This window comes from Pseudopodoces humilis, chromosome 1 (assembly GCF_049639895.1).
Source record: "Pseudopodoces humilis isolate 2021_Gansu_Grassland_sample_001 chromosome 1, ASM4963989v1, whole genome shotgun sequence".
Taxonomy (NCBI): Eukaryota; Metazoa; Chordata; class Aves; order Passeriformes; family Paridae; genus Pseudopodoces; species Pseudopodoces humilis.
This window is the reverse complement of record NC_142200.1, coordinates 57,259,928-57,331,391: the sequence shown is the minus strand read 5'-3', so window position 1 is coordinate 57,331,391 and position 71,464 is coordinate 57,259,928. Positions and strand designations below refer to the sequence as shown.

General features: G+C 39.7%; 3 protein-coding genes across 9 annotated transcripts in view; 2 read left to right on the top strand and 1 right to left on the bottom strand.

Moving 5' to 3' along the window:
- Window positions 1–6,849, top strand: part of DIPK1C (divergent protein kinase domain 1C) — a 14,455-nt gene extending 7,606 nt beyond the window's left edge. For 2 of the 4 annotated variants that reach the window (XM_088057170.1, XM_088057161.1), the window contains exons 3-5: window positions 2,206–2,370; window positions 2,587–2,661; window positions 3,997–6,849. In XM_088057170.1, coding sequence (XP_087913296.1) covers window positions 2,206–2,370; window positions 2,587–2,661; window positions 3,997–4,212 — 456 coding nt within the window. In that variant the 3' untranslated portion in view covers window positions 4,213–6,849. The remainder of the gene's footprint in view (window positions 1–2,205; window positions 2,371–2,586; window positions 2,662–3,996) is intronic. The other 2 variants (XM_088057163.1, XM_005517304.3) reach the window with 1 other exon arrangement.
- A 22,892-nt stretch (window positions 6,850–29,741) lies between these two features.
- Window positions 29,742–51,766, bottom strand: C1H18orf63 (chromosome 1 C18orf63 homolog). 4 transcript variants are annotated; one of them, XM_088055220.1, is made up of 14 exons: window positions 48,307–48,476; window positions 47,586–47,664; window positions 46,092–46,148; window positions 44,663–44,774; window positions 42,651–42,727; window positions 41,141–41,250; window positions 40,417–40,513; window positions 40,236–40,321; window positions 39,487–39,664; window positions 37,021–38,091; window positions 35,904–36,020; window positions 34,253–34,346; window positions 30,907–31,053; window positions 29,742–30,210 (listed from the first exon to the last, which is right to left on the bottom strand). In XM_088055220.1, exons 1-12 carry the CDS (start codon window positions 48,438–48,440, stop codon window positions 34,290–34,292), a joined length of 2,175 nt encoding a protein of 724 aa, XP_087911346.1. In that variant the 5' UTR covers window positions 48,441–48,476; the 3' UTR covers window positions 29,742–30,210; window positions 30,907–31,053; window positions 34,253–34,289. The 4 variants fall into 4 exon arrangements, with proteins under 4 accessions (XP_087911346.1, XP_087911335.1, XP_014112032.1 ...); XM_088055209.1 differs by lacking the exons at window positions 39,487–39,664; window positions 40,236–40,321 and adding an exon at window positions 50,590–51,766 and having other exon boundaries at window positions 34,253–34,349; XM_014256557.2 differs by lacking the exons at window positions 39,487–39,664; window positions 40,236–40,321 and adding an exon at window positions 50,590–51,766.
- Window positions 51,767–52,050: 284 nt separating this feature from the next.
- On the top strand, window positions 52,051–67,022 carry CYB5A (cytochrome b5 type A). Its single transcript, XM_005517303.3, has 5 exons — window positions 52,051–52,307; window positions 61,933–62,061; window positions 63,729–63,758; window positions 65,041–65,075; window positions 65,930–67,022. Exons 1-5 carry the CDS (start codon window positions 52,164–52,166, stop codon window positions 66,006–66,008), a joined length of 417 nt encoding a protein of 138 aa, XP_005517360.1. The 5' UTR covers window positions 52,051–52,163; the 3' UTR covers window positions 66,009–67,022.
- The last annotated feature ends 4,442 nt before the right edge of the window (window positions 67,023–71,464 follow it).

Here is a 71,464-nt window from a genome sequence, read left to right as displayed (position 1 = left end):
CTGGTTTCTGGTATAGGATAATAAAAAGCATGTGGTACATGTTTGTACCACTATTCCTCATTTGAGTAATGAGACTTCTAATGCCCAAAGAAATGTGCCTGGAATGCAATAGTTTTACTTTGAGGATTATTTTCATGTCATGGGGATAAGTCTCCAGCCTTCATGTGCTCTCCTGCAGCACAGAGAAGAGCTGTCTAGTAGATCATCCAGGAGAATTTTAAGCTGCCATGGAGTCACATAAGGTACAGAGCTAGAAGGAGGTTTGGGTGAATGCACAGTGCTCTGTGAGAGCTTCCTCGTTTGCCAGTAATTCAGAGAAAACTGTAAAGATTACAGCACATTAAACATGATTTTAAATCAGGTCATGAGCCAAGCTGGGTTCTTCCTGTATTTCCTTAGGTATTTTTTCATCAACTATAATCATAGCAAAGCCCACCGAAACGCAGATGTTGATAGGCAGAGTGTCACCCAGATGTGTCTTCACAGCTGGATATCCACACATTTTTGTAAAAGATGAACTTCAGTGAAGCCACTGAACCCTTCGGCAGCCACGTATTTGGGAACTAGGGCTGATTTTCCTAGTGGAGTAATGGATCAGATTGTTAAACATGCTGGCAAACATGCTCCCTACCTGGGAGGTGAAACAGTGACGCTGGAACTGGGGAAACCCTGCACTAGTCTCACTCTCTCTTCTCCAAAAAACTGATCAGCAAAAACACAGAAAGCTTAAGGAAGTAAAGAACAAAAAAAAAAAACCCAAACCCAAAACAAACAAAAACAAACAAGCAAAAAAAAGCTTTGCCTGTCCAAACATGTAAAATTCTTTAGGCTACATCATTGTAATAGAGCTCTCCAAAATGCTTAAAAATGCTTATGTTTTTAAGATATGCCTCATCTCTGTGAGATCTTTCCCTATGGAAAAAGAACAAAATGAAGACTAGAACATGTTCTTTATTTTGCCTGTGGAAGGTTTATTTGGCCTTCTACCAAACCAGACATCTTTAGTTCCTGGGATTGATCCAGCTGCTGTTCCAGTCACACAGTTCATCTTCTCCTGTTACTTGGGAGGTTGAATCTGAAAAATAAAACTATAATTTGAGCCCAAAGTAACTCTGCTTTGCCCAGGTCCCAGACATGAAAATGTGTGTCAGATGCTGCAAGAGAACATCCCTGATCCTGAGTGTCAAGTATGAAAGGCAGCTGTGAACATTCACTGGCTGCACATCCATGGTGTTGGAGACAGTCTTCCTTCCCTGTGGTCACCCACAGCTTGGCTCACATCAGGGAGCTGCCAGCCCCGTACTGGATTCCTTTCTTTCCCTCTTCATTGCTGCGATTTCTTTAAGTGAAGCATTCATGGGTGGCACAGCACTGGCAGAAACTGAGACCACAGCCCTTCGCTTCCAGAGAGGTCTCAGCCCCAGCATGGGCAGTTTCTGCAAAAACTTTGTGCTGCATACACACTGCTCTGAGAGCCTCATGCCAGGGGAAGGAAAGTGACTGACCCCTTTGACTCAGGTTTTTTCTGCTGTGACCAACTTCTGTCTGGACTTTGTTACAGGACATGTTTCTGCACCATAAGGGCAAGGACTGTGCACAATAAATGTGTCAAACCATAGCAAAGAAGACTGGATAAAGCCAGATCCAGCTTTCAGAAAAGTCAGGGATCTCCTTCTACAGCTGAGCAGGCTCAAACCCACAGAATGCAAGGAGAGGTTTGCAGGAGCTGTACCAGGTACAGCTGTCCTCACACATCCCACTGCTGCTCTCCACAGTGGCAAAGTCTGGGTGGAACTGAATGCTGAGTTCTAAGTGATACTGTCTGGCCCATGGGTAATTATGCACCATCATGTAATTGGGAGGCTGAGGTGTCATCTGCATATGCTGCACCAGCAAGTAAATCAGACTTCAGACTGGATCGTTCCACTTTGAGGCAAATCAATCCAATTGACCCCAGGGATGCATATTGTTCACAAATCATTTTTCCATTCTTGATATCACAAGCATTAGCTGCTTTTGTTTAAAAAGTGTTGTTTATAAGGTTAGTGTGACTCAGTTAAGTAAATAAAGCCCCTGTGCTCCCAGTTCCCCACCAGCAGATGCTCTCAGCACAGCATTTCCAAAAGCAAGCAGCAAAGAATGACTGCTCAGCCCTGTCCCAGCGGCTCTGCTGTGCCAGATCTGATGGGATGTTTTGATTCACAGGTGGTGGCCATTGATGTGGATATGGCCTTTTTTGAACCCAAAATGAGGGACATCCTGGAACAGAAGTGCACAGGAGATGAAGATTGTAATTTCTTTGATTGCTTTTCAAAATGCAATCTGAAAATCAGAAAATGTGGAGCACAGAGAGCCAATAACAACTTGCAAGTGAGTAGACACAGCTGTTTCATGCATCCATTCCTTTTAAAATCACACTGACTATGAAGTGCAAGGTATGTATGAGGAGACTGAGAGATGAAGACAGTCATGTTTTTAAACTTGTCCATGTAAATGTCAGTCCTGTTCAGAAATTTCAGCTTGGGGCACACAAGCAGATCTTTACATTCACTATATATAGTGTTTATTTGCCCTGTTTTTCTCTAGGTGTTAGCCCAGTGCCACAGACAGGCGAGCAGAACAAGCAGGGGCAGGGGATTAGCACTTCTGTCTCCACTGATGGTAAAGTCATATCCTTGAGTTGCACTTCAAATCCTGTGTTCATTTCTGGGCCCCTCACTTCAACAAAGACATTGAGATGCTGGAGAATGTCCAGAGAAGGGCAACAGAGCTGATGAAGGGTCTGGAGCACAAGTCTTGTAAGAGTGGCTGAGGGAGCTGGAAATGTTTAGGATGGAAAAAAGGAGGCTCAGGGACATCTTACTGCTCTCTATAACTACCTGAAAGGAGGTTGTGGTGAGGTGGGTGTTGGACTCCCAAGTAACAAGTTTCAGGACAACACAAAATGACACCAAGTTTCACCAGGAAGGGTTTACGTTGAATATGAAGAAAAATTCCTGAAAGGGTAGCCAAGCATTAGAACAGGCTACCCAGGAAAGTGGTGGAATCACTATCCCTATAAGTGTTAAAAAAACTTGTAGATGTGGCACTTGGGGACATGGTTTAGAGATAGACTTGGAAGTGCTACATTGACACTTGGATTCAATGATCTCAGAGGTCTTTTCCAATCTTAGTGATTCTATGATTCTGTGAAAGCTGAGGCTGTCCAAATGTAAGCAGCGGTTGTGATTCCCCACTCTACAGATGTGGTGTATGGGTGTAGTGGAAAGGGGTGTCCATGGGGTTCTTGGATTTGGGATGAGGTGTCTTACAGCTCACCCAGCTTGTGCTGGTGGGAGGCAGTGGCAACAGAGAGGCTGTGGGGGTGTAGCTTGTTGGCCTTTTGCCTGCTTCTCCCACCCCCTTACCCTCACCACTTGTTATGCAGAATCATAGAATTGTTTTGGTTGGAAAAGACCTTTAAGATCATCAAATCAAGCCATTAACCCAGCACTGCCAAGTCTACCACCAGATCACACCTCTAGTGCCACATCTATACATCTTTTAAATATTGCAGGCATAGTGACTCATCTAATTCCCTGGGCAGCTGGTTCCAGTGCTTGAAAACCATTTTGGTAAAGAAATTTTTCCTAATACCCTATCTGAACCTCCCCTGGAACAACTTGAGATCATTTCCCCTTGTACTGCTTGTCACTTGGGAGCAGCTGCTGTTCCTCACCTGGCACTTTATAGAGGGCAATAAGGTCCTCCCTCACCATCCTCTTCCCTGGACAACCTCAGCTCTCCCAGTCACTCATAAGATGTGGGAAGTGCAGGAGCAGCCTGAGAAAAGGGCTGTCCCTTAGCTAGAGTGTATGCTCCTTTTCTGTACCTCCTCCTTTGAATGGCTAAAGGCATTTTGGACTCAGACGACATTTTGCTTCAGTCCCAGGGAAGCAGCAGGGCATTAGTCATAGCTACTGAAACACAACAATCTGCTCTTTTTCCTTTCCCCAGGTAATTTGTGACAAAATATTTCGTCGCTGGTTTTCCCCAAATCTCAGAGGACCACTGGTTTCCCTGCCCCTGCAGCTGCAGCTGCAGAAAGCCGTGCAGGAGTGTGCTCAGCCGGGGCACACGGGTGCCACCGGGCACCAGAGGACTCTGAAATCACTCTCTGAGTTGTACCACCTGCTTCGGGTCACTCAGCAAGAGCTGCAAAGGGTGGAGTAGACACAAAAGGCAGAACTGCAAAGGCCACATCCCAGTCTCTCTGCCACCCTTCCTAACCCTGTACTTTTACAGCACAGAGATTGCTTTTCTGCTATGCAAATGAAGTTCACGGCTGCAGGTGCAGCAGGTCCTGATAATATCCTATCAAGTGTTAAATTGCTTTACATTACTTGGATTCCGTTCTTGCTTATTTTCCTGAGCCAGCACTACCCCTCTCCATCAGCATTCAGCACATCCTTCTGAGCTGTAGTCACTGCTCAGATAACATCTGTCTGAGTGTGGAGCTCAGAGGATGCATTTATAGAAGAAAAGTGCAAGTGCAGCAAAACTCTATCAATAATTAAAATGGGCAAATAAGTATATGTATGGTGTTTGTTTTAGTTTCTCTGTCAAATTAGGGGAATTTTTACAGTAGAGAAAGAGCATTCTGTGTGAAAAAAAAATAAGATAAAAGGGGATCTCAAACAGGGAAATGTGCTGTCACACAAGGAAAGAGTTGCTTTTGTAAAAAGCTGTCCTTTTTGATGTCCCCAAATGCATTTTCTCCGGGACATTGCATTACCTATGCCATTGCTAACTCTTTTGGGGAAAAATTATATAAAGGTACTTTGGACTTTTCTAGAGCAAAATAATTATACCCTTGCTGAGCTCCCATGTGGGTACTTATATTCTGCAGTGAAGAGGTATGAATAATGCTACTGGATTTTCCCATGTGAACAAGCCCTCAGGCACTTGTACATCAGAGCACTTGATAAGAAGCACTCCTTTGCCAGAGAGCAGAATTGCCCAGGAATGTCAACAATCTGTCCTTTGCACAGAACAATATCCAGACCTAGTTTTCTTCCACAGTATTTTTTTAATGAACAGAAGGAAAATTTTTTTGTACAAATTCATTATCTTGCAATCAGTTATGTAAATAAAGATCTCAAGATTAACTTAAAAACCTTAACTTTGCTTTTCAAATGTACAGAGCTGTGGCTGGAGAAAATAACATGGGCTCAGGAGACACTACAAATGCGTAGGACCAATAATAGGCAATGTCCCCGTGATCTGGTTTTGGCATGAGGACATTACAAACAGGAATCCCAGCAGCCTATGGCAGCCCTCAGCTTCGAGCAATCAATGTTAAGACCAGCAATACTGGTTCATGGTTGTGAGACAAGTAACAGCACTTAATCTGCTCCATCTTTATGTCCCTCAGCCTTATGACAGCTGTGAACCCTGTGAGTGCTGATTAGACATAAACTTTCCATTTCCATGGAGTGGTTCTTTAAAGTAAAGCTAAAGACTGCCTGTAACCAGAAAAATGGGAGCTGTTTAAGAGACCTTGACCCCTTAAAACCTAGCTCAAGTTTTAAGACTGATGCTTGTGAATTTTTATATATATTTCTTGCAATAAACTATCATATTTTTAAAAATCATTCAAGCCCTCAAGAAACTCATAGCAAGAACAGTCAGCTGCCTTGCCTGGGGCTGGACAACCTGCTGCTAAACTGGAGCTCCAGCTTAGGAGCTCGTCACTGGTAAAGTTGCTCTCAGTTCACACTTCTCCTTTAACCAGGCAGGCAAAGAATGTTTCAATACTTTAAGATCATTCTTTGCAAAAGCAGGAAGGCAAAGCAGAATAAGAAGAAACACGAATTTCAGAACTAGCCCTGTTACAAAGTCATGACATAGCTGGAGAGAATAATTAAGGACAGAATCAGATTGTGGCAAAGAAGCATGTATAGGTAAAGTACCAGTTAGACAGAAGACAAGGAAAGAGAGATGAAGGAAAAATAGAAAAAAAAGGAAGCAAAAAATATGTCAGCCTTTGTAGAAACATGATTTATGATGCAAGATTCAATAAAGTGGCATTTAGTCTGAGGAAGAAGAGACTGAAGATAAACATGATAACTCTCTTCAAAAACAGAAAGAGGTTGATAAAAAAAGAATAGGAGAGAACTGCCCTGTCCAGATTTCCTTGGTGGATATGACCAGCAATGAGCTTAAACTGTAGCAAGGAAGAAAACGGGTAAGACATTTGCTAAAGGCTTTCTGATAGTAAGGAACAGTGAAAACATGGCACAAATCATCTGGGAAATCTTTGGACTTCACAAATTGTGTTTTTTAACTACAGGCAAGAGTGAGTGCCTGTCAGGAATTACGTACATGAAGTTGATGGATGCTGCCTTAAGGTAACCTTTTATGTCCAAGTCATGTGCTTATGTTATCACCAGTTAGCATTCGTGCTCTTGTGACTCCCTCACAACAAATCCCCACTTCTGAGACTCAAGAATACATATCTCTCCCTTATTTTATTTATGCAAATCTGTGGGCTGTGAAGGGAAGGCATATAGACCTTGAGCTGTGCAAATGATGCTACAGAGCCTGCTGGTGTGAGCCTGTCTCCCTCACACAACATTCCTGCTGATGGCACTGATCCTTGCTAGGTCAGGAGGGACTCAATATATATTCTAAGTGTTGCTGGGGAACCTGAAGATATTATATATTGTTGTGCTCCTGTTTTCCTGTCCCATTCTTTCCTCCTTCCCAAGCTCAGAGGGTGCCTTCAGGGAAAAGCAGCCATCACACAAACCCTTGGTGCTTTGCTGCAGAGTCATGCTCCCCCCATGGCAGGGCTCCCCTTCCCATTTCCAGGTTTGCATTTCAGACAGGATAAATTTCTCTTGGGTGGGATATTCCACTTTTAAAACGGGTGGAAAAAAATAGTGAAATGAAAACTGGTGGCAGCCAAATGCTGGTGGAATGTGACTCTGCTCAGAAGATCTTTTTTCCTCGGCAGGGTATAGGAAGGGAAGCTGCCTTTGACAGATTGCTCCAACCCCCTCAGGGCCTGGCTGCAGCCACCTCCACCTGGCAGGGACCTCCTTCCCCCACACCACACTTTCCCAGGACATTAGGTTTCACTTCTTTTCAGGATACAGAGAATAATCCTCAGAAACCTCTCAAGATCAACACAATTGGGTTATTTGTCCTTGGCTGGGCTGTGAGATTACATATCACTGATGCAGCCAGCTCCAGACAGGTTTTGGTGCACACCTTCAAGGAGGCAAGGAGGATCTGACAGGCTCTGTGAACACAGGGCTTGATTTTTCACAGCCCTCCGTGTGCTTTGTAAAGTCACTAAATCCTGGGAAACAGGAGAGAAAGTGGAGCAAATGAAATATAATTTAATTAGTGCAGGTAGCAATGACCAAAACAGGAATAAAACAGTAATTGTGCCTTTATCTCCCTGGAACAGAAAGAAAAAGTTAAGGCACTGGTTTAGTTGCCATTTACCTTAAGGAGACAAGTGCAAATTGCTGTAATTTGAGCTTGTATGATTTTAAAACCACATTTTTGGTGAAAATATTTATTTTTTTGGATGCAAAAATCTATATAGGTGTTTGACAGGAAGAACCAGATCTGGTGCTCCTTTCTGACGAAGCCCCTTTCATGCTGCCCTGGCAGCACTGCCCACCCCTCTTTGGTAGTTAGTGCACCGTAGCTTTTCAAAGACAGAGTAAGATTCTTCCCACTGCTCATCCCTTCCATATGAAAGATGACTTCCATGGGTTCACTAATAACATTTGGTTGCACTGGCAACAGCCACTTTAGTCCAAGATGTCTGGTCCTATTCAATTGATCTCAGCCCCATCCCTTTGCTCTGTCAATCTGTTCCCATATCCTTTTTGCCCTATAAAAGTGGCATTACCTCCTGATTAATTTCTAACACTTGCTGAATTAGTGCCTTAGTCAGCAACTTCTACCCCATATTTATGGCTCCCTGTGAAACAGGAATGCCATTAAGTCATTGTTTATTCATTCTTTGCATCTCAGTTAGCAGCATGTGCTTCAGCTCTGCAATAATCCAAATACACTGCCTGTTTCCACATTTTGCAAGAGGTGAGTCCAGTTGGAGGTCTGCTTCATCTTTAGGGAAATCTTTAGGAAAGATAAATTCAACCCAGTGCTCAAGATTTTCTCAGAACTACTCATTTTCTCCAACTGGCATTTTATGCTCTGCAAAAAACATCTGCAAGCAATAGTCCTGCACTAAGATGATATAAAACAGAGCAGAACTCCTTGCCCCAAAGGGTTTATGTGGTCCCCCTTGTGTTTCTAGGTTGACTAGCCCAGAAAAGCAGGTCATTGCTGTAGCCAGAGTTGTTCTTACAGATACCACTACTCCCTAATGTGACTTCCAAGACTCCCCTTCACCGAGAGCATTCAGATACATTGCTGGAGGCAGCACTAGAGATAACAACAGATATTTGGGACCAGGAGAGAAGAGAGGGAAGGGTTTGCTTTTTTTTTTATTAGAAATGTTGCCTGAGCAACACATTTCCTAAAGGTGAAAAATAGGATCACATACTCAAAGAAGTTAGGAACTACTCACTGATATTTTTTTTTTTTTACTTTGTTATAAAGTGTAGACCCAAGCTGGCCTATTTATTTTTGTGTAGATAAAAAAAAAATTAAAAAATAATAAAGAAGCCATGTACCAGGTTGCCTGTCTTTCAGCAGATCATATTGTCATATGCAATGGCCATGAAGGTGATAAATTGCAGCTTTTAATGAGTGTTGGGCTGTAAGATAGGAGCCTTGTAGTTGTGATGTCAGTCTATGCATATGGACAGACAACTATAAAACAAACCCAGAACCTGTATCAGTGGATGCAAACAACCAGATTAGCTATTTTGGCAGATGTCCTCTGAAGCCTAGTACAAATGAAAAATGAAATCCCTCTCTCTGGACCATCTGTAGTGAGTCCACACAATAAGCAGAGTCACTCTGCAGGAGCCTCAGTCACTGCCACTTTCCTGGATCCTCAGAGAAATCAGGAGAAAGGCAACTGGGCTTTCAGTAGCAAAAATAGACAGCAACATGTAGCGAGGGAAAGAATGAGATGCTTGGAAGAATGAAAATCCAGGACAACTGAACTCAGAACCAAAGAGATAAGTGACTCCATACTGAAAAATCAGAGAATGTCAATGAATTGATTGGGAAAAAAATATCACAAAAATTCCATTGTAGCTCTTTAAAATAAAAAGAGCACAGTAGCACAGGCAATATAGTGCAGCCATCACCTAAGCCATTTGTTGTATGTGTCTAAGGATCTGTGAAATAGAGTGTGGAGCTGTATAATGACATCTGCAGCCCAAAGGCTAGACAGAATATAATCACTTAGAAAAAGCTTTTAGAACTACTATTTACATAAATGCATAAAACTGTCCTAATTAGCAACAAACAACGTCAGCCAAAAAGAGAGAAAGGAGCATTTTTCTTACTAAAAGTGTTATTATGTCTATAAATTAAAGTAGGGCAAAATGCTGAAATCCCTGAAAGGCTACAATCCATAATCCTGTGGGTTAAGTTTTGATCTTGCAGGCTTGGGCCCCAGAGCAGCAGAGAGACTGCTGGGCTCTTTTAAACACCATGATTCTTGGTGCCTTCTGCAGTGTACTATGAGCTCCTTCTCCTGTAAACTGGAGGGGATTTTTCCTGCCCTACAAAATGTACCTAAGTGATGTTGGCAGCCAGAAGGATGTGCGTATGATCCAGTGCATAATCACTTCCACAAGCATCTGCTGCTAGTGCTTTCAAGATACATGTAATCCAAGCTGGAGACTATTGTGAACACCTCTCATTTTCCCTTGCTGGTTCCTTAGCAGTTTGCTTCTAGCTAGTTAGAAACAGAATCCCCCATCCTGCTTAAATTGGTTATAATCTCTCCAAGATTCATGCTACAGCAGGAAAAGAACAAACTGCCTTGAGTTCAGGATGGGTTCATTCTCTTAAAGGTACGACATGCAAAGCTGCAGGAAAGAACAGAAGTCAGTTTTTATTTCTAAAGAGGAAGATAAATATAAATAGCTGAAAAAAATAGATATTTCAACCAATATTCCATGTACATTAATGAGCTAACATTCCTCTGTATTTTCATAATTCAAAGCCCTATGATTCTTTCCAATTCCAAAGAAAATTTTAAAAGCACAATGTGTCTACTACTCCAATTTCACAGGTAAGGCAATTACTTCTTTCCCGTTTCTGTCAGACATTTCAGGTTATGTCTTTGTCCTTAGGAAACTGATTTTTTCCCTTATCCCATGAAAGGGAATAGGTGGGAAAAGGCAGTTTTGTTTGGTTTTGTTGGTTTTTCTCTCTTGTACAAGGGTTATTAAGTACCAATCTAATCTTGCAGGGACTTATCAGTGGCTAAATATTTATTACATGAACCATTAAATAGGTTAATGGAATCAAATGTCTAACAATAGCTAAATAAATATCCAAGTAATTATGCTAGCGTTCAGAATTTCTTTTAATGTAATGATACCACTACTTGCCTATCTGATTCTAGGTTATATATGCTCATGTAAGTGCTTTGCGAAACATATGTACAGATGTACATTCACACAGATTCAGTCTGCATCTAACTCTTGGCAAAACTGTGACCAGAGCATGGAGGAACAAACCATCCCTTGGAATGTTATAGTCATGGTCTTTCTTTTAGTCTTTGTATTCTATTTTTTGTGGAGTAAAGGCAGTGTGAACACAGATACTCAGGCATTCCTTTGTTGAACTGTAACTTCATGTCACATCACAAATGCTCAGTGGGCAGACCACAAATGCCTGGGGTTTTATTTTCAAATTATATCCTATATGAATTGGGGAAATGCAAGAATAATTACCAACATAATGAGCATCACACAGTGCACAGGAAAAATGAAAAATTAATAGAATTCTTAATCAAATTCTGTGGGTTTACCCATTGATTTCACTGAGCTTTCTTAAGTAATTAAAGAGTTACATTTTTTGGATCAGATTCTAGTCTCCAACTTTTAGAAAATATTGGATAAACAGTATTATATTAGCCAAAGCAGTATCACTGAAGAGGCATTGGATAATGCAAGTATACTGCCTGAATTTCCATTGCCATTTCAGTAGATATCTTTCAAAGGTGAAGAAATGAAGCCAAGAGCTGGACAGGACAGTGATAAGCCCCACAGAAAAGCCTGGAAGTGGACTATGCAGAGACAGTTCTTCAGTCCCACCTCATTAATTTTGCATTCGTTTTACCCTGAATATGAAGTCACATGTGATACTGGCATGTTTGAAAGCTCAGGCTGGATTTACACCAGCATAATTCAGTGGCATTTAAGTGTGTGCTCTTGATTCATGTCAGCAGGAGAGCGGGGCTCCTTGCATTTTTAAATGGGCAGAGATAGGAGTAACATGAGCAATTCAATAAAATTGAGAATCCAGATGTTTAACCATAGCCCAGCACATTTTCCTTTCCATAGCAGGAATCTCTGTGGAAAGGCCAGCACATGGCTGCACCCACTCAGACATGATCCAGAGATCTTCCTCAAGGACTGTGGCACAGCCCATTGCTATCCCTCCATACACACTGGCTCACCAATGATGCCTGGCTCTGAGGCTGGGCTCTGCTCTCACTGCAGACACCTCCTCTTGGCTCTTGGGCAGGGCAAGGAACTTGGGGCTGCAGCTCAGGAGAGTTCTTCTCTCCTGCACCTGGAAAATTAGCAGGTGGGTCAGACTGCCCTGCTGGCTGAAGGCTAAATCTTGGCCCCTCTCCTTTGACAGCACTGGCCATTAGTCACTGACTTACAAGTATTTACTCTCTCAGTCCCTGAGTGAAATCTCACTGATAAATAAAAACTGCTTTTCTAATGGATCTCCATAGGGTGCTGGAGGACAAATCTCTAGCATCATTCCCAGTACTGAAGTGTCTCACCCAGGAAAGTCTCTTTCATAGCTGGAACCCCTCCCAGTCCCAGCACAATGGTGGGGAGCTCACCCCTGGCATCCTTCTCTTCTGGCTGCAGAAGAGAAGGAAATAACTGTGATGAGACTGGCACTTCAGAGGAGCACCACATTCATGCCAAGAAGGGCAGTAAAAGAATACAAAACAAATGTGGTACCATGGATGTTTCTCATCTACTGGTATCACCCTGTCCTGCAGCCTTTGCACAAACTTTGCTGAGAAAGACCTACTGTCATAGTGTAGACTGCTCAAAAAAAAAAATTAATTAATTAAATAAATAAATAAATAAATGTGGGGGTGTGTTTAATGCTATCTGCTTTTCCCTGTGGGAAACTGAGAAGGATTGTCTGAATAATCAGCACAAAATACAGCAGTCTTTTTCTAAGTGTAAAGGAAGAGAAAGAATTTGTTGTGCTCCATCCATTTATATGATAGATGATAAAGCACAGCAAGGGTGTGTCTAGTTTTTAGTCCTGGAGTTCACAAAGCTGTCAGCCAGCTCAGATGCCAACTCTGTAAGCAACAGGGATTTAAATGCAGGCACACACACCTGTCTGGGCATTTGGATAAAAGTCTGGTAGCTGGAGTGTGCAACTACACAGCTATAAATATTTAAACTGGCTGCTCTGAGTACATGTTCTCAAGCTGCAAAGATGCTGGAAAGCAGAGCACAGCTGGAGCAATGCCAAATCAATAGGTATGGGCTTTTAAAGGGAGCTTGTATGGATCTCTGCAGACACTTCTGGTACTATGACGTGCTTGCTATTAAAAGCAGAAGATAACAGTGGCTTTTCATTAGAAGAAGGCAGTCCTAAACAAAAACCTCACATCCTCTCTCTTGCATAGGAACAAGAAATATTGTTATGAGGAGAGGCTGAGAGGTCTGAGCTTGTTTAGCCTCAATCAGTGACTCCTGCATACAGCTAATGGAGGTATGTACAGGAGATGGAGCCAAACTCTTCTCAGAAGTGCACAATGGCAGGACAAGAGACAACAGGCACAAGCAAGAGCACAGGAAATTCCAACTCAGTATTAAGAAAAGGTTTTATACAGTGAAAAGGGTCGAGCACTGGAAGTGTTCCAAAGAGGTTGTAGAGTCTATGTCCTTAGAGATATCTAAGCTTGACAGGACAAAACCCTAAGAAATCCAGTCTAACAGGTCCACCTTTGAGCAAGAGCTTGGACCAGGTGGCTTTTACTCTCAGGGCCAGCATGGAGTCATTCGAAAATGTCAACTGCAGTTTGAAAATCAGAGAAACATAACAAACTATTGTTGCAAACTATTGTTACTCAAAATACTTAAATGTTTCTTTTACTGTGGCTCTTATTCATGTGAAGAAGCCAAAAGCATGTATTTGGTCTCTATCTAACAGGTGGCCCATCCAGTTTGCAGGTATCTTCTACTCTCAGCTGAAGAACAGATTTCACACCCTGGCCTAGCCAAAGCCAACTCAAGCTAGCTGAGGAAGCTGAGGAATGGGAAGAACAAGGGCTTTGTGAATGCCAAGGAATAGCAGAGTTGCATTGCTAATAGGATGAATCCTCTGTAAAATTTTTGGGTCCCAAAACAACATCCAAATGAACTTCTAGGAAAATATGATCATGGTTTAAATATTTTGGTATCTGTCCCAGGCCAAGTGGATAAGGGCCTCACTGTGCCAGGGGCTGGACAGGACCAGGGTAAAAAACAATGCCTGAGTTTGCATTCATGTTTGGACTTCTCTGGCCCTTCAGAGCTGTGAGTTAATATCAGTATGTCCAATGCAAGACCTCAGCACGAGGAAAAATCAGAATCATGCCAAATAGTTTGGTGTATTGCTTTATGTGGCTTATATTTTCTCTCCCAAACAGAACCTCAGCCCTGTGAAAAACCCAGTACTCCTCCTTTATCCCAAACACAGTTGCAAGATTAAGAACAAAAAAAACCAGCCAAGCACTGGAGGTATAAAATTTTTAAAAAGTAGCTGTCACATTACTAGCAGAGAATTATAAAATGAATTCTGTAGGAATATGAAAATAAATGTCCCTTAGTTGTTCAGATGAATAAGACATAGCACAATTCTAAATAATGTATCACTGTTGTTATAAGCTTGAATATTATTGCCTTTTCCCCCCTAAAGAAGCAGTATATGTTGCAGATACAAAAGGGTTGTTGTTTTGTGTTTAGTGTTGTTTTTTTTTAAAACATTATGCCAAGTTGCTGTTTTCAAACACATGTCGATGCTGGGAAGAAATGGGCATGTATCCATCTTGCTTTCAGGCCAAACCATTTAGCCAGAACTGGGAATACTGACAAACTTTCTCAACCCTTCTCTCTCTCTCCAGGGCAATTGTATAAAGTAGCCCTTTCCAGAGCTCTCCATGAAAATGACCAGTATAAATATCACACACTGTGTTTCCGTCTACCAAGTGGAAAAATATTTTTAACACACTTCTAGAGAAAAATAACAGGTAGGTAGCCAATGTTCTTATAGCCATTTTAAAGGGGAATGTGTCTGTCTATAAATCAATAGCTGGCTAGATGCCATTTGCTTCTGAATGGAAACCAACTATTTTTGCAGAGCTCTGCTCACAGCAGCTGAGCATCATTGCTAAGTAATGTGTAGCTATTAGGGAAAAACTGAGCATGACAACACAAATCACGGAGCTCCTGATGAAGATCTCTGCACATGGCTGCTTCCTCTAATCACCAGCAGAATTTAATGAGACACCTGCAGTTTATAGACACTCTCGTTCCAACATAAATTGCCCTGAGAGCACAAAGTCTTCTTTTAAAAAATATTCTTCAGTAAACCATAAACCACAAAGAGTTCATTGTCACTAATAACATACTCCTCACTAATTTATAATGGCATGAAACAATAGTCCCTCATACATTACTACAACAGATCTGAAGATTAAGTTGAAGGGTGTTAAGATTTCCTAATTTGCAGTTTTCTACCATTTAGATTTTCATTAATAAAACATTGCTGGAGACCTTGAAATTGACTCCTTGCAAGGCTGCAAAACCACTAATTCCTCATAAATCTGACCCATATGAGATGAGGGAGAGGACTGCATGCATCCCATGGGTCTCTAAGTAGGAAGAAGCTCAGGCAGGTTGGGGCTCCTCCTCTGCTTGAAGCTTCAAGGGCATTCAGCTGTAGGCACAGATGCTCCTGCCTTGCCCTCATCTTTCCATTGTAGTGAGAGGGCAGTTTGGACTGCCAAAAACACATTGAAGCAGTTTGTCAGAATGCCAGAAAGGATAGAGGCTAACTATATCTTGTCATAACTTATCAGATCTGTAGAGAGGGGGCAATAAACCCCCTCATTTTCTAATCAGCAATGTGATCTTTGCCACTTGGTGGAGGAAACAGAGAACGGTGTCTGCTAAAAGCAAAAACAAACCTAGCTCCTCTGAATCTGTGGGCTCAGAGAAAAAGCAAAGGCTTGTTGCAGAGAATTAGGGATATTGTCATCCACCAAGTCAGCAGCTGGAAATTGCTGGCAGGCACTGCTGAATCTCTGGGGCACCCTGGGGCTTTATTGTCTTGAACCAGAACTTGGAGTGGCCACAGCACAGAAGCCTATCAAACTCTCTTCAGCAGGTGCACAGGCTTCCCAGGAATTCTGATACAAGCTGTTTTGTGACCATTGACAACAGCATTTCGACTTTTTAACATCCGGGATGAATACTTGAGGATCTTTGGTGTAATTTTGTTGCAAATACCTGAGAGTTACTTTAGGATCTTCCTTGGAAAGCCTCTCAGAAGTTGTGAGCACATTATAAATTGTGATGCAAGCCTGCTGCTTGTAGGAGGAAAAAGATTTGTGGCATTAGTTACTGGATCAGCATTTAATAGCAGTATTGAAAAAAGTGATGGGAATTTCATTCTGCTCCTCTTCTGTTGTCAGAAATAAACTATTGGTCAGTGGCTGCCTGTCCAGCATTTCCTATCCCCTTCCCTGCTTGGACAATAGCAGCATTTCCCACTGTGCCAACCGCTATAAATAGACACATGTCCAGTGAAGTTAATGGAGCTGGGGCTTTTCACACGGTCTGAGGACATGGCTCTGAACACTTTGAACTGGCTGTGCAGTTGCATCAGTTATCAAATGGGACGTGTCAGCAACTCTTGAGTCAGACAAAATAGTTGTCTAACAGTCCTGCTGTAAGGAAAGCCACAAATGCTGTCACAAAAAGCAGTTCTGGTGAAACTGGTAAGTATCTTTTACAATATGTTACCTATGGAAGAAAAAAAGGGCAGTGCATTTTTATTCCTCTCAGATTATTCAGAGATTTTCTCATCACCAGAACAAGAAAGTGTCAGAATAAGTGTATTTGAAAAACCATTTTTTAATAAAGTAAATGGAGCCTTCTTTGGTAACAAGAGTGAAAGAGAATAATATTAATAGAATTTTCATTAGAGAAAACTTCTTTGCAAAATAGTACATACTATTGGGAGGGAAAAATTAGCAGTCAGATCCTCACTGATTGCAATCTGGCATGGTTCTAGTGACAGACTAACATCTCGTCTAGTGCTGCAAGTGAAATTACACAGTCAAGTTGTGCTCTGAGATATGCATTTGTTATTAATAACCTCATATTTGTTACTGGTTACCTCAGGGCAGAAGAGTAAATTCATTTTTATTAATGAGAAATGTGCAGTTGACATCTAGGAGTGAATTCCTCGAGGGTTTGGCTTTCCCTAAAAATAAAAGCAAAAACAGCACACAAAAAATACAGGAAGAAAGGTATCCCTGACCTTTGGGACAGCATCTTCACCCCGAAGCTGCCAGCATTACCATGCCTTGCATTGCCACCCTGGGCTGGCATCCTGCCTGCCCAGCAAAGCACACAGAAACCCACGGCAGTGCTGGCATTGACAGCTCTAAAGCACCAACCATCTCCACGGTCTGCAGCACTGGAAAGAGATCAGGTGGTGGGGATCTCCACGGAGATGCCTGTGCCTCTCTCCTTCACTCCTTTCAGAAGGGGGAAGAGGAGTTGCAGCAAAGCCTTCACTGGAGCTGCAGAGACTGGAGGTGAGATAGGGTGGCTCAGGCACCTGGGACAGCCTCCCTGGGGTCAGGAGCGGGGTCAGGAGCAGGCTCACTGCAAGCTTATTCCCTTTCCTCTGCAGGCTAGAAAGGTGAGGTGGCATCTGGCAGTGTTCCAGAGGGAAGCAGGTGATGAAATGTGTTAAAACACATATGCAACAAACGGAGAAACAGGTGAATAAATATCAAATACAAAATACAGACAACAGAAACCCTTTTTCCAATCAGCTAAATCACAGCTGGGGGGCACAGACTAATTCCTTTAGGAAACACAGAATGCCTGAGAGACATGGGAAAAATTAGAAACTGAGCAGAAAATCTTTTCAGGGTGAAGCCACTGAGAGAGCTGGTGACAGAAATTAGTCCAAGGTATGGAGCAGAGCCAGGAAAAACAGAAAACATTTGATCAGATCCTACAGAAGACTTTGGGGATAAATTGCTCTAGAGAAATGCAGTGCTCATGAGGATTGGATTCAAGGGTGCTTCAGTATCATTTCTAGTGTAAAGCCTCCACAGCCAGCTGCTTGGAAACGTTTCAGCAACTTTTTAAAGAATGAGAAATACAAATTAATCAAAGCAAATATTTGGGGGAAAAAAAGTATCTGTTTTGAAAAATATCCACAAGAATACAAAAATGGCACGGATCTTTTTTGTCCAAGTTACCTACTGTGCTTAATGTCTATAATCTGCTCATATGTGGCTTCTCAGGAAAAGGAGCAGTCCTGCAAATGCCTAAATTTTGACACCTAAGAATAGCCCAAATTTGTGAGCTGCCTCAAAACATATTTGCCCACAGTTTCTAAAACCCTTTTGCAAAACTGGCACGGTAGAAGTCCCAACTCAAATAATGATTTTCAGAGAACAGACTGGAAACTGGAAATTTTGAGCAAAGGGGACTTTGAGATAAGGAAGTCTCCATAACATTTGGGATTCCTCTGTTGCTGTGAATGACATCACCATGCTGCATGAAACAAACTCCTAATTTTAGTGTCACTCTTTAAGGCATTTACAAATACTTGCATGCCCTACATTACCAGAGTTTAATAGCTTTAAAATATTTTTAATAAACAAAATCTTCACATTTTTCAGTACTGAGATCAAAGCATAAGAAATGCCTATAAACATTTTATTTGAACCGGCATTTGAAATCAATTTGGCATTTGTTGTACCATTTGCCTCATTCTTATGTAGAAGCCCCCTATTCTGTTTTGTATATAATTTTATTTATTACTGTAATTTCGGTTGCAACTAATCACACACATAAAAAATCATCTGGTTCTGAATAAGTCTTTATAAAAATTTTGACGCTCTGTGCTGCTCATTCTTGATAACTTATGTGTTAATGCGCACCTGATCGAAAATGCATAGTGCAAATACAAAGTGCTAATTACAGGGATCCAGACTGCAATCAAAGTTTTCATGGCTCTGTGGTGAGCGGTGTGGCATTCACCAGCTGTAACCTAGGCTACATATAAGCCCTTGTTCCCTAATGTATTCCCAGTGAACAGCCTCCTTGGGAGAAGGGCAGGAGGCTTACTATGTTCCCTGGGAATAAATGGCATTGGAGGACCATATGAACTCAAATCTTGATGTCTACTTTCTCCCCAACCTGGATCTGAAACAACCCCTCAGGACAAGTACACCCTCCCCTCCAAAAACACATCAGGCTTTCCTATTGCTAAGTGATACTAAATTTTTTCTACAATTGCGAGAGCAATATATATATATATTTTTTTTATTTTTTTATTTTTTTTTAGATCCACAATTAGATATGGCCCATAATTGCAGATTCAGAGCCTTTTTATTCCTCTGAGATGCCTGATCCCCTGTGTACTTGGGAAGTGCTCTGCAGGCTTTGAATCAAGCCTGGGATTTCCCCAGCGCAGCCGTCACAGCTCCATAAGACTATGCACAGAAGCAATCACTAGATAAGATCCTTAATTTGTACTTGACAATGTTCAATTCATACACACAGTAGGTGGGTGGGGGAGTTTGAGGGCTTTCAAACTATGTGGGGTAAAGGAAAAAGTATACTTTGTTCTCTATATAGCATTTGAAAATGATAAATCTCTAATATTCTCTAAGTTACAGTGTGGATGTGGAGTGAGAGAGATTTAGATTTTAATCTTTTCACTGAAGTAAAATAATTAAAAGGGTTTCACAAACTCATTTATTTCCATATGAAATATTCTATTTCAGGAATGCTTGAGAAAGTGTTTCAGAAGTTAGTGATTTAAAGCAAGCAGCTGCATACTGATAACAGGCACTGCAGCTTTAGATCACAGGAATCCACTCAGCAAAGAAAGCAAATTTTCTAATTTTCAAAAACAACAAAACCCCACTGGCTAGAGTGCTTTCCTGAAATTGAATCATGTCTCTACTTATTTTGCAAGAGAAATAGTAAAAAAATGGGTTGAAAGAGATGAAGCTCTTTTAATATCTTGCAGATTTATCGCTAAGGGAAGAGCCACTGAATTCTTTCTCCCCTAATTACTATTAATTTGTTAGATATGGACAGAAGATGTGCCACTGTTCATATGGATATTTGAAATACTGACAGTTTGCTTACTATCCAAGCTATTCCCACAGAAGGGTGATTGGATCACACTCTCTGCAGCACTCCCAGGGTAGTCCTGAGGGGTGTCTGTTGGCTGGGCTCAGAGCGCAGACTCCACCACCACAAACACCCGATGAAATAAGTGCGTGGAATTAATTGTTTGCCATGTGGTAATCTGCTCTTGCACTTTAAACCCTGTCAGCTCAGTTTTATCAAATGATAAAATGCTTTTATCACACGAGTAAATGCTTAGGTGGAAAATAAGATTGGGAGGACTGGTGATAGCTTACCAGTCAGTTTGCTCAATCCATTTTTCTGTCCTTAGACTTGTCAAGCATGAAGACAATCAAATTGCGGCAGCATTTGCATTCGATGTCCATCCTGACCAACTTACTGAGTAACAGAATTATCTCAGTCTGACATTTGAGGTTACCAAAAGGGTTTCTGGGCAAAGGACAGGAGCAGAAAATATCTCAGTCAGGCTCCTTGGCCCATCAGGATAAAAACAGTTTCTTTCTGCTGTGAGGAGTTTTCACCTACAGATGTCTATTGAAACATGTGGGCCCATGATTTTCTTGGCAACTTTTCAAAACTGGCCTTTTTGAAAATTATTTCCATACTCACTGAATAGTTGGATGTTTGGAGTTTGGCAGAGTTGAAGATCTGCACAAGGGAATTCAGGGTTCAGAAAGTCACACTCATGTTATCAGTACTTCAATTTGCCCCGAACTCAGGCTTAAATCCAGAAGGAATTGTTAAATATTGTAATCTTCTGTAGATCACAGACTTTTATACAGTTACCCTTTGTTGAGCCCCAAAATTGTTTGTTTGATTACTCATTTCTTCCATGTGAGATTTGATTGTTGATTTGAGGACATCCAGATGTGGAAAGCCCTTCATTTCTCTTCCCAGTTTGTTCCAGTGGCTAATCACCCTCACTTAGTTCTCAATTAAGTCTGCCTGATGCTGGCTTCCAGTATCTTTCTCATGAATTAAGACTGCTTTGGGTAAGGCAGGGCCAGGAACTGGCACGCTGTGTCCACTCAAGCAAAATGCTCGAGCAAAATGCTTGTTGGCATTTTTAATTGAAAAACTCTTTGTATATTTATTAAATGAACTGAAAAAAAAAAAAACCAACAAAAAAAAACCCCACAACAAAACAAACCCCACAGCAGATTAGTGTTTATGTATAGAATTTTAATAGGCATTGAGTGCTCTATAAGCATATGGTTTTATTTTAATATTTCTCTAGGCAGGTATTACTGAGAACTGGCAAAATAAAAAAAAAAAGCCTATGTATTTGTTCTTCTGCTTTGTATAATGAGCATCTGCATTCTTTTCTACCTCAAGTGTCTGCTTATGAAGTTAGAGAAATCCACTACATAAGGAGTAGGCCAGAATGGTACTGAAAACTCAAAAGAAACTCCAGATGACAGTCTGAACTAAAGAGAATGAAATAAAACTCAGAGCTTCACCTTTCTCTAACAGAACTTATGCCAAAAATAACTCCTTAAAGACCCAGCCATAACATTCAATAACTATATTTTCATCAGAAAACTGTTTCTTTTCTCCAAAATCTACTCTGATATCAGGATGGACAGAGAAAATAAATCCTCAGATATCCAGAAAAAATAGAAATTACTCAAAAAATACTAAACATACAGCAGATAGAAGAACTAAAAAAATCTGTGTCTGCATCTGTTGGAACTGATGGAAGTTTTGCTTTCAGTGCTAAGATGTGCTTTACTACTTTGATTGAAATATTTCTGTTTCACAGTCCCCTGAGATTCAAGGACTGTCAATGCCACTGTTGTGAGATGGCTCCACTGGCTCTGTGTTTACAGGCTGGGTTGGGAAGGATGGCAAGATAAGGACATACCAACAATCGAAGACAATCCAGCAACTGCAGAGCCCACAGAGATGTCAAATCAGGCATAGGCCAGGGTCAAGGGCAGGAAAAGTAAAAATATTAAAAAACCCTCCAAACAAGAGCCAAGAAATACTCTTGAAAGGTACTGTCATCTTTCTAACTCAAGTTTCAAAGACCCCTACCAACCAAACTGGCCAAGATTTATTTTAATAATTAATTAAATGGTCTAACTTGTTTTTGTTCTCCACCATGGAAGAACCACACTGCACTTAAGTAAGTGTTGTGAATGAATCAATTACACAATTACCATTAGTGCAGTTTCCCAATTTAGTCTTTTCACAGAGATAAAGGAAGACAATCCACGCACATTAATGTGCTGTACCTTTTCTGCAGGATGCTCTGGCATTGCATTAAGTGCTATTTCTAAAGACTGCCTGCAGCAGATTTAAACTCTGGTTGGGTCGAATAAAGGAAAGATAAGGTTACTGCAACCTCTTACAGTCATCTGGGTTTTGTTTTGATCATATTTCAGAAACATTCACATGTTTTCCATACATTCTGTAAGGGTATTTTTCTCCTTTCTAAGGTCATTTATCTTAGTTTTGGTGCAGCCATGCTGATGAAAGGGAGATGAAGGGGCACGAGAACTTACTTCCCCATTTAATCACAAACTCTGAGCAATAAAATGTACTCCCCAAGTACTAGGAATAGTTTGAGGCCAAATCTTATGTATGGAAAACTAGCTGCTTGCAGGGCTACTGGTGAGTGTCAGTCATGGATCCAGCTCCTCTGGGATTTCTAAGCCTTTAGTGTCCTCTGTGCACCTGCTCATTGGGCAGGTCTGGTACTGCCTAAAGTGCAGCCAGCACAGACACCATGAACCTTCCTGTCAGATGGTTTCCGTGTCAGCTCTAGCTCTGGAAGGGATGGGGAGGATGTGTTGGCATGTCACCTCCTCTTGGGATGCTAAAGAATCAGGTTCCAGATATCCAGATACACAACCGGAGGAACATACTTTTTGGCAGCGATCACAGATCATTGGGCATAAAAGGCTGTAGGAGCGGGAAGAAAGGTAGTGGTGCAGTCAGGGGAATAACATTATCTGTCTGAAATCAGCAGCATATTTCCTTAATCTTGCTTGCTGGAAAAGCCACTGCTCTGAAAGACGTATCTCAAACTCCCTCTTTCAAAGATCTCTTCAAAGTAAATACTGAAAGAGCAAAAAACTGGAAAACTTCTCAGTCCTCCCTGGATCTTTGTTTTGACAAATGCAATTGTGGAAGCCAAGACAGGGGTAAAAAAAACACTGATTAGTGACAGAGATTTCCGTATGGGAAACTAGGAAAACATCAGACTGGAGTAAGACTGTGGGAGAGAGCAAGCTTTGTGGGAGAAGCTGGTGCTATCTGGTTTTCTGGCATGCACTGGGCTGCTCAGAAATAGATTTCTGGCATGTATTCACAGACACAGTTAGCTGGTCCTGGGCCCTCCCTGGCCGAGGAGGGATCATCACAATGCAACTCATATAGCACATCAACCAAACTGCATAATCAATTCAAGCCTGGGATGGGGAAATGGAGGGATTGGTATCAGAGCATTATGGGAGGCATCCAGCTGGCCAGAGCCTGGGTACCAAGTGGGATCAGCACATCAGAGCAAAGAGTTTGCATTCCAACAAAGAGCATTTGTTAAGATCTTTTCTGATACTGTATACAAGGGGAGTCTGAGGCACAGGAGGCAGGGCCCTGCTGTCTGACCCAGGCTGCAGCAGTGCCACACAGCCTGAGAGCCCTGCCATGGATGTCTGCCCACAGGTGATGATGGTCTCGGTACTGCGTAGCTGGGCTGACACTCCTGGCCAGAGAGATGCTGGCAGGCACCTGGGCAAGCACAGGGATACCTCAGGCAGGGACACCCCAAGGAACTGCAGTTGTGGGTGACTCACTTGGGAACAGAGCATGAGGAAAAGCAATGAACAGCAAAACACCATCACAAGTGGGAGCTGGAAGCTTTGTGAGACAGCACACTGCAAGCACAAGCAAGAAGCAATAGAAGCTGGTGCAAAAAGACCAAGGGTAAAAAAGACAGGAACAAAGACATGAGCAAATACATGAGCTGAATACATATGCTCACAGTTTTAAGTCAAAATATTTTTTTTCCCTCCAAGAAGGAATGTTAGAAGAAAAAGATAAAAGAAATCTAATGTGTTTGGTGATGAACAAAATACCTTAGTCTGAAACGACCAAAACGGGAAAAATAAAGATTATTTCAATTCTTGTTAGATTTCCTTTTCTAAAGGCACCTGGCTCAGACTTTCTGAATGCATTTAATCACAACTATCTTATTAAGCAAGATTGAGCAACCTAAACCATATGAAAATTATTACTGGCCCAAACATGACTCACTAGGAATGAGAGCCAGTCCCATTAATTACTTTATGTGGAGCATTCCCAAAAGTGCACTATTCACACTGTAGTTCTAAGCACATTGTAGCTCATGAGGCAGAAGTGGGAAGACCCTCCTATGGATGGAGGCAGAGAACTGCACCTTTGGACTGAACAAGCATAAACTCGTGGGAGAGCAAAGTGACAAAAACAACAGCAAATGCAGTATGATTGATTAATTGCCTTTAATGGAAGTTCCACTGTAATCATAAAGGGAGACTTGATTAAATGTGCAAAGAGCTCAGTGGGAGCTGTGACACAGAATCAGTTGTAAATTTTGATACTCACCAGCTCTCTGTTCCTGTCCATAGTCTGTGCCTCCAAAAATGTGTCTGTCCTGCTTGAGTATAAGCCCATCAGAACTGCAAGTGCCACATCCACTGACGCTACGTGAGTTACATTTTTACAGACCTTCTGAGCTTATGTGACTTTTATATCTGAAAATGCAACATATTATATCTTAATAAAATAGTGAGTTACTGAATAAGTGTTTTAGCCTAAGTTTAAAAATATACAAAAAAAAAAAATAAAATCCCTGGTGCACTCTATGCTAAACTTTTTTTTTTCTTTTTTTCTTTTTTTTTTTTTGCAATGAACTAAAAGGCTACTGTTATTATTCTGAATGATTCTAAAATACTTGCCATGATTATGCAGTAGCAGGCATTTGCAGTTGATTCGAAGGAGCTAAACTTTGCATCAAATTTCCCCTGGGTACTGTGTGAAACTGCACAATAAATGAGTGTTGCTGTAACTTAAACAGATACTGGCTCTTTGGAGACATGAAAATAAAAATGTTCTGGCGCTAAAACGTGGCCCTGACAGGTCTATTACACTCACAAAAGTCTGATCGTTTTCTTCTAACAGTAGTTCTCTTAAAAATTAATGATGCATACTTTCCATGCTATCTCATTACTGATGCACAACACAGTAGGTTCAGATGAGATTCCAGCTAGGCGAGTACTCAGTCAGGGGGGCGTATTCCCCCTTGGCAAGGAATGGGCTTAGTTCACCAAAAAACTTTCCTTCTCTGTATCTTTCTCTATTTAATCTACAGAGACCTTCAGTGAGATCTCTCTTCTCCTTTCCAGTTGTCAAAGTGACTGCTTTAGATCTCCATCCTGAGTTTAAAATTCCATATAATAGCATAAAAATAGTATTTTTTTTAAACTGAAGTTCGGAAAAAACACAAATATTTCAAAAGAAATCTTTTTCTATAGTACTATGTTAAAATTTACATTAATATTTGAAAAGATCCCAGTGGATGAGAACTTTTCTCCATAAAGCTGCAACAGTTAAGGTGTTCAGAGTACTGAAATTCCCAGCATAATTCTCATGACAAATTCCCTCAGGCTAATTATCACTAACTAACAATGCAGCAAATAAGTAGCTTTTAGCCTTTTAATTTAAGTAATTTAAAATAAATTAATCTCTGTAGTCATATATCGAACATGTAAATCAGCTTTCTAAAGGAGTTTGTGATTTTACTCCATTTCTTGCCCACTCCCACACAACTGGCTCCCTCCAGCCCAGAAAAGGCCTGGGAAAATATGTAGAATTGGCATTCTGGTACAAAGGACAGCAGATCTGGCTGTGCTAGGGGAGTGCAGGGCACAAGGGAGTGTGGTTCAGCACCCCTCACCCAGCTGCAGCTTCGGGCTTCTGTAGATGCAGGCGTGCCAGTGGCCAAGGGATGTGTGCTTATCCAGTATTCCCAGTGCACACAAAATCCCCAAACTGGTGTTGTTTTTCCCTTTACAGCTGAATGGTGGCTCACACTGTGTGCACTTATATGCTAACATCAATTGACTCATCTCTAAATGAGAATTAATGAATATGTATGATTAATACCAAGCTGGGCTGGCTGGGTGCCCAGGTATTGGGAGCTATGTGTTTTCCATTACTGGAATGCATTTACTTTCACTGATGGGCAGATTTTGGCTTTTATTGTTATTCTTTCTAAATTAAAAAAACCTGCAGAGGCAGAGTATTCAACTAGTAGTATGAGACTGAAAAATAATAACCTAGGACAACGTGCTCACTTCGGGTGGTATTTTACTGCGGGCATTCCTACAGGAGCTGCAAAATCTAATATACAATGAAAAGCTTTTGGCAGCCTTCACAGCATCCGAACTCCCAGTAAACACAAACTTATGGAACTGAGCCTTACTTAAGTCTCTCTTGCAATACAAGGAGAGCTACAGAATTTTCTTGGTTAACAAATGTTTGAATTTACACATACTTCAGTACTTTACTGTGCTGGCCACGTGCATTAAAAGCTGCACAGTAAGCTGCAGAATTTTATCTGCTTTACCATGGTTCCATTTTAATCCTTCCCATATTATTTTCCATTGTATAAATGGAAAATAAATGAAGTTAATTTTCTGATTTTATTTTGAAGACTAAGACCTACATGCTATAGTTTTGAATTATGATTTATTGCCCTTTTTTTCCCTCTACAGCAGAGGTTTAATTTTGTTTCATTTACCTCATGTGCTTTGAAACATCCCAGAGATGTGAAGCTTCAGTTGCAATAAAAATATTTCTGCTGCATAATGTAATAAAAAAGGCGACATAAAAAATTAAATAGGTACCTTTCTTTTTTGGATGTGTAGATATAGGGCTTTCTTGCTTGCACCTTCCAGGAGAATAACCCTTCTTACTTTTATTCTGGAGAACACTTTGGCACTGAGCAGTTTAAGCTGATTTCATAGAATCATAGAATGTTTTGGGTTGGAAGGGACCAAAAAGACCCTCTTGTTCCAACCTCCTCTCCCATCGGGCAGGGACACCTTCCACTAGACCAGGTTTCTCAGGGCCCCATCCAACCTGGCCTTGAACACTTCCAGAGATGGGGTACCCACAGTTCTGTGGGCAGCCTTCTCAAGTGCCTCACCATCTCACAGTGAAGAATTTCCTCTGAACATCTGACCTAAACCTGCCTCTTTCAGTTTAATGCCATTACTGTGTTCTGTCACTCCATGCCCTCTGTAAACAGTCCCTCTCCTGCTCTCTTATACCCTTTGGCTGGAAGGCACCAGAGCCTTCTCTCCTCCAGGCTGAACAACCACAGCTCCCTCAGCCTGTTACCATAACAGAGATGCTCCAGCGCTCTGATCATCTTCATCTCTGGGCCCGCTTCAAAAGGTCCACTTGCTTCTTGTCTTGGTAGGCCCAGAGCTGGATGCAGCACTCCAGGTGTGGTCTCATGAGAGCAGAGTAGAGGGGAAAATCCCCTCTCTCAACCTGCTGGTCACCATTCCCTGGTACTTACTGGCTGTACTAAGACAGGTGGCCAACTGCTTTGCAAGACAAATGTTCCCTCTTGCCAAAATCTGTGCTGTGATACTATGCATAATTCAGGGAAATGTATTTTATTGGACTGTGGAAGCTGAGAAGCACGTAACAACATGCTTTGTGCTTATGTATGTTAAAGTTCAGCTTTGGAACCACCCAGATGACCACTTTCACATCCCAAGCACCTGCAGTGCACAGACCAGTGTTGGAACAGGTAGGTCCTGGCACACAGAGAAGAGTCAAAGTTTTACCTTCACTACTGAGTTGGCATCACCCAAGATTTCCTGCCATAACCATACTGCAATCTGCAGCTATCAGCACACTTCTCTTACTGTTGATGTATTCAACAGATCATAGTTGATGGTTTAATAGTATTTAATTAAGCTCAGCCCAGTTAAAGCCCAGCTGAGCTTTGGCAGCCTCTCCCGTCATTGCAAATCAAATTTTTTATTGTGAACAGGGGAATCAGGGAAAAAATTATCTCTCTTGCTCCACCCTCTGGTACTTGGCAACAGGGAACTTCCCAAAACTGCTGCCCAATCTGAACTGCCTGTATTAGAAAAACGTTTTTCACATTACACACACTTGGCATATTTTTTAAACATCTCTAATGAAGCGCAGCACATGTATGTAGGTGCATATTCACACAGATGCTCTAACACACACAGACATGTGTGTGCATGTTTATATATAAATATACACACATATTTAGCTGTTAACACAATGGAACAGAAGTGTCTCTCTGAAAGTGATTATTTATTCCCAGACAAAGAGCTTCCTGCAAGAAGATCAGACGTATTAGCCTTCAATACTTTTGAACTTCTCCCACTGGAACAGGCTTAAATCCCTTTTACATATTGGGTAGAATAAGAAATTTGTTGTCACTGTTTTGAACAATAAAAAGTGGTTGCAAGAAGCTATGTGTGTTCCTGGTGGATCTGTAAGCTCTTTGAAAAGAATTTTCACATCTTTTCCAGCAAAGTTCCAGATCCTAATAATACCCTGGGGGGATTAAGATGTTCAGAGTTTGCATCAATTTCTGCAGAGATCCCAGGGGAAACAGATTTGCTCATCCTGGCTGCAAATTTTTAAGTGAGAGGTTGAGCTGCTGCTCTGTGCTGTGCATGGGTCAACAGAACCATTCAGATTTGCAAAGAGACAGAAGAACACTGTGTGCTTTTCAGGGCTGGAATAAAATGTTTTCCTGAACTAGTTCAGGAGATTTTTTTGATGCCATAATTCTTCAGTACCTGGTTTTCCATGAAGGAAAGATGAGCATGTTGGTGCAACATGTTGGTGCAACAAAACATGCAGACTACATTAAGCCTAAAGTTCTTAAAGTGCTGTATTTGTTGAGTTACTTTGTGTTAACAGTGACATAACACTCCCAGAGATATTAATCTTATTACTTTTAAACCATCTGGTTTTATACCACAAGCTGGTATAAAGCTGGCACCAAAGGAACTAAACAGCAAGCTTCCCTACAGTTAAAAGCACCTGTAAAATAATCTGTAAACTTTTAAATTGAGATTTGACAGAGGGCTTGAGCACACGTCAATTTAAAGTACATAAACATTTCCTCTAGCTTACATCTGTGAAGATGAGGGAGAATAAGAACAGTGTCAATTTAGGAATACATGTGAGGAAAGATCACTCTCTGGAAATGCATATTTACTAAATATGGTGAACTCATCATGAATACTTCAGCTCAACAAATATTTGCTGAATCTTCTAATACAGAGGCCAAAGAAAGCATTCTCAAATGTAAATCTGAATCTACTTAGATATGGAATCAGATGATTTGAGAACTGATGGCAAAGCTATAAAACACTATAAAACTCATCAGATGTCAGTGGAAAAGATAATTTTTGCCAGCTGACCTCTTCACCAGTTTCTCACATCTGGGAATTGTTTTAACCTTTTACATTTTCACTTGTTCCTATATACATTTATATATTTTGGGACCTGCGGAGTAATCTGTTTCTTTAATCTTGAGAACCCAAGCCTGCAGATATCACATGTGGAAGCTGTATGTGATCCTGGATGTTGAGGGTTCCTGTGCTTTGACAGGTTCTGGCACCTGCCAGAAGTGAGGGTGTTCTGCCCAGTTAGTAAGAACTGATCAAAAGCAGAAACTGAGGTGGGCTCTTACAACCCTTCCACATGAAAAGTGAAGAGTAAGGCAGTGGCAAAGGTCCCCTCAGCATCACCAAATCCTCCCAAGGCAGTCACAGCACTTATCCTTCCTTCCCACTAGTGGCATTTCCAACACCACCACTCCTGCACCCAGTGTGGTTCCGCTCACTATCAACACCTTCCCATGCATTCACAAGGAATGGGTGGGTGGGTGAGGTGGAGTAACAGGGTTCTCTCTCACAGTGTAGACCAGGAAATAGCTGGCAATTTAGCACAGATGAGTAACTCAGTAGTTTATTTAAACAGAACACACTGGAGCTGAGATAAATAATTTTTTTCTGTATTTTTAGTTCTATAACAGATAACACAAAACGATGTAAACATTTAAAAAAATGCAAAAATTGTGCAAAATTACTTCTGTGATGATACAAGACAAATGCTGGCAACCAGCAGCATTTTAAAAACAACAATAGGAAACAGATCAGGCGAAGCACTAATTTATATAGCATGGTAGAAATGCAACTACTCTACAGGCTTTTCCATGCAAGACAGGAGAAAGATCAGTTACATACAGTTAAACCTATGAAAGGTAACTAAACCACAGCATTTGAAAAGGAGCCTTTATACCAGCTTCCAGACAAAATGAAAATATAATTTGATTTCATGCTGAGCATATAGCACTTTTAGTATTTGTCTTGGCTTGCTGTTTGGGGTTTTTTTTTTTTTCTTTGTTTGTTTGTTTGTTTTTGTATTATGTATTAAAACTATGTTGACAGTCACCATTCAAGAAAAAACAAAACAAAACAAAAGTTGTCATAGTAGTAGGACAAAATCCAGTTTGGAAAAATGAAGTGAAGAGAAATACAGCTATTGCAATATGAACCTAAAAAAAAAAAAAAAAAAAGTTTAATGAAAGGCACAAAGTCCCATTGTATCAATCCCTTCATAAAAAAAGATTTGCAGATGTATGTCCAAAACAAGTGTTAAACTACAGTTCTGTAACATTTGAGTTTAGGAGCTAGTGTGACATTTGATTCTTATTTTCCAGGGAACACAATAATAGTCACCCCAAAGCAGTGATTATGAGGCAACAGTCTTACATATGTGTATATATTTGTATCTGCACATTGCAGTAGGTCACTGAAGTCACAGGGCAACAAAACTCCTCAAAGGGCAACTACAGGTTTTCTAAGAACTCCTGAAGAATGGGGAACTAAACTTAAAAAAATATTTTACACAGCAGTTTCATATCTGAAAAGTCATCAAAAATTACAATGAGAATTAATGAAGCTTGACTCAAATCCAGCCTTTAAATTATTTCTGTTGGAATAAAATTGTTTATTCTCCAGTCATTTGACTTGATAAAGAAAACTTGTTTGGGATTTTTTTACTGATGACTCAAACTGGCCCAGGCACTGTAACAAAGAATTAAATAGTTTATCTTTAAAAACCTGACTAGAAACAACAAAATAATTTGGAAGAATGATTAACTGTGTAAGCAAGTAGCAGGACATACATAATGTAATTCAAAAACTAAACAATTTAGTTTAATTTTCATATGCATTAGAGGCTTATTAACCTGAACTGTCTGAAGAAGTTGATGATACATGGATTAATTTGACTGTATTTAACCCTCAAATTTTCATCCAGAAACAGCTACCAATGGCAAACAGCAAGATACACAAAGTTCAGAGATTCTGAAGTATGTTACTGCCCTCTTGGGAACCTGAATGGAGGAAAACACAGAAAAAGTTCAGAGCATAGACGAAAACAAAAGACAACTGAGAACTCTGGCTAATATGAAGGAAAAAATATTGCTGTATTCCCACATCTGTATTTGCATTCCATTTACAAAGTTGGGGTTCAGGGCATTCAGATTAAATGTCTGAATTTTTATACAGAACAAGAAAGAATTCTCTCCATCATAAATATGTGGTATTTTGCACAGATTTATCCTTTTAGATCTGGGCATTTTAAGATTCAAGTCCTCAAAATACTACTGTCAGTTGTGATGTTGGAAGTAGGTTCTGTTGCAGAAGTCTATTCACACCTTCTTAACCTTTGGCTGAGGTCAGGCAGCCAAACCACATTCTTAGCTCTACAAGAAAGTAAGAGATGGAATCTTAAGATACCATTCTTTAGCATTTGTAAATGGTCAACCATGCAATAAATTAAGTCCTAACCTGAAACAATCCCATAGCAATGAAAAATGGATAGCATAAGAGAAAAAAATATTACAATATCACCTCTTTTTGGGGGTATGTCTTAAGTACTTAGACACCAAAAACCTACTGATGCATGCAGTTCAAAGGTTATTTCTGCTACTAGATTTGATTAGGGTATTTTCCCCCATCATAAAAGAAATTGCTTTTACATTAAAAGATTGAATATTCTCAGAATCTTTTTTTTAATGAAACACATATTTTCACTACATAGGAAAAATAATATTTTAGCCTGCCATTTCACATGATGAAAACATTTGAAAGACAGCTTTGAAATTTCTGTAGAATAGCCTTCAAATTATAACATAAATTCCTAAATGTTGGCTTAAGGGATGCACTATTTAGAAGAAACAGTCTGACAGATCTCAGCCCAAAACTGCTGAGAATTTTTTATATAATTCCAGATGTGTGGACCTCCTACCTTACTCTTATATTCACACAACATCCTTACAGTAATAGCAGGTTTCACTTTCAGGTGAAATTCTGCTACTGTTATTGTCTGTGATGAATTTATAGCTTCTCATTTGCTAAATGAGATTTGGCAACTGAAATCAAAGGTCAGTATCTCACTATAATACAGGAGCAGAACAGGAAGAGTTTTGCAGATCAGTGGCAAAAGCTTGGAAGCTTCAGTGCTGCCATTTTTAATGTCTGTTCTTCCACCAACATTTGCAATACTTCAAATTCTTGTTTTAAAACATCTTTCTGTAGTAGTATATGCCTTCCTTTGGAAGCACTGATCTTCTGATTTATCTTAGGAAAAAAATTTGCCTTTCACAGTAGTTTTTGACCTTGAAAATTATAGGGTGGCTTCCATTAATAAAGAACTAAGCATGAAGACTCTTAGTATTAGAATCAAATGTTCAGCTTCTTAAAATGTTAAATACTTCTCTCACGTTGCTTTATTAACACACTCCAAGAAAACAAAGAAAAAATTAGGATTTTGCTGTGATTTCCTGGACAAGTCAAGAGGCTGTGCAACTTGGCACATAAGTCATGAAAACTAACTATTATTGCAAGATAATTGTAAAAAAATGGGTTTTTTGTCATGAATTATAGAACAAAGTCCTCCCTGCTGACTACATCACTGAATTCCAATGTAAGAACTTCTCACACATAAATCTTGCTACACAGTAAATTTGAAAACTCACAAGTAATTCTCAAGTGTTCAAATGAAAACATGCACTCTGAATGCATGTGTAGTAATACATAATGAAGGAATTTAGAGCCCAGCTTTTCAGAATCAAAACTGTAGGCAAGAATACAACAGCAGAAGTTGTTTTAGCTCCAGTTTTTTTTTTTTAAATCATCAACACCAATGAAGAACCCTTACCAGTGGGATTCTTGGAAATCTTATTTTAAACACTGGATGGAAGACATTGTTTTCTCTCCAGGGTTTAAAGCGTTATCTACCATGATCAACTTGATGCTGTGGCATTTAACTCATAAATAAGAAAAAAAATCAGAGTTAAAAAAAAGTAAAAGTTCTGACCATTTGCAGAGACACCACTTCTGCTCATTAGTCCTCAGTCAAAGCACAGACTTTGGACCTGTGGATATCTATGCTGATTACCAGAACAGAACAGCTCTGAAGAAGGACCATGCCTGAACTGCCTGGCTTGAAGCAGGAGAGATGAAACGCTAAACCCAGGGACAGAATATGCTGAATACCAAAGTGTGAAGGGTAGAGATGAAAACTTCTATCCATACTAGACTTCCTTTAGGAAAAGCAGACACCTGATATACTTGTTCACTGGAGGAAATATATCCCAGTAAGGAAAGGAAGGACATAAAGTGAATCTCTCAGACAAAATGCACACATGGCTACTTGTTTTCACTTCCATTGAAGCTAAAAGCCAGGTTAAAAGATGTACAGTTTATATTTTGATTCTTTATTGCTCTATTTTTCTACTTGCTTTTTATCATATACTTTTTTTCGGTGCTGTTCTGTGTGACCATCTTGCTTACATCAATATTTTCACCTGAATAAATAAACTCCTATTTATCTCTGAAACAGTTAACTGTATAGGCTACTCTTTCCTGCACGTTTTACTGCTGATCACTTGTGACAGGCATTCAGTCCTTAAACCTGGTGAGCTTCTTATACTGTATCCTAATGCTGCATTCTTGATATTCAAAGGAATGCTCAAAGGACAAGCTTGTTTTACCCTGCAAGACTATTATTGACAACCACTCACAATGTGGGTTGAAATACGTTGTCACAAAACTAAATTTACTCCATTTTCATGACAGACAATTTTGTCCTGTGATTAGATCTCAGCAACAGAAGAGCATTTAGTCACTTTTCTTGTAATGATATCAAATCATATACACAGCTCCACATTAATGGTTTTTGGTTTTACCTTCAGCTCAGATTCAAGTGAAGCCCAAAAAACAGGCTTATTTTAGTCTGATAGAAAAATGAGACAATCAAAGTACAAATTTATGTCAAAATCTAAGTTCTAGTACGTACAAAATGCCTTTTTTTAACATCGTGTGTTTCACAAAAAAAAGCACAATGTTTTATTTTCTAGTGTCCTTTGCATCAGTTACCTCATCAATTTTCTCTAGAAGCCATTTATTTTTAGTAAAGTGATTACTTTGTAGGCAGCTGATATCATCATCATCCAAAAGTGCAGGAACTATTACAGATGTGATATTATTTAAATAAAAGAAAATATTTTAAATTTGGAATAAACATACCTAGATGTAGTGTTTTCTTTCAATACTCCAGAACATCTTAAGTAGAAGTTTTACTTCTTTTGGCTCTCTTTAACTTTGAATAACCTTCTTCTTTCTGCTTACAAAAACAAGACAAACAGAAAAGGGCAAAAACCAATAAAGCAAATGAAGCGGGAATAGTAAGCTAAAAATTCAACTAAAAAATTTGCTTCTGAGTGAAATGCTTAGTTGAATAAGAAGTAATTAATAAAAGTTTCTGTTTTGCAATATAAATAATTTTAAGTATGTTTATAAGTACAGTGGCTATATAATTAGGACCACAGCTACTTTGAAAATACCCTTTACATGCTGATAACCATGACTTTCAAAACCGACTATAATTTCTGATGATCAGTAACGACAAAGGCTTACTCTTCAGAGATGTGTTTAGCAGTGTCCCCTGTTAGCACCATTATATTTTAATCCGGGGACAGGAGGAATCAGCCCAATAAGCATCAGAGAGTCCATCCCTACCCCGATTAACAGACAAGTCTCCTTCCTATTCCTGACACACCAATGAAACTTCCTGAGAGCTGTACATACAACTCTCGAGTCCAGCAGTGGCAGCACTGCAGTGGCAATGTGGCAGTGAGAACTTGCTGTGTCCTGACACTTCCCAAAAGCAGCTTGCAGGGCTCAGGAAGGCACCTGTGCTACTCAGAGCTTGCCTGGAGAGTGAGGAATGCATGGGGCACTTGTGACTCCTTACAGTGCCCCTTCCCCATTCCAGCAGTGCTGCCAGACCAGCTACAAGATCTCCATGCTCACAAGCCCTGGTGTGGCTGAATCATTCCCAGCGGCAGGTAAAGGAATTCATTAATTCATATTGTGGTGGAAGCCCCACCTCAATATCTAGACCCCTAGGGCTGTTTTTCTTATAAACAGCTATTTTGAGTTGCTGGTTTCCTTCTCTTTGTGAGAGTGACTCTACTGCTGTAGCATTGCAGTGCTGGGCCTGGAACTAGTGACTCAGTTGTGGCCCTGTGGAAGGGCCTTTCCCAGCTGCAGTTGGATGGGGCCAGCTCAGAGCAGCTGGGCTGGCGCTTCCCACACAAACTCCTCTCTTCCCTGCTGCAGCTCGAGCTCTGGGGTATGAGCATGTTCCTGCAGCAGGCCTCTGGGGCTGCTGCACTGGCCTTTTCTGATCTGCACAGAGAGCACAGACTGTGTTCTTTTAATTACAGTTAAACATCCAGAATTGTCTTGTATTTGGCTTTAAAAGCATAACAACAACAAAAAAGTAATTTCTACAGAATGTTGTTAAATTCAAGTCCTTGAGGTGAAAAACTCACAGAGCCACTGAGAATGCCTAGAGTTATACTGGGCAGAATAGAACTTTTCTGCAGAATCAGAAAATCTGCTTCAAAAACAGCAACATCATTAAATATTTCAGTAGCATCTTTTGCTGCAGAGCATGAACTGTTCAAGTGACAGTATCATACCTGATGGTTACTATTAATTTTATCCTGGTTAAGGTTCATTTTATCCAGGGGGGTCAGTAAGATTCCTTAGCCTGCCCATTTTAATTGGAACATACTAAAAATTTTTAAGTATCTTTTTTATCTCTTAATTCAGGTCCTTCTGGACTGGATTAAGGAGTGCATGTGTGTGTGGGGGGAGTAAGGGGGTTTACCTGTCTTCTTCTGGCACAACCTTTCTTTACAGATGCTTCCATGTTGTTCTCCATGTCTGGCAAAGTTGGTTTTGAGGTCAGTGTTTCACATGTCAGATACTTGTTCCCTGCAATCATCTTAAAGTATAGAAGTTTATACCTTCATTAGAAAAACACCCCACAATATTTTGAGCAAGACCTGAACTTTTAAAATTACCTGCTTTTTTGGAAGGTGCCATCATCACACAAAGCTGAGATAACCCACCAAGTTACATTGTATAGATGAAAAGCATGATAAGACCAAGACATTTCATCCATGTACCCAATATATGGAATATCATCATAAAAATTGCACTGAAATCAGCTCAACTATTTATTTAATTGCAATGCAGGGAGAAATACAGAAAAATTAGGTGGTAAAGTACTTCTAGCTGTCACATAATCATAACTTTTACTCAAAACAGAGCTAACTTCAAAGACAGATCACCTTGCTTTGGGCCCTATTCAGTCAAGTTCTGAAAATCTTGAAGGCTAACAAACCCCAAAACCTCCCTCTGCAAATTGTTCTAGTAGCTGACTAGGTGTTCTAACACTGAAGATTTTTTTCCTCATGGCCAGTGAGATTTTGTTCCTGTTGCAACTTGTGCTTTTTGTGAAATTGTAATTAAACACGTTTTTGCAAAACTTCCATGTTTGTCTAACAGCACAATGCCTTACACACAACTGTTGTCAGTGCTACACAATTGATGAGGTTTGAGATTTCCTTCCAGGAGGAAGGAATTATTCTATTAATATGGATTTATATGGAGAGAGACTGAACACCAGAAAAAAATGTCACCATGTTAACCTCACACAGACCTGGATAAAATGTCTAAAACAAAGGAAGACTAATTGCCGCACCACAGAAGTCCCAGATTAAAGAAGTGTTAATTTCATAAAACACAGTAAATCATCTTCCCTTTCAGAAAAAAAAAAAAAAAAAGCAGCAGTGGCTGAAAACATTAAGTTATATGGTAGAATTTTAGAAAACTATCTTGAGAATGATGGTAGAACATGATGAAAGTCATGCTCTTTATTGCTTAACGTTGTTTTTGAATTTGTGAGAAGCAGTGAGAATGAGACCTGTTCTTTACTGTACCTGTTCAAAGTTAGGTTTGGAATGATGACTGGTTGTCTCAGCAGTACAGTCCTTAGAGTGGCATGCTGCTTTGTATGCTTCACTTTTGGCCATGCACACTGTATCTTTGAAGACAGATTCATGAATATTTAACCCAGCTCCTTTATTTGATCTCTTTGTTTGTTGCAGTGGCAAACTGGAATTTGTCATTTCATTGTCTAATTTACAAATTTGCAAATGCACTTCCTTTGACTGGTGTTGTTTCTCAAAAAATCGAGTAGTATTTTGACTTGCAAACTTTTTCCCCCTTCTTGCACTGGAAGTAGGAGATTCATGTGTATTCAGACATGGACTGGTGCTTGACTTCTGAAGCACTGGCCCAACATGCTTAAGAAAGAACAGAGAATTTGCCTTTTTGTGATTGACTTCACTTGGATTCCCAACTGAAGCAGAGTTTTCAGAAAAATCAGAGTTAGTAATTTGTCCACTAGACTGGGTTTTCCATCGGAATATGGGTGTACCATGTTTTGGGTGTGTCTTTGTGTTCTTTACCTGAAGGGCCCTGCTGTCAGTAGGAGTTTTGACTGGCACGTCTTGAATGCGTTTGAAAACCTGAGTTATGCTGGATTTGTGCACAGAGAGCATAGAAGATGAAACACCCACACTTTTTATTGGTGAATGCCATTCAGCATTTTCCCTTTTCTTCCTATCTGTTTGACTTGTGATCTTTCCATTCATTTGCATCAATTTTCCTTTGAAAATTGGTATAATTTTGCTGACTTTTGGGGGCGTGGATTCAAAGGCTGAGTTTACAGGTGGCGCTAAAGATTTTGCCGTTGGTAACTTTGGCACGCCAGGTATTTGCTTCTTGCTCATTGACTTCTCTGTTGCTTCAATGCTAACCCCTCCTGTAGTCTTACTCGAAAAACTGTGTGCTCCTGGCTCTTGGATCAAACACTCCATCCAGCGGCTATTTTCTGTACTGCAAGGTGAAGGAATTCCAGGCAAAGTCGGTTTTCTTGGAGGAGCCTGCGTTAGAGATACTACACAAACCATCTCACCGTCCAATTTTGTATGCTTAGGTTTTATTTCCTGCAACACACCAAGAGCTGCTAAATTGAATAAACTGGATTTAACGGTCTAATAGTGCCACCTAATGCATCACTATATGATATCAACTTAATACACATCACAATACATAAGCATACAATTTTGTGTTTTGGATTAGAATGACTGTATTTTAAAACAATATTTAGTTGTCACTATATATTAAGGGGTTTTATTTAATCCTCCGAATTCTTTGTTTAAAAAATATGCTAGAATATAGTATTTCTCAGAAGGAAAGACTTAATTATCTTGGTTTAGTGCTTTCCAACTGGATAATGTCTACCCCTTTTGAAGGGTTCTGCAGAGGGTTTGACTGACAGGGTTCCTCATCCCTTAAGACTTCTAAGAGCATCTGTATTCTGAGCAAAAGACAGTTTGGATGTCTATAAAAACTGCAGATGACACAGAGGACACATTCTAGCTTTGATCACTGGAGAGACATAAACAAGAACTGCTTTCTGAAAGAGGATTATAGTATTTTAGAAACTCTGCAACTTCTGTCACTATTCTTTGTTCAGAATTAATTACTTCATTTCTTCTTTCACACACTACTACCAAAAAAATTTGAGCCTCAGCCTTTGTCACAACTTCAAATTATAGGAGTTTTGATTACTTGCCTCCTTTCTATCACCAGACATGGAGTAAATCTTACAACTTGAATGTTTTAAAATGCTTATGTCCACATAGTCCTCTTTTTAAATAAATTGTACTACTATTACTACTGCTAGTAATAACAATAATAGAATCATGAATGGTTTGGGTTAGAAGGGAACTAACAGATCATCTAGTCCCAGCCACACTGCCATGGGCATGGACAACTTTCACCAGACCAGGTTGCTCAAAGCCCCAGCCAGCCTGGCCTCGAACATTTCCGGGGATGGGGAATCCACATCTTTGGGCAGCCTGTTCCAGTGTCTGACCATGCTCACAGCAAAAATCTCTTCCTAATATCTAATCTAAATCTACTCTTTGTCAGTTTAAAGCCATTCCTCCTTGTCCTGTCATTACATGTCCTTGAAATACAAACAATAGTAATAATGTTACTGTTGTTATTGTTGTTGTTATTACTGTTTTTATTATTATTATGGAGGAGATTTGAGAAAGTCCTGGATCTCAAACTGTAAAAAAAAATCTATAGAACTGCAAATACTAATAGCAAATAATTAACATCAAGTCCATTTTTTATGTATTTATAATGTTAATAACTTCACAATGGCAAATACTATAGCTTGCACATCAATTTAAAGTTCTAGGATTGATAGTTGGTTGTGAAAAGCATAGTTTTGTGCTCTTACTATGCTCTGAATATGATAAAGATCACTTCATACAATGAAAAAGTATGTGCCATTAATATGTTTATAAAAAAAGTCTTACATGCACTGAAGGCCTGGAGAGTTCTTTTGTAGCATAAAGTGCTTTACTTGTCATCTTTACTGGATATCCACACAGCTGTGAAAAATTGCTCTTCATGTCAGAAAGAAAAGAGTTCACTACACTTTCTGCATCTGTTCTGGGGAAATACTGCACTGGCTGACTTCGGATGCAACTTACAGGGTACCTGAGTAAGTGTTCAGGGACACATAACAAGTTTCTTTACATTTCTATAATTACTAATCATCCTTGTTGAGAAGAAAACATGAGTTTGTCTAAATGTTTTTTTAAAAGGCGAACAAAAGCACTGAATTCCTTATGGGCCTGAACTTCATAAAGTTGAAGGACTTCAGCACATTTACACCACACTAACCTATTAGAGCAAAGATTGCTCAATATAAGTAACCTTTAGTCTAGTCTTTCCTGGCAGGAAAATTCTCTTTAAAAGCAATCTTTGTTGGCCACATTTTGACACAATTTAACTTTCTTCTACACCACTTTCTTTTACATCACATTTAAAGTGGCATTATCACATTTATGGAAGCCGTGAAGGAAATTGTTCTATTTGTCTTCCTATTATTCAATACTGGGACAGAGACTTGACTAAATATTTTGTTTCAATTTGTCTAGTAAAACACTTCTCTACTGACTACTATGAAATTATGAAAGAAGGGAACGTGGCATACTCAAAAATGAAAAGCAGAGCTTTGCTAGAAGTGTAGGAGAGGAAACGTAACAAATATATTCTGAAAGGATACGTAAAGAACCTTTCCCCTATTGGTTTGAAGTAAACACTCAAGTATATTTTTCTCTCTTCGAGATCCTCAGGAAGAATATATCCATACTTGGATAAACCAAATACAAACAGGTATTACAAGGACAAACTCAACAGGCACAAAAAAGGGAGGGAGAAATGAGAGCAGTGTATGTGGTTCTTACCAGACTCTTCCAGTGCATCTGAAAATCCTTATATGAACGGAAAGGAGATTCTGGAGGAATTATGTGGCTGATGTTTATGATCTGACCCATTTTCATGCTGTGCACAGGTAAAGAAGGGATGCTTAGAAAGGGTGTAATAAAATCTAGTTGAAAATATACTGGTCTATTGGGGAAAAAAAATCCTATTTTTGGCATTTGAAGTATTTAGAGATTATTTTTATGTTTTGAGGACTAATACCTTTAGCTCATAAGTTTATAATATAACAATAGCAATATTTTCTGAAGTATGGTAGAGAACATGACAAGTGCCATTTCTCTTCAACACTCACTAGCAGTGAACAAGCATCATTACTTCTCTTATATTTAATGATGAAAAATATTAGGTAAAAATGGAGGTAGTTCATGGTGAAGGTGAAAATACTTTTTCTTTAAATTGACTTTCTGCTAAAACTGTATTGGAGAAAAACTGATGCTCTTGCATACCATATAAGTAACACAAAGATTACTAAAATCAAAATAGTATTTAAATGTGTAATTTATGTTTTGTTGATTATTTTTCTTATTTTCCTTAACAATGAGATAATAAAAACAACAACAACGAATACCTGAATTTAAAACAGACCGTAAAACAGAAGTGTTCTTATCACTAGCATCAAATTCACAATCTGTAGGGAAAACATTCCAAGAAATGTTTATTTCTGCTGAAATGTGAACAGATTCCTACCTTGGCAAAACATAGCACCAGTTACTTAATATGGAATGTTGCTGAATAACCGTATTTTCATTGCTGTCAAACAGCTTTATGGTGTTTGCTGAAATATCAAAATCTCCCAGCTTAAAACAGAAAAGAAGGTTTATTTGCAAATAATTCTATAGCAGTACAAATATAAAATTTTCAGAAATAATTGTGTATCACCATACACTGAAACTTGATATATTATTATTCTTCCATCAGCTCTCACAAATTTGATATTCCCATCATCAAATTGCACACTATCTTCTGTTAGAGCCTACACTTCCACAAATCGTGCCAGTACAAGGTTTAAAGTTTATTGAAATCAGTGAGATTTAAACTTTATTTGAAATGGTTTAATAGGAGTATAGAACTAATTTCTCAAACTGAGAGCTGTCTCACTTCCATGCACATTTTTAAAAAGCTCAAATCAGACACCCATGCTCGGCATTCTAGTAACTGTGTGTGTCACTTTGACTAAGCATGTGCAAATGTCCAAGGAACACAATCAATGGGACATGCAGTTTCATCCTCTGAGAAGTCAAAAAACACCATACTTTTTCATAATGTCAGAATTTGACTGTAGTGGACAATCAAAGACTGAGATTTGAGAAACATCTCGTCTTTCTATAATATCTATGAGGGTTTGCATTTATTCACTGACAAGAAAATCTGGACATTTCTGTTTTAGAAAAGTATTGAAAGGATGAAACTGATAATAAAGCCACATCATGATCTTTTCCATCATTGGTCTGTTTCATTTGGGAACTGGCTTCTTATAGATAGCTTTAATGTTTATGCTGTCCTAAGCAGGTCTCAGAAGAAATCCTATTCTCCTCTTTCAGCAAAGAAGAGCTTGGATGAGAAATATTTATTTTAGAAGAAACCAGCAAGCCTGACAAATATGCCCTGCATGTAAGGACATATTCACCACAGGTGGTACGGTTGTCAAAAAGGCTAGTAAGTTGTCAACCTCAGCCATGATTTCTTAAACAATGTATAAATTAAGCTTACAAGCAGCATAGTCCTGGCTGCTCCAGTATTTTCGAAGCTGCATAGAAATTAAGCAGATTCCATAGTAACTATAAAAAGAGATTTTGAACATGGTGCTGACAACTCACTTGTAGTTGCCCTGTTACTAAAAACCGTCTATGTACTACAGTGTGACTGAAAGCTTTCTTGAAAACACTGCTAAAAGGAAATCTAGAGCCACAAAGACACATCACTGCTATATTCTGTTAGTATTTTTGAAAGCTCTCTTAGCCTTGAATCTCAGTTTTACAATGCTTGCTAGAATGCATCAATATAGATACAATACAAAGTTATGCTTTCATAACCTGTGCAGATAGTCAAATGAATATGGTTAATGTCTCAGTGCAATCAGAAATAAGCACTTCTATCCCCACCATGCTAACTGTAAGTCACCTAACAGAAAAGAAAATTAGAAGAAAAGAAGATTAATAAAACAGACACAGTCATAGGAAATATAACTGGTTTATACCTTGGGGGGTGGCAGCCGAATTGAGCAAGGCTCCACACTGATGCAAAGCTGTCTCTCTGACACATTGAGGTCTATAACTAAATTTAAAAAAAAAAAGCACAATGTCCTGTTTTGAATTACAGCTCATCTCTTAGGCAGAAAGCTAACCCAAATATTTATTTAAGGTAATTGTTAGTCAAAATGCTGTGCTTGAAAATCAAAAGGCAAGACTTTCTCAGCACAGAAATTAGAATTAGGTGCATTTTAACTGTGAAAAATAAGAATAATAATTAATTCCTATCATACAGTAACTAAGAAACTCAAGGCTGTCTGTGCAACTGTGTGCTTGATACTCATGTCCTTGACAAACAAACACCCATTTTCAGAGCAGATGTAGTTAATATAACCATTTGCTGCACTCAATCACTCAGACCAGTATTTTCCATCCAGGAGCTGTCAACAGGAAATACTAAATGAGCAAGGCGAGCATTTATAGACACATCTCCAGAACTTTCACTCAGCTCTGAGTTCCTCAACACATATCTCTGCTACAATTTTAGGCTCCAATATCCTCAAATGTAACCTTTAACTTTTATACTGGAATAAAAATATTACTCTGTAATTTTTGCAATAGCTAGCCACCATGCTTTGTGACTTCAGTTTTGTGAACAGCACACAGTACATACTGGACAGTCACTATAGTTCATTTTCCTATCTATTAATATGGAACTTTCACATCACTTGCAAGACTCATAATTAAGGGTAAGTACATTTAATTGCAATAATTATAACTTTAAAATGGCAAATGTCAATCTAGGGCTCTAGATAAAAAGTATAAAAATTATTTTGTGACTAATTTTTCAAATGTTCAGTTGAGCTGACAACAATTAAAGACAGAACACCACCTGCCACCAAGTGTATTTTGACAGAAGTTATTTCAGAATGAAAACCAAAGACCCTGTGCTGGTAATACCAAGATTGTGTCAGTTACTTAACTTTACCTTGCTCTCTCAACTTTACCATTAACAGAATATTGTACTTACCAACAGCATTTTGCCTTCCTGAATGACACAAAAAGTCTTTCCCTTAATAAATAGAATAGACAGACATTATATTCTAAACCATATCTCTAAAGTCTTTATGTGAAAAAAAAAGGAGAAACCACACAGTTTTGTTTGTGTCTATCACAAATGTTGAAAGGTGTGTTCCTTCTAAGGAGAGAAAATCCTCTCATTCAATTAACTTTTCACTGATTCATTAACATCTTCTACAAGAAAGAGACATATAAAAAAGTAAATTAGTGGGCAGCAATCTATACATCACTTTTTCCTCCTAATCCTCTACTTCAGCTGCTTCTCCTGAATCGGCTGATTTCATCCTGAGACCCATATGTTTTGAAGATGCTGAGAAGAGAATGTTGTTGTTATTGTGGCTGGAATTAAGATAACAACATGCACACTTCTCTCAACAAATATTTGAAATTATGTATACAATTGTTCTAATTATTACAAGCTACACTGTAGTTTTTTATACTTTGGTAATTCACATTTATACTACACAGGAGTTAGCAGAGATGTCAGGCAAAGCAACTATGATCCAAAAAAGACAGAGCTTGGTAGAAGGAGAGGGTCTGAGAGAAAACCGGTTCTGTTTAGAAAAGCCTACAAATCATGTGCAGAAGTGTCACTGAGAAATCTGAGAAACAGGCCAAATTTTTAGAAGACATTCTCTGTCCAACAATATTTGATTTCATCTAGTACATTGCATTCAGTTGACATAAATATTTGATGTATTACAAAGATAAGGAAGAAGATGAAAAGGTGATTGGCATGTCCATTCAGAATATTAACTTGAGTCATTGAACTTGGATAACAAAATGAAAGTGCAAATAAAGAAAAAAGTAATAGGATAAAGGAATGAAACAATTTATTATAATGAATGAAATAATTATGGAATTTAAATAATGGAAAATAAATGCTACAATAATGAATTGAAACTAAATGCTTGATCCCTGACCCAGGTGAATCAAATACCTTGCACCAAGAGATGACCAGCCTTGTTCCATCTGGGTGCAAGCCTGGCTGTAAGTGTGTAGGAGAGACAGGTTTGGAGAACGGCTGGAGTAACTGTTTGCAGTGCTTCCAGCTAACAATAACAGAGACAAAAAGAAGCATACATTTTTAATAATTTAACAGATTTTTTTAAAGGCCTGAGTCAATATTTAAGCAAATATACTGCTACTTCATCTTGGAGAAAAATCCTAGTATGTGCCACACATGTTTAGCTTTCATCTACTTAGCTACAAGAGGAAGGTAGCACAGTATTTGATGCAGACATTTGGATTTCACGCGCCATTAAAGTGAGGTGCACGATAGTTCCTAGAATGCTTTCACAGGGCTGATAATGGACTCAGGGAAAAGATAATTGAACCCTCTGGAGTACTTTACTAGATATGCAACTTCCTCCAGACAACAGGCACAACATCCGAAGCTGATATTACCTCTGCTGTCAGAGTCAAGACCAGAGACATTTTCTGGCAATCACAGTAAATAAATGTAGTTTTGCTCGCCCAACAGTTCTACTTGCCTGCCTGTCCTGCAGAGCTTTCTCTTAACCATCAGCATTAGTCAAGAAACTAACAATAGTAGGTTAAAAAGTTAACTAATACATCTCTAGAAGGATGTTTCTAATGAATCCTGCAAGGAATTGCTTGGTGTTGGAAAACCTAACATTGACAGTTACCAACACATATCAACATAAAGCCATTCTGTAAGGTAAGCATATTTGAACATACTGATCTGCATATGCATGTGCACTTCTTGGAACAAATTAAAATACACCCAGCTGGCTGTGCAAATGAATTATGAGAGTGACTGGCTTTGGTTACAATCGGTCTTCTGACTCAGCAATTTTAGTGCATCCACATATGCATTAATAAACCCCATAGATGTTGCACACTAGACAATAGTAAATCACATGCATATCATACGGTCTAAAAATATATCAGCTCAGATTCCATTTCTTCTCTATACTTTCGTTTTGTTTCCCTGAGACTGCCCTGTATAGGCTGGGTAAACCCAAAGGTGAATGGGGAGACAGTTCAGCTGCCTGAACATTCCCACTGGATGAAGGGGATGACACCAACAGGAGAGCTGCAGGTCTCTGGCCAAAGGTTGTCTCGAGGTCAGTCCCCAGTGCCTCTGAGCAGGAGCAGGATGCCACTTCAGCAGAGAAATATAGAGGTATTTCTCACAAACTTCTTAAAACTTTTGAATTTGACAAAGTATAATTACCATGCCCCAATTCACAGGACATACTTTGTCTATGGGGCAGACTTATTAACCCTGAAACTCGGCTTCTGTAGTGCAAACTGCAGGGCCTATGAAAAATACTCATCTCTGACAACAGAAATTGCAGACAAGTGTAACAGTCTAAAGAACTGTGTAACATTTCAGCACTTACAGTAGCTCCGTGTCTCTCTACATAAGCTTGACATATTCCTGATTCGTAAAATGGTATCTAAAAGTAACAATAAAAAAATAAATCAAGTGCTTGGTATTAAGCATAAATTAAATTCTAGTACAACAGTGATTTTCCCTTTGAAAACTATGCAAGGGAATAGTTAAGCCAACACTTTATCCTGTGTTTTAAAGGAGAAAACTAAAATTAGCTCAGGTGTTTGCCATACTGTAATCTCATGTCTAGCTAAAGACACACTCACAAACAAGCCAAGCAAGCCAAAGACTTCCGAAAACAAAGCTGCAGAACTCTGAATGCTCCTTCTCTCCTTATGAATTGGGTGGCACTTTACCAATTTAATCCATTTCATTCCACAGATTGGTTCACCATCTGAAAAGGCCATTTAATCAAAAAAAAAAAAAAAAAAGGACTTAAGTTGCCACTACACCACTAATGCAAAAAAATAAAAGCCTGCTTTAAATGAAATATTTTTACTTAACCTTGATCCTCAAACAAAACACTTCTTAGAGAAACATAACATGTATGTGTGACAAATACAACAGACCCTGTCCATACTCTGGTTCAGACTGACCAAGAAGCAACAGGCCTCACATCATTGGGATGAACTTGCAAGCTGAAAAGTCCCTGGCTCACCTACAAGGGAGTGAAGGTATCTTGAAAAATATTTCAAAAGGTGTTTTTGAAACCCAAAAGTACAAGATGACCAAAGTACAGAAAGAACTATCAGCACTAAATCAAAGACATCTGTCTTGCCCATACTACTGATTAGAAGCCAACTATTTCACCCTTTAAATATTAAAATCAGGATGAGCCCAATCTGAGCACACCCTGAATGGCCAGACTGTACAACAGCTGGCCTGCATGGCAGGTGATTCTGTTGGAGCAGGGACTCCTCTGAAGTTTAGAGATTCTATACTGAAAATTAAGAGAACCTTTCTTACAAGAGGTCAAGAGACCATTTTCCTGTGATCTGCAGTGACTGAAAGCATGCTGAATTCATGCTATGAAGAATTACTAATCCATGCAGCTACTGAGGTACTATAAACCTGGTAGGGATAATTCAATTAGACATGAATTGTTGTCAGAGTTTGAGACAAAGATTGGCTACAGCCACACATAGGCTCCAAAAATGAAATCCAAAAAGGAATCCACTCTGAACCTCATGTCTCAACAGGAGGGCCCTCTTTACTCTTTTGCACCTCTGTCTCCCTCTAGAGTTAGTCATTCTAACTCAGTTTCCCTTTTCATGTTTCTTCCATGTGTAATTATTAAGGTAAACCTTGGCATCAAACTTCCTGAACCTTGTCCTGAACACTGTTAAAACTTTGCTAAATTTCATCAGACCCATCCAACTCTGTCAAATTATTATTTTACCTCAATAAAACATAGGGAAACTTCTCTCTTTTGAGTGAGGTGCACTCTGCTTATCTACAGCAGTCTGTAATTACAGATACTTATTTACACAGTGATACTGACCGCCATCACAACCGAAATTTGATTCAGTGTCCCCATAACAGGTGCAGAAAGGACTTCTTGATACAGGAATAATAATTGTCTAAGAAAAAGGTGAGAAAGAAAATAAAAACGTTTTCTTTTTCCCAGCTTAAATTTATTTTCCTTACCTTTTACAAATACAGTACATTCCACCTTTATCAGTTTCCATTGGTTCAGTATAATTGGACTAGTCCAAGTTACTTGCTCTAGGTGACCCACAACAGCCTAAGACAAAGATTACAGGCCTTTGGCACACAAATGGAGTTTCCCAAAAGTGTTCCTTTTGGCAGAATTTCTCATTTCTCCCCTTTTCTTTTAAAGGGAACAACAGAATACTCGGTGGATGCCAAGAAGCTTACATCTGCTTTCCAGGTAATCTTTTTGCTTAGTCTCAACCTACACGAAGCATCCCAGCATTGCAGGTAAACAGATTAATTTTGCCTGTTTATTTATTTGAAGTATGTGGATTAGTTAGTTTTAGCCTGTAAAATTTAAACCATAATAGAAATTATTTTTTTGTTCCCCAATAGCCAGCGAGTCCCCTGCTCAAGAAAATAAAAACCTATATTAAACATTTTTGTACTGCTTGCCACTGCTAAGAATTTTGCTGATTTTATTAGAGTTAATTCTTGTACTGCTAATAAAATATTTGAATAACAACCACTAGCAGCTTCTGGAAATAAGAGCCCTCAAAACTCTTTACCTGCAAGTCTTTATCTGTGTACTCCTTGCCTCACTTTCTGGTATCTGAGAACTCAGTGTTACTGTTGCAGCACAGAGTTTTTGCAGCTCAGGCAGACTGACAAAGAACAGAGACTGGTGTCTGGTGCTATTCATGGTATGTTGTTGATTGCCCCAAAGCAGTACCTGGGTCTTAAAATAAAAAAAAAAAAATCATTTTTTTAAGGCTGGTATTTGTTTACAGGACTTTATATGTTATTAGGTAAATTAATAATCAATTATATTTTGATTAAGAATATAGAGAAAATATAACATAATTTGGTCAGCTAAACCATAGCTGAATATCCTTTTTCTATATGTAATGTATTATACTTGACAAAATAATTATTTGCAAGAGCCAAAATATTCAGAGTAAAGACAAGGACAAAAGAATAGAGTACATGTATGATCCTTGCCACATTAACTGAGCACATGCAATGGAACTCAGTCATTTTGGAACCTCCTAAAAACCACTGAAAAGAACCCAAACAACCAGAATTTCAGACTAAGAATATGATTCTTTGATGCAGTACTAACAAACATGTGAATGGGAATAACATGAATTTATATTATCCATCTTGCTGGGTCCCTGTTGTGTGCTCGTCTGCCCTGCAGCACAGGCCAGGCTCAGTGTAATGAGTTAGATTATTCATGACAAAAAAAAATACATAAATCTAACATTTCATTATTTGAAGAAAAATACACCTTTTAACTGTACCACCTTTTTCAACCAAAGTATTTCAAAGAAATACAGGTAGTTAGAAAGCCAGGAACAAACACTGCTCACCAGAAAAAGCTGGTTTAATATTTTTCCCCTCTCCAAACCCTAAAACAATTTTGGGAAATGGTCTTACTGGCACAGTGAAGACAGCAATAAATTTTTTTTTCCCAAATTTTATGAATTTGCCAGGTATTCACCTGGTATTCAAATTTGTAAATTGTGATAAAACAATTATGAACTGGAAACATATTTTGAGGAACAATGTCAAAGATACCTTTGCTGTTCTGATTTTGCTTTGCTTTTTTTACAGTGTAACACTTTAAACAGATTAACCTCTGTCAAATCCAAGAAAAATCACAAGGTTTTATAACTGTCATTTAAAAATTTTTACAACTGTCATTTAAAAGAAAAGAATGTTTTCTTACTTCTTACCTTTAAAGGAAAACACATTTCAATTTTTTTCGGCAGTCATGAAAAGTAGGGTTTTTTTTAAATGTCAGCCAAGACTATCACTTCATCAGAGAATTCCAAAAGCTACAGCTCAAGGGAAAGCTCAATTTTAAACAAATGAGAAAAAAAAAATAAAATATTGTCCTTATGCAACCATGGAAAAGAACGCATGAGTCCTCAGCTTTCATAATGTTTATTGGGGGATTTTTGTGGCAGAGATGTTGTAAAACACATGCTACAACGCTCCAGTGCCCTGCTTGCTTTTCGGGGATGACTCCCCTGTGGGAACAACTTGCTGTATTAAGCCTAAGTTAAATCTTCCCAGACATCTTAAAAGCTAATGGGACAGAGTGCTTGCAAAAAGCTTCTCCCTTCAGGGGAGAGGATAAAGAGAAAAGTAGCAGATAACACAGAACTGCCAATTAAGAAAGAGCTACTGGTTATAAATCATTGGAAATAAACAACCGCCCTCTGTACAAGAGGACTTTACGTGTGTGGGAGAAACTGTACATTGAGAATTGCTGTGGAAGAAACCTTTACAAGCCAATAATCCCAGCATGTGAACTTGAAACCATCGCTGAGCTCCTGCTAAACTGGATGGAACATCAGTCAGGGAATGGCTATTGCTGTCTTTTCTGTCGGAACAGGCAACTAAACCCCAGAGCTTGACAGCACTATTTGCAATTTTCAATAACAACCTGGAAATCGGAATGAAGAACCTCCTCACTGAAGCTGGGCACAACACCAATCGGAGGGAGAGTAGCTACTCTTACTGTCAGGATGACTAAAAAATTGAGGCAGGATCTGAAGATAGTGGTGGCATTCAGTGAAGTACGAAGCTGTCCTGCACTCAGGCTCAGGCTGCAGAAATTAAGCACCAACTTTCAGGAAGGGTGACAGGGGAAGTTTTATGCTACAAAAAAACCCGCAAATCCAGCCTCTAATCATGCCTGAGTGTGTCCATGGGGCTATTGCTGCTGAGGCACCCAAATTGTGTATGGACGTGACATGGGGATATGGAGACCCATACCTGGCCTGAAATACAGACAAGACCACCGAATACATCTGAGACAAGAGGAAAGGAAACAAATTTACCTCAGCCAAAACTGAAGGGAAACAGGATGGTGATTCTCAGAAATCAGAAGCCTCACCGAGAGAAGTGGAAGGCACTGCTCCCTGTGCCTTCAGCCCACCTGGCAGCAAGGCAGGCCAGTGCCACAGGGAAGTCTCTCTCCAAGCCCCGCGGGACAGTTCTCCCAGCCGGGAGGTTTTGAGGAGCTGGGAGGAAGCGCCTGTGGCAGGGGTTCTCCCGCCGGGATCACCTCACGGGCTGCGCGGGAAAAGCGGCAGCCGCGCGCCCCCCGCCCTTGGGCACCGCCGCCTGCCGGGATCAGGGAACATGTGTGACTTCCCGGGCAGCCCCTGCCTGTCGGGACACCGGCAGGAGAGCGCAGCGGGCGGTCACAGCGCCGGCCAGAGCCCCGGCACAGCCGAATTCTCGACGCCCGCTCTCGGCGCTACCTCTGCCCATGGCAAAGGCGCTTTAGCCGGGCACAGGAGCTCTTCGCCGAGCCGGGGCGCCAGCCGGCTTTAGCACAGAAGCACGAGGATAATCCATCTTAGATGTTAGGAAACAAATCTTTACTGCGAGGGTGCTGAGGCACTGAAACAGGCTGACCAGGGAGCCTGAGTCACAGATTATTAGGGTTGGAAGTGACCTCTGGAGATCATCTAGTCCAACGCTCCTGCCAAAGCAGGGTCACCTGATCAGGCTTCACAGGAACACGTACAGGTCGGTCTGGAATGTCTCCAGAGAGGGAGGCTCCACGACCTCCCTGGACAGCCCCGACCGGCCCATTTCTTGCCACTCTCAATGTAAAGGTCTTCATGTTAAGCTGAAACTTCTTGTTTTTTAGTTTATGGCCATTGCTCCTCGTCCTGTCTCACTGAAAAGAGTCTGACAGCTCCCTGAGTCTCTTCCCGTATGAAGCGCTGTATGCTCCTAAACATCTTTGAGGCCCTGTGCTGTTCACTCTCCAGCACCTCCTTATCTTTCTTGTAGTGGAAAGGGTTCAAGGCTAGGCTGGATCAGACTTTGAACTACGTGGGACTCGTGGTACTCATAGCAGGGGAATTGGAACTAGATGACCTAAAAGGTCACTTCCAACCCAAACCATTCCAATGTGGTTCTACATTGCAAGTCGGCGAATAGCTCGTCGCAGCGCACACCGGCAGCCCCGCAGCCCGCCGCTGCCAAAGGTGGCGAACGCTAGGTTGACCACCCCAGGAAGCGATAGAGAAGCCGCGACTCCAGCGCCCGGCAGCGGCCACGGCCCGACGGCGACCAGCGGGGGCTGTCCCAGCAGCGCCCCAGCCCCGCCCCACCCGCCAGCGACCGGTCACGTGGGACGGCGGAGTGGGCGAGGCATGGCGACAAAGTCCCGCCCCCGGCAGCCACGGCCGCCCACAGACTGCCCGTCTGCTTTGAGTGGCATTGCTCTCCGCCAATGAGAGGCCGGCGGGAAGAGAGGGGCGGGGCGGTGGCGGGCGGTGATAGGGCCTGTGGCGGAGCCCTGGCCGTGTGCGGGATATCAGCTTGTGGCGAGTGCGGTGTGGGGCAAAACAAGATAAGACAAGACAGAATAGGACAGGACCAAACCGAACCGGACATGGTGGGCTCCAGCGAGACCGGGAAAGAGCCGTGGCGGGGCCGCTACTACCGCCTGGAGGAGGTGCAGAAGCACAACAACAGTCAGAGCACCTGGATCATCCTCCACCACCGCATCTACGATGTCACCAAGTTCCTGGACGAGGTGGGTGGGTGCCTGCGTTGCCGGGACGCTGAGGAGGACACCGGAGGCCCGCGGGGCGGGCTCGCCGGCGGCTCCTCGGCTCCCCGCACTGTGCCCCTGGCGGCTTCTCGTCCGCCTGCTCCGGCCCGCGGCGGGAGCCGCCCTCGGGGCCGCGAGAGCGCCCTGGAGAAAAGCGGCGGGGCGGGCCCGGGCTCCGGGAGCCTCTCGGGCAGGAGAAACCCGCGAGTGCCGTGCACGCCGACCACGCTACCTTGTCATCCGCTGTGTGCCCGCCTGAAACTTTCGGGGTTTAATTCTAATTTGAATTTCCAGTAAATAAGGACAAGGAGGAAAAAAACTGGAGTCGGTATTGAGGGCTGAGATAGGCGGGCTGGTTGTGTGAATTTGGAGTACCAGGAGTGGGGCTGAATCCATCTGCTTCTTGCTTTGGTGTGCCAACTGAAAACAGAATTAAAAGTGAAGACTCAGCTGGGAGCCAGAGCCATATTATCTTGTGAACTAAAAGGTCAGCAACTGCTCTCTTCACACTATTGTATGTTGTACACATGTGTGTTGTATTATGGAACAGGAAAGAAATTCCACAAGGTGGAAGGAAAGTACCACAACGTGCAGAATATCACAGGGTTACTCTACTAGTCACAAAAATCACAAAATTGTTTGGATTAGAATAGGCATTAAACCTCATCTCATTCCAGCCCCCTGCCAAGGGCAGAGACACATTCTAGTAGACCAGGTTACTCCCAGCCCCTGTCCTTGAACACGTCCAGGGATGGGGCATTCCCAACATCTCTGGGCAACCTGTGCCAATGCCTCCTCAGTCCTGTCACCATAAAAAAATTCTTCCTTATGTCCAGTCCATGGTAAAGCCTTTTGGTCACAGTGGCTTGTGTTCATAGCTATCAAATAAGTACATCCACGGTACACTTAAGATCTGGGTGGTCTTTTTTTGCAGACATGGCAGATGCGGCATTTCATACAGGCAACCCGGTTCAGAAAATTAGGGGGGCTCTCACTGCTGCCCTAATGTGCTTGGTGCAGGGATGCAGTGTGGTGCTGCAAAGCTGCATCAGTTCAATCTCTAGTGTAGAGCACTAGAGTCAAGTTCAATTTTTTCGTCTATGTTTTGTTGGGCTTTTTTATTCCCCAGTTAGTTGATGTTCTTGATCTCTGGCAGACAGTGAGTAGTTGATATAATCATTGATAATCATGGTTAAAAAAGAAGCATTTTAGTTTGTTGGACTAAAACATTCTTCAGTGGAAATGCAGAAATAAAACTTGCCACTTTTTTTTTCAGTAATTGAATGGCACTGGGATTTAGATATTTTGAGTTTTCTCCCTTGCTCCGTATTCCTAGTTAGCAAAGGTAGAATCACAGGATCAATTAAGTTGGAAAAGACCTCTTGAGATCTCATCCAGTCTTTGACCAGACACCACTGTGTCTATAAGACCACGGCAGTAAGTGCTGCATCCAGCCTTTCCTTAAAACTGTCAGGGGTGGTGACTGCCACATCTCTTGGCAGTCCATTTCAATGGCTAATCACCCTTTCTGTGAAGAAATTCTTCCTAAAAGTGACCAATTAAAAAGTGTATGGTAGGCTTACATTAATTTCTTAAAGAATACAGTTTAGATGGGTAGAGATGTGACAGATCTTAAGCATGAGTAGTTCTGTAGCCCCATCTTGATTTTTGTGCTTGTAAACACTTGCAATTCAGAGGAGAGAGAAACTGAGCATTTTGCAAAGGAGGGTTGACAAGCAATTTTTCTAAGCCAATGTTGACACAGGTAGTATTTCATTCTTAAGCTGTGTGTCAATGTAAATTGTTCAGCTTTTCAGCAAGGCAGATTGTGAAACTGATCTACTGACTCTTCCTTCATTATTTTTCATCTAGCTGTGCCCCTGGTCATGTTCATCCATTAGTTATGGACATCATTGTATGGTTATGCAGTCAGGGCAAATTTAATTTTAGAAGCTCTGGAGAAGAATGCAGCTTTTCATGTAGTCTGCAAAACTGAATTAGCTTTTGGAAATTTGATCAGTTTTGACTGATACATAGTTGTATTGTTTGTATGTATTGTCCAGATTGAGGGGGCAGAAACAAAAAGACCCACACCTTAGAAAAACCCTAAACCTAACCCCACTCAAGAAAAAAAAAACACTTGACAAAAAAAAATCCAGAATCTGATGAGCTTTAGAGATTAAGTAGTTGCACAGCTTCTTCCTTCAGTACATATGGTGAAATCGGTAAATATTAAGAGGCATCACCTTGTGTAAATTTCTCCAAGAAAACCTCATTTTCATCCTTCAGGGCAACATTGATAATTTGGCAGTGTATCGAAGGAATTCCATTTTTAAGTATTTAAATAGTTGGGTTTTGGACAGTGTCGAGGATGTCTTGAGACACTCTGGTACACATAAGTCAGACTTCAACTTCACATTAAACAGCTTTCAATAGAACATGACTGGTTTTGACCTAAAATTTCGAAGACATTCTGAGATAACGAATGAGATTGTTGGAAATAGTTACCTGAAATATTTTAAGTGAAGCTACGGTTCTAGGGAAAGTTCTATGACATTTTAATATTCATTATGTTGGTGATTTTTGTTATGGAACTCTTTGATTAAGATATTTCATGGGGCGCTTTTTTAACTTTTTTTTTTTTTAATGCTTTTGGTACTTAGTTAACTTAGCAAGTTTATGCTAATTCTTCTGACACTGTCAGACACCCTGAGGCATTTACACATGACAGTTGAGGAGAAATTGAAGCTAGACTCTTGCTGATTCATTCCAGAATACAGTAAACCCTACTCAAAGGATTTTTTTATGTTAGCTGTTTCAATAGCATTATTGGTTAAACTCAAGTTTATTTCTTACAGTTCCTTTCAGAAGCAGAAAAACTTAACATATTTTAATACTTAAATGTCGGCCACTGAAATTTAAGTCTAGTTGTATTAAAAAGGGTGCACTGCTAAAGCATCACCTCACTCATGCTCTTCTCAAGTAGTACATAAATATCAGTTTACTGGGGAGTGCAGAAATGGGAGCAGCTAAGATAACCAGTCCTGTTTCTTAAACCAGTAAGCCATCTTTTCAGCTACTATATTAACCTATGGAAATATTTTCTTATTAATAATGAAGTTGAAAACTTTACTGTGCTTCAATCTTGAAGACACCTTGGATGCTCTTGTGATTAATAAGTGAAAGTGTGATGCTGCTTTTCACTCCATTAGAGTAGTTAAAGGGTGTACTCCCTCTGTCCAGCTGTTGTGTCTTCATGGAGCTTGTAAATGTTTAGTGGAACTTTGGTTTTGGGGAACAGTGAGCCTCTGTGAACACTTGATTGTGGTTAGATAGGAAATGGACTGGGGATGGTGACATATGTTGGGAGTGGAGGCATCGCATGGTGTGACCCTTAGTAGCTTGCTTTCCTAAAGAACAAGGCTCAGAAAAGGTCATGTGAAATGTAGAGTGCTGAAGGAGGAAACAATTGTGTGCTTTGATATCTTATCCTTGGGGTTAATGAAGATTTCAGCAACTGCTTTTTTTAGTCAGGTTGATTTTTTTTATTATTATTATTATTTTTTAAGTGGCAGATACTGGGGAAAATTCATAGCTTGAATATTCATCTCTGAATGTTCTTTGATTTTCCAAGTCTGGGAGAAGAAATCAAGAGACCTCAACTTCCAAAATGCATTATTTAAAAGGTCTTGGCAAGAAAGAGTATTCTTGAAACCAGAAACTATTATGTTATTTGTTATTAAAGGCTGTCAGACCTGCGTTGCAGAAGATTTGAGAAACCTTCTCCTTAGCTTCAGGTCTTGTGGTTTAACCTCAGGGAGTACCCATGTACCACACAGTGGCACACTCTCCTCTGCCCAGTGCATGGGGAGGAGAATCAGAAAAAGGTCAGTTTTGTTGGTCAATATAAGAACAGTTTAATAGTGGAAATAAAGTAAATGTAACAATAATTGTAATGATAGGGAGAGAGAGAAGAATAAAACCCAGGAGAAACAAATGGTGCACCATGCATGTGTTCTCCACTCACTGACCGATGCCCAGCCTGTTCCTGAGCAGTGATTGGTGGCTCACAGTCAACTCCTCACAGTTTATGGCTGGAGTGTGACATTCTGTGGTATGGAATATCCAGTTTGGGTCAGCTGTCCTGGCTGTGCTCCCTCACTGGCAGAGCGTGGGACACTGAAAAGTCCTTGACTTAGGTGAGTACTACTTGGCTGCAACCAAGTTCATTAACAACATTATTCTCATGCTAAATCCAAAGCACTGTACTGTACCAGCTATTAACAAGAAAATTAATTCTATCCCAGCTGAAACCAGTATAAAGTCCTATGTCATTTAAAGGAAAATAGCTACTAGAAATGCATGTGTACTCACAGCAGGATGTCATGGCTATATCTGTATTGTAGATAATTACATATATGAAGAACATTAAATGTCAATGAATGGACAAAGTACATTGGCAATGCTCTATAGTATTTCCCCATAATTTTAATAGAGTCATCACTCTGGTCGGGTTTTAACATCAATCTAATGAGCTAAACAAGAATAGCTGGGCCTATAAAAATGAATGATCTGTGTCTTGATTTACTTTCTGTTGTGGTGAGGCTCTTGTGGGAACTTGATTGGATTCCTTAAGTTAGGCAAAAAAGCTGACATATATAGGAACATCTCTACCAGAGAGGAGTTTCTTGTTCTGGAAACCAACTATGGCATGCATTTAATATTAATCTAATACAGACTTGGTTTAGGTTAATTCAGTTGTTGGTGGTCTAAGAATTTGGCAAAAAGGTTATTGGTAAATATATTTTATTTTCCTATTAGGTATGAACTTGTGCTTCTATAGCACTTTTCCTAAACTCCTAGAATGGACAGCTCCCACTAAATGTGTTTTGTAATGCTGATCAAATAAAGTGCAAAAAGCAAATATTGTTCTACTGTGTCAGGATGAAAATTGTTCTCTCCCCTGTGTGGTAATAAGTTACATTCATGCAGTGTGCTGGTGTTGTGGAGGAGTAGCACAATGCCTTCCATGTTTAAAGTCATGATCAGCTTGCATTGAAGGATGCCTGTATTGGCACATTTTGAGTCTGCCAGTGAACCATGGGAACTCTTACTGCACAACCTTGCAGTCTGAGGATTAAACGCAGTGTTAATGCTTCCTTAAGCTCTGATGAAGCTTGCAGGAGAATTTGAAAATGTTTTAAGAAATAGCACTTCTTAGCACTTTTATGTGAAACTCCGCAAGCTGTAATTGTTTTGTAAGTGAGGAAATGGGCACTGTTATGGTTTAACCTCAGTGCCCTGCAGCTCATTGCTCCCCACAGACCCTTGGTGTGATGGGGAAGGGGATTATGGAAAAAAAGATAAAATGTGTGGGTTGAGATAAGAACAGTTTAATAACTGAAATAAAATATAATAATTACTATAAAAAGGGAGACAAAAAGAGATGCTAACCCACACCCAGCCCATTGCCAAGCAGCAAGCTGTAGCTCCCAGCCAACTCCTCCCAGTTTGTATACTGAGCATGATGTTCTGTGTTATGGAATACCCCTTTGACCAGTTCAGATCAGCTGTCCTGGCTGTGCTCCCTCCTGGTTTCTTAGGCACGTTCTTGCTGGCAGAGCATGGGACATTGAGAAGTCCCTGAATTAGGGTAAGTGCTACTTAACAACAACTGCAGCATCAGTGTGTTGTCACTGATTATTCTTATTCTGAATCCAAAGCACAGCCTTGAAGAAGAAAATTCAACCCTACCCCAGCTGAAATCAGGGCAGGCACCAAGCTACTGTGTATTCTGTTTGCATCTAACCTTCATCTAAAGGCCTAATGATAGTTTTCAAAAATATACTTTCAGAGAGAGGTCTTTTCTAGGCTTCTGACATTTTACATGAGCTGACAATATCTGTCCTTAAACTTAAATAGATGATAGAAATAATTTGGAGGACTCTTTTCAGGCTACATGAAAATGCCTTGAAATAAGCAAACATTTGTCTATCTGTTCTGCATAATATGGCTGAGGTTCTCTGAGTGTTCCTGGCTCTGTCACTGCCCCCTTTCTGCTTTTCATACGTGTAGGGCAGAAAGTGAGATGTGAGTTTGAGACTGCCACTAATGGAGACCTTTGCTGGTCTTGCTGGAAGTTAAATTGGACCCTAGATTTCATCACCTCGGTATAGGAAGGGAGAGGGCACAGGAGTTGCAAATTAAGGTAGCTGTGCCTTAATGGACTAGCCTTGAACTAGAACACAGAGAAATTTGCATGACCATGGCAAAACTGAGAAAAGGGGGCATTCAGGATGAGGTAAGCTGGACTTTTGACCCAGATGAGACCAGCAAGATTAACTGCGCATTTGCCTTATCTAAAACTTTCTAACGTGCTGCTGTTAGGAATTAGTCTGGGCTCTGTGCTAGTGCTGGCTCTGTGTAGGCATTTGTTACACATGTAACTTGGATTATGTATTATATTGGGAATGTCCTGGAAATGAGCTAGGCTGTCTTAATTTATCATCAAAAGCTTTTTCATTCCCCCCAAACCACAGTTTTACCTGCAAGAACTCTTCAATTACTTTTATGAGGAGGATTTTGGTTTAGGAGTCACTATCTGTATAGCCTTGTGAGCTTCTCAGTTCCAGGGTCTATCCAGAGGATCTTCATTAAAGTAGCAGTTCTGGTAGCAGGCTTTGTTTACCAGCAGAATCATCAACAAAGGCCTTGTATAAACAAGTTTTGGGAAACTCATCCAACCATGAAAGATGCTCATCTCTTGATAGAAAAGTCAGCTCTTGCCCTTTGTGTGAGACATTATGGTTGCTCTCTTTCATTAGGGGAGGTGAAATCTTTTCATTAATTTTGTATATTATGTGCTAGTTATTTACAGAGGTTTGTAAGTTCATATTGTTAAGCAGAGGTGACATCTAAAAGCAAAGTGTTATGTTTCAAAGTACGTCCATCAATGTCTAGTACGGTATTATTAACATCATCTGGTAGATGGCTTAGTTTGGAATTCTGTGTGTGATTCTCTGTGCTTAGCCTTGCTCATGTCAAAAAAAAATTGTCAGTTTTTCAGCTGTAGTGGCAGAGGTCAGGGTGAATTTGTCCTCTTCAGCTGATCTGTGATAGTCAGTCAGAGGGTTGGTAGAGAGGATTGGTTGCAGTCACTGTCTTGACACTAATATTGTGGTTTTGTAGACAGAGGGATCAGTTGCTAATTAGACAAAAACTAGATCTACAGAGAAAAGCTGGAGCTCCTCTGTGGGGCTGCCCATACTGCTACGTGATTGCTTTGTAGTGGCATGAGGGAGGGATTTGGGAATACAAGTTAGTACATGATCATTCTGTAGCTGGCAACCTGCAAGTAGCATGTTAAAGTACTCCATGAAGTAATTTCAATGTAGATGCAGTTACATTGGTAGATACCCACTTGTTTGGCTGGATAGTGAATCTGATTTTGTGAGCTAGTGTAAATCATATGATTTTGATGACTTGCTGGTGTAACTGGTATTTTATGTGCTTGTATGAGTGGCGTTTGGTTTGCATTTGGTTTTAGTGTAATGCATGAGTAAGAGTTTACATACTGCTTGTGCTGCTGGTGCTTTATGGCTGGTTTAACTTTGGGGCCTTTTGCTGCTTGTTGATACCTTGTTTGTTAAACATGCTTGTTTGTTAAGCATGTTTTCCAAGGAGTTGTGCCACTTCTCCTGAAGTTGGTACATATATTTTTCTATTTTGGAAAATGCAATTCTTTGGCGTGGTTTTAAAAAAAACAAAACCCATACTGCTAAAGAAATTCTATGAAGATTTAGTTGAGGCAGTGTCTGGGAGTGCTAGTTTGACCCAAGTTCAGCTTCTCAGGTGCCATTTCAAGGCATTGAACTTGAGTGCTCCCTCAACTTTTGCCCAGTCTTTTTCCTTAATATGTACCAGCATGGATTCAAGGACAATATTTGGTGAGCGTGCCATATTTGCAAGTTGCTTGCATAATCTTTACTCTGCTTGTACTCTTCTAACCCTTTTTGGCGCACTTGCTGTGTCTAATCTCTCTATCAGTTGCTTAATCTTGTTTTTGCTTAGTCATCGTAGGGATCCTTTAACCTAATAGCTGTGGTATCTCAGCTTTTTAAAAAGTGCTGTGGTTTTTCGTTTATGGAGGTTTTTTTTAGGTTTTTTTCTCCTCAACTTTCTTAATCTGTTAGAAGAAATGTCTGCATTTAATATGAGGATTCAAGCTGTGGAGTTCTGGTACTGCTGGAAATTCATAGTAGTAGTTTGGTTCACGAACAAATACTGTTTTTGTCAGAAGAGAAGTTTTGATATAAGATTAATAGGAGGATTTGAAGTAAGTGCTAACCTGAGGTGTCTAGGCTAGTAGAAATGTCATTTATTTAACCTATGGGCTTTTTGGTAAGCTGTTCTCCCCACAAGATGATCCTAAATTGTAGAAATATTGATTATTTTCCGTAATTTTATATCTTGTACTCAGAAACATTGAAAATTGAATTGAAGTTCCAAAGCCTTTTATCTCCTCTGCTACTGGTAAAGTGCTTATATCTCTTCCATAGTTGCCTTAATCCAAGGCAGTACTAGTAAATTTGTTTACCTAATCATTCCTAATGTTAATGTAGTACTTTCCTGCTTGAAAGTTGAGTGGTGAATTTTTGTGGCACGTTACCTGTTATATGAGTAAGTAACTTGGAGCTGAGGAAATGCACTGAACTAGAACATGTGATCTTGCAGTATATTCAGGCAGAGATATTTGATAGATAAAAATGTACTTCATAAAAATTTCATAAAATCCCCCAAAGTGCATCCTGGGGAAGAATAAAAGTTAATGGAGAACAGGGGTTTATGTTGAGGGAATGGTGATGGATTGAAGTAGTAGAAGCTCCTGGGAGATGACTTCTCTGTATCTCAGGGGTTTTATCAACAATGTGGTTTCAGGATTCCATAGCCTATGAAAACCAGTTGCTATTCGAGGGTCTTAAGTGAGCTTTCAGTTGTGCTTAATCACTTCCAAAGGAGCTGTCTTACTTGGTATTTGTACCATAATTTGTTTGGAAAGGACCCTTAAAGTTATCTGGCCCAGCTCCCCGCAGGATTAACCAAAAGGTCAGGTTCCTTAGCACCTTGCCATCTTGCCAATGCTTGAATGCGCTTCTTGCCAACAGATTTTTTTATCTTCCTGGAATGTTCTTGCTGCAGCTTAAACCTTTTTGGCTTTTATCCTTCTGCTGTAAGACGTATTGTTTAGCTAAAAATACACATTTCCTAAAGAAGTGAAAAACACAGAATGTAACTTCAGATCATAGATCAGCTGTTAAAATACAGACTGATTCCCCAAAGCTTTCTAAATGCTTTAGTTGCAGGGGGTAATGCCTCTTATTGCTTCTTTGCCAATGAAATAGAGACTTAGCTTCCTTGGTTTTGGCTTCAGAGCTACATAAAGCTCTCTAGTGATTCAGAAAGACTTACGTTTCCTCTAGAAAGTTTAGCAGCTGATTTTGCTTTTTTTAATTTTTTTTTTTTTTTAGAAATGTAAAAATGCAGAATTCCCATTTCTAGAAAGTGAAATGTACTTCAGTAACAAATCCAAACTCATTTAAAATTGCAGCACCCAGGAGGTGAAGAGGTCCTTAGGGAGCAAGCTGGAGGAGATGCTACTGAGAACTTTGAAGATGTTGGCCATTCCACAGATGCAAGGACATTGTCAGAATCCTTTATTGTTGGGGAACTTCATCCCGTGAGTATATGAGAGTGTCCTTACTTTTGTGTTTACTGTACTGCTTTTGCCTCTAATTACTTGTCTGGTAATTACTTCAAAATCAGGAAGAACTGCTAGTTTGATTGGATGCCAGTCCTGCAGCTGTTTGTGGATGTACTTAGGTTTGAGATTGTTTTCCCAATGTGAAGGGATTTGATTAGTGTAGTGTAAGGATGGTCACATCTTTTGGTGATTTAAATTGTCTTACAGCTTAGTTCTTGAATAAACTGAATATGAAACCGTGTCATTTCTGGTATACACTGTCAGCTTTGTAAGGAAACTGTAACTCCTGAAGGTGGTTTGTCAGAATGTCTAGACCTTTTCTTTTGCCAGTATGCAGTGACTACTTAACAACTGCTTTCATGCTTCCACCATTGTAATTACATATCTGCCAGGCTTCTATCTGCATCGAAAGGTGCAATCCTGGATCTTCATATGTATGTTTAGAAAATGGTCATTGTAAGCATTGTACTTCCAGATTGTTGCTCTGTCTTCCCTTCTCTGGCTCCTGCCATTTTCAGCTGCATCATGGTTCCCTACTTGTGGTTGTCAGGATTATTTATGATCAGTTCCCACTGGATCATATGTTGTCCTCTCTTTTATACTGTCCATCTCATTTCCCATACTTTTAATGAACACCTTTCTGCTGTCTCAAGTTTTGAAGTATTTCTTTCTAGCTACAGAGCTGCTGCCTTGGCTTCCTTCAGCTAGGCCATAGTTAAACCCTCCTTCATCTTAGTAGTTGAAAACCACTGTTTTGAGGTTTAGGCTGCTAGTGTGCCTGTCTGCTCTACTTTGCTGCCCATTCCTGCCTCTTTTCCTCTTCTTTCATGTATGTTTGTCTTGCATTTGGGGTAAAAATCACTGTCTTGAGTGATTTAGCCTATTTCACAGTAAGATTCCTGATCTTGTTTGTCTCAGGTCATTTCTTGATAAACGTTACTAGTGTAGCTTTTCCTAATAGGAAGTGATTTGGCTCTGATGCACATTTATGGCTTTGCAGGTTCGCCATCTATTTCTGATACCACTAATGTTCTTAACCTGGCTATCAGTCCAATTCTTCCTTGTTTGGCAAGTGCCTGTTTTCACTTGATACGCAACAGCTTGGTAGTTTAATGTACGAGCACAGAATTGACAGGATTATATACTGTTGAGCTTTTTTGTAATGAATGTGACTGTGCCAAGCAGAACTTTGAGTTTTTGAAGGATCCCTAGAATTTGGGACTTTTGGACCAGTGGACCCTTAGACCACAACCAGTTAGTTGACTTTACGTTATAGTGCAAGTACACTAAGCACAGTTAATATGGTTGCAGTCAATGTAGAAGCTAAAGGTTATATGCTTTCTAGAGACAAAGGTAAGGTAAAAACATGGTCACAAAGAATAGTGAAATTTGTTGGAGGCTCAGGTTTCACTTCTTCGTTGCATACTGGGAAGTATTATTTAAGGAAGCGATCTTGTTTATGTTAACTCAAAATCAATCGCTGACATCTGCTTTCTTGCAAGTTTGTTTTTATCTAGGGAAAAATACTTACACCTTAACAGAATGAATTGGAGACTGAATTAACTGATAAATTGAGTGAGTTTGGTTTTATTTTTAATGCTTCCAGATTTTGACTAAATGTTTCTTGCTTTTTTTTCTTGCAGGATGATAGATCCAAGCTTCAGAAACCAACAGTAAGTGTGCTTCTTGAAATGCCTCATTGTTTCTCTTGGGCATTACAGACAGTGTCTTAGTATTTGTGTATGAATGGTATACCCCCAGAAAAAGAAATAATTCCGTTTAAGTGTGATGTTTCAGGTTTTAAATCTCTTTGACCTCTTGATACTTCTTCAGATTATTCCTTCCCTTAACATGTTATGTTCTTGAATCTGTGTGGATTCATACCAAGGGGTTATTAAGTCTGATGACATTATACTATAGCAAAAAGGTGACTGGAATCAGTCAATGGTCTTCTAGTGTTCAGTTTAAGAAAAACAGTTTATTGGCAGAACAGTTTAAACTAATTAGTGTTTGTGGGAGGAAAAATGCCATGCTTAATGTATTGGTCACACTAGTAGATAGAGAATGTAGAGGCATTCAATGTATTATAAATCAGTTAAATTGCAATTGTGAACCCTTTTCAAGGTGAAATTACTGTTTGCTTCCTGACTATTTCAGTAGATTCTACTGAGTGTCCTGTCGGTGCAGTATTGCACTTATTTTCTAATGGGTTTTTTCATCCTTATTAGCATTAATCTGTGTTTGCAGTCAGCTATCAAACTCAAAAAAATCATATGTCCCTTAAGGGAGAAGGTGCTTCAGGGATTAATTTGTACAGTTTCTGCTACTGTAGAGCATCCATAGAGGATGTTTGCACTGGGTTTACCAGTACAGCAGCATGCTTAGGAAATAATTGGAAATTATTTTTAAATGAAGTTTAGTAAGAACAACATCTTAATCTTCCTGTATTCTTAGAAGTAATTGATTTTGTAAGATTTCCAATGATATGAATCAGTTAAAGGAAAGAAAGAAAATTATTTTAAAATATATATATGCATTGAAATACTCACTATAGCAATTATTAATTTTTTTTTTATTAGGACCTGGAACTAGTATACTAATAAAAGTAAGAAACGGAATAGTGATTGAAATTCTGAAATTTTTGTCTTACAGATGACTGAAATGTTTCAAATGTAACCTGAGGTTGAAGTTAGCATCATAGAAAACCTGCAGCAAAATTCTTGTTGATAGTATTTTAAGAACTTGATGCAATATTGGCTGTAGAAACTGCTACTAGCTAGCTTTATAGTACAACAGAACTGCTGTAGGAATTAGGAAAAGTTGCTTCCCAAATGCATTCATTGAGTTGTTTTTTAATTAGTCTCACATTATGAGTTTTGAGAAACTATGGAACTAGTTAAGATGGAGAGGGTTGTCTTCCTGAAGTAAATATCTTCTTATTTTTTTGCTTTCCAGGAAACTCTTATTACCACTGTTCAGTCTTCTTCCAGGTACAGTATGACATCTGATGTCCAACTTGATGTTTGAAGTTCCTTATGATTTTCTGAAACTTAAAAAGCTGAACAGATTTTATCTGCTGGAAGCTGAGATATCAGGGGGTGGTACATGAAAATTTCTGTTCTGTTTAAAGTCCAAGTTGGCACCTATGTACCTCTTTACCAATATGTCAGCTTACCAAGTAGATACTTGTCTCATATTGTCAGGTGACAGTATTTACCAAATGGTTTGTTTTGCACAGCCCTTTATTTCTGGAGTCTGCCGTGTGAAGGGAAGACTCTTAGTGCCATTGCCAATTATTTTACTGATTTGGATGCCTTGCTTTTAAGATTTGCTACTGCTGTTGCATCTAAGGGAAATAAGAGAAGTCTGTGTATAAGAAGGAAGATTGGTCAGAATTGGGAGGGAGTTGAAAAACACTTTGGAATACCACTGAATCAAACTTCGTCAAGTTATATCCTGCTGACAATTGCTTACTGCTGAAACCTCTGAGGACCCTTCTGTAGTCCTTGGGGTGGGGAGTTTGGGTGCTTAGAAGTGTCATGTGATGCTGCTACTTAAATGGCTTTTGAATGAATGACATTCTGGGCAGCACAGCATGATTTTAAATGTGCCTAGGGTTTTACTATTCTCTAGTAAGCAAGCTTCCTATAAGCTCTAGTACAAAGCCTTACTGTACAAGCTTCTTCCCTTGTCTGGAATATTTCTGGCCAATCCAGGTGTTCTGTTGCCCTGAAGTATTTGTTGGAGTGAGGAGGGACTTCTCTTAAGCAATGACTTTTTTTTTTCTTTTTATAACTTGCTGATTGTCACTTCCTAAACTGCTTTTTCAAAAACTTCCCTTTAGTTCATGGTCCAGCTGGGTGATCCCAGCAATAGCAGCGATTATCGTGGCCCTGATGTATCGTTCCTACATGTCAGAATAAGCGCCTTACTGAGAATTAATGCAAGAAGAGAATACATTCTCTGGGAGAAAATGTAAGCAATCCTAACCCAATACTTTCCTGGATAAAAGCCTGATGTCTGAAGAAAAATTCAAGTTTTTCGGAAAACAAAACAATTCCTCTTCTGCTGTGCACTTTTCTTGACGTTGCCTTCTTATATGCTGCTGTGAAGTGATAAAAAGGCACCATTTCTCTTTTTGTATAACACTTGTATTCTCTAATGAATTACTTGATAACTGTATTGGTTTCTGTGGTAGGATATTATTTTCTATGTAACACTGATTCTGGTTATTTCTTTTTAATCTGTAATAAGGTCATTAGGACTCTCCTGACGTATGCATTTTACAGCTTTAAAAGACTACCAAAACTGTGTACACGTTCACAACTTAACTTAAAAAAATCATGTTGTCTTTTTAAATGTAGTATGAATGAAATGCAAGTTAAATGTAATGAATAAAACTGAGTGGAGTTATGAGTACCTGGATGTGGGTTGGGCCCTACCAATCAGCTATAATGAGCTGGGTTTTTCTCCATTTTTTTGACAACTGCTTTTTTAGTTGTTTTAGGTACTCCTACTAGCAAACTGTTCTGTTTGTCTCCCATAGAAAAATTCAGGTGAAGTATGAAACTCACTGTTTGGCCCAATTATGTCTGTCTCATTTTTGTGAAAAATAGCTCTTTTTTTTGAAAAAAGGCAGAAAAAAGTAACTGCTTTTAATAAATAGTACTGTTACTGCCAAACACTCAGGTGATTAGAGAATTTGTTCTGGAACTTTTAGCCTTCCATAAAATCTTCAACTTTGTGAAGTACATTGTGAGGGGGGAAAACTGATAAATGAAATCTGTTTCTGACTCTTCTGTGATGTGCTTTGGTGCTTTACTATGAAGAGGCAACTGTTTTCACTGCTGAATACAAGATAACTACAAGTTTGCATTTTGTGGTGAACATTTTTAGTCATATGTAAATGATTATGAATAAAAGTTTAATTGCTTACACCTGCTGGCTCAAACACCTTCATTTCCAAATTCTTTGAAGGCCTTGAAAGGGATGTCCTATTGGGGCACTTCACAGAAGTGCACTTACAGAAGCTCCCATCAACTTTTTGTCAAGCACTAACTTTTGTCCTGTTTTTGCCATGGCTTTCCCACTGAATGTGGTGAAATAGTTTTAAAACTTCAAGCTTTATTGGTACTTTTATAGATAACCTTTAAAAAGGATATAATAACTCAGAGTTGGTATTGAGAATCACAAATCAAGTTTTATTTTTAAAACAACACTGGAGTCCATATATCTAGGCAAGGCAAAAAAAAAGGGGGCAACTTTAGAAAGCTTAACTTCCCCCCCCGCCACAAGAATTTCAGACAGATAACATGTCCACATCAGCAGATAGAGCAGTGCAATTAAAGCAGATCTGTAATGTGAAACACTTGCTGTGAAATGCTTTTTTCCCATGCTGTGCATATTGGAGTTTTAATATGATGTAGCTCTGTTTTGGTCCTGTATACTGGATATTTATACAATTCCCTGGAGTAATTATGGAAGCTCAGTCCAACCTTAAACTATTCAGTCTGGCAGGGAATATACAGGGAATTTCCACAATGTGAACCAGAAGCATGGTGAGTATAGAGAAGTAGGCAGTGCTTCAATAACTGATACAAGTAAAAATCCTAATGTAGACGTGCAATCCTCTCCACTGGTGTGGATACAAGCTGTTCCTCAGAAATATACATTCCTTTTATGTTTTTAAATGTAAACTGATTTTGTAAATGGAGGTAGATCTAAACTAGAAAAAAATGATCAGGCTTTCTTTCTTTTCTAATACTCTTAAGGTTAGAACTGCTTTCCTTAGTGGTGTCATATATAGAACTTTTTATGTGACTTTATCTTTTGAGTATGAATAGGAGAAGAGAAAAAATGTATGGTGTGGTGGGGAATGAATGTGCTTTTATAAAAGTTAGTGAATTAAGGCTGGTCAATGTTTTTACAGTCTGACAGCAAAGAGGACAGAAGTGACAGTCTGCTTTTTTTCTCAGAACAAAATCCTTTGTCCACAGACCCAATCTGAAAGTATTTGCTGTAATCATCTGATAATAAATACTAGTCTTTGTTTAAAGAGGCTGCCTTTAGTGATGATGCTTTAAATCAGTTGTCATCTTTTATTGTCTACTTGTACAACCTTGTAATGTTTACACTGCCTTTAATTATTTGGGCATTGCATTTTTGGCCTTTATTCGCCTGTTCTCTGTTGTTCACAAGAATGCACAGTGATGGATGGGGAGCTCCCCCTTAAATGGAGATGGCCTTGGCTGCTTCTTGGTGTCTGTGGAGTAAAGCCAGCACAGCTTGTTCACTTGCTCCCTCTGAGATGACAAGGAAGAAATAGTCTGCTGTTCCTTTCTCTAGCTTCCTTGTTCTGTCATGCTGGTCTGATTCCTTTCCCTAGCCATCATGCTGCAGTCAGGATTTTGCAGAGTGCTAGAGAGAAGCTGGCAGTGGGGTGAAAGCTAGGCAGATGGAAGCTGATAAGAAAATTTTCTTAAGAGATGAAAAAAATGCAAAGGTGCTATTTTTCTTTTCTGTATGTTTGACTACTGAAGGTAAAACAGTGTTTATAAATTCATGGGTATTAGAAGCAAAACTGTTCCTGTATTTTCTGCAAGGCTGGCGATAACTGAAACTCAGTGGGAATGAGTGAGCTATATCAGTGTGCACAAAACATATAGAACATTAATAGTATTACAGCTTTTTGTCCTGAATATAGACAATGCTTTCAGAATTGGCATAGAAGGAACAAGAAGCAGGAGGGAACTCATGGTCTTCTATGCTTAACTCTAATGCCTGTCCACGTCTATGGCGAAGCTAGTAATTGATGGATGACGTACTTGAATTCCACTTTACTTGCATACTTCATTACATTTCTTCCTGTGATTTATTAATTATGTGTTGAAATATTTTGAGTTTTTAAGTAGATGGGCAGACAAGCACATGAATTAATGAGAAAATGTTGGAATGTTGGATTTTGGTAGATGATTAATGCTGGATTTTCTGTTCTTTCTAAAAACTAGTTAGACTTGTTCTTAATCTTCTTACTTGTAGGAGTGTGCATAAAGCAATCCTTGACATTTTCTTTGCAAGTCTTTAAAAGTGGGGACATAAAATGTGACTTTCTAAAAGTGGGAACATGCAATGGTCCATGTTGATGATGCTAAAACAAAGCTCAGAATAGACATAATTGTACTGAAGTCTCACGTGTAAGGAAATATATTTTTAGGTTTCTCCTCTGTAGTATAATTGCTGTGCCTGTGCTTAATCAGTTTGCTGCAGTCAGGCAGACACAGTCTAAGTGCTGCCCTTGGCTATCAGTCCTGGTCACTGAAAGTAGCACTGTCAGGCAACAAGAGTTACGTGCAGGAAAGCCTCAGGGAAAGTTTTTTTGGTGTTTCTGGGCAGAATCCCAGAGAACTCTTGCAGATCTCCAGAGTCCAGGAACTATACCCAGTAGCACAACTACCACAGAAATTTTAGCTTTTTCTGCATTCCCTGATCTGTGGATAAACCTGATTGATCCTATTGCAGGGTGAGAGCACTCCACTGTGTCTCTGGAGTCCCACCTATTTTGGTCTTGGATAAATACAGCCATGTATTGTTTGAAATTAATAGGTGTTTTACCTGTCAGCAGTGGGAAATGTGTTCTGGAATCTGCTTCAAGGTTTAGGAGAGCATGAATAGAGAGAAAAAGGTAAGCCAAACAAGGGGTGTGCTTTCCTAAATTACTTTTTCAAAAAGGAAGCATCATTCTCCTGACACAGATTTCTGAAGGCAGTTGATGCTTTTAGTGTCACTTGTCTTAACATGGCTTGCAGAGATATCCATAAAAGGTGTCTTTTCTGCTTGAGGGTAGCCATGAAAGAAGAGTGTAACCTGCTGCTTTAGAAGCCTTAGAAGGAGGGTGGTTGGCTGGTCCCTAGAAACAAATACATAATTTGTAAACTGAGTGGATTCACAGCTTGTATTTGGATCTGTCTTCAGAGTAGTGTTGCAGTTGATAACGTTTTCTTTATCAATCTGAGGAGGACAAGCAGCTTGGAAACACTCAAGGGAAGTTTGTATTTGAGCAGTCATGACTTCCAGGGTTGCAATGGGAAAACCTTGTTTTATTTTTAGGTGATTCTGTAGAATTACTTGTTGACCCTATGGTAGTCACAAAGACATTTGAGAATGCAGGTTATTAAATATTTTGTTGTGATGGTGAGATCTTCAGGCATGAGGATATGGATGAACAAATCAGTAGAATACAAGCTGGGGTGTGCAGATTTAGAGCTAACTAGCTGCTCTCAGGCAGCTCCTGGTCATGGGCTGCTCTTAGCCTTGGTTGCCTGCAAGATAATTTATTGTACCTTTGCTGAAAGCAAGACAATCAAAGGCTTGAGAAGCTCAGCTTCTATTGGATGTGCCAGCCTGAGCAGACACATTATCCTGCCTCAAGGTCCCAGGAGAGTCTTGATCTGGGATTGTATCTCAGATTGTATATAGCACACATCTACAGGATCAGACTCTTCAAAACAAATTATGCTTTTTCATATAATAAATTGGTGTCTTCAAATAAATGCTAGTGGGTGAGGAAGAGCAGGAATGGTGGGTGAAGAAAAAGCAGCCTGTGAAACAAGAACTTTTGTCCCCGATTTTCTTTCTGAGCTCTGTGCCCTAACTGCTAAGCGCAGAGATTTTTACTCTCTCCTCTCTGCTATGAATCCAGCACTGTTGTTTCTGCTGGAACGGATGAACTGATTGAATATTTATCCTGGTTCTTGGACAAAGTTTTACAGCCTGGGCAGACTCTTGGCCTAGTTTAGAGTGAATTTGGATATGTCTTCATCATTCCTGTAGGCGTAACCTCACTGGTTTCTGCTGGGCCTTGCTTCTGATTTGCATGAAGCATTGAGAATGCAGCTCCAGACTTGTCACACACTTTCATGCGAGAACCTTTCAGATTGTTCTTAAAGTCATCACAAGCTCATTATGAATCCCTTAAGATGGCCTTCCTATTTCCAGCTGCTGTTACGCAGTTAAAATAACAAAGCAGCATAGGGTTAAAAATACATATTCACCAAATGATGTTCTTTATGTACTTTAAAAATCCATGTCTTTTAAATCCATTGTTGCACAGACTTCACTCCTGTGTGTAAAAGAAAACCCTGGGCAAACAGATCCTGATTTTGTTTTGGAGTGCTCAGGAGTTCTAGTAACACCGTTGAAAAGAGTGTCAGTAATGCAGCTTGCAAGCAAACAGATGAATGTAAATTCCCCCATAAATACAAATTTGTACATGTCAGATTTTCTTTTGTTTTCTAAGTAAATTAAAAATCAGAAGTATGGAATGAATTAAGACAGCAAACTTTGTCTTGAAACTAAGCAGGGACTGAGCCCCAGGGTGTGA

What these genes read in the sequence shown, in the direction of transcription:
- C1H18orf63 (XM_088055220.1), bottom strand. Translation starts at nt 48,440, where the DNA reads ATGAATAGCACCAGACACCAGTCTCTGTTCTTTGTCAGTCTGCCTGAG. An exon ending in TAGAGAGACACGGAGCTACT is followed by an intron (nt 44,775 to 46,091) that starts GTAAGTGCTGAA and finishes TGTTATTGTTAG; the next exon opens with CTGGAAGCACTGCAAACAGT. An exon ending in AGATGCACTGGAAGAGTCTG is followed by an intron (nt 40,322 to 40,416) that starts GTAAGAACCACA and finishes GGTTTATCCAAG; the next exon opens with TATGGATATATTCTTCCTGA.
- CYB5A (XM_005517303.3), top strand. Translation starts at nt 52,164, where the DNA reads ATGGTGGGCTCCAGCGAGACCGGGAAAGAGCCGTGGCGGGGCCGCTAC. An exon ending in TCACCAAGTTCCTGGACGAG is followed by an intron (nt 52,308 to 61,932) that starts GTGGGTGGGTGC and finishes TTAAAATTGCAG; the next exon opens with CACCCAGGAGGTGAAGAGGT. An exon ending in ACTGTTCAGTCTTCTTCCAG is followed by an intron (nt 65,076 to 65,929) that starts GTACAGTATGAC and finishes ACTTCCCTTTAG; the next exon opens with TTCATGGTCCAGCTGGGTGA.